At 42.5% G+C, this 72,089-nt stretch overlaps 1 protein-coding gene across 1 annotated transcript in view; it reads right to left on the reverse strand.

Annotated features, from left to right (window-relative positions):
- LOC311203622 (acrosin-like) overlaps positions 1-563 on the reverse strand; it is a gene marked incomplete at both ends in the record, with an annotated part of 2,142 nt that extends 1,579 nt beyond the window's left edge. The window contains 2 exons of the mRNA XM_084278376.1: positions 1-94; positions 403-563. The exon at positions 1-94 is cut by the window's left edge and continues 172 nt beyond it. Coding sequence (XP_084134502.1) covers positions 1-94; positions 403-563 — 255 coding nt within the window. The remainder of the gene's footprint in view (positions 95-402) is intronic.
- Between the last annotated feature and the right edge of the window lie 71,526 nt (positions 564-72,089).

Genomic DNA, 72,089 nt, shown 5'->3' on the forward strand with positions numbered 1-72,089 from the left:
AACGATCAGCCGCCTGATACCGCGCACTTGGGCCTCGGGACCCAGCTGAGTCAGGTGTGTGGCACCGATGACCACGTGCCACTTGGTGACGTGCCTGGAAGGCAGAGAGAGAGAGTGCTCAGAGGCAGCAGAGCCACGTGCTGCCGCAGCCCAGCAGTTGCCGGCCACCCGCTCCTGACAAGGCAGAGAGGAGAGCGATGCTATGGAGAGCACGACCACCCTAGCACACCTTGAGCACAAGGAACATGGAGGCTGCTGGGAAGCAGTGGCATGTGCAGCCCAGCTTTCTCCTGAGCAGTGGGTGTCCAGCAGGCGAATGGAATGGGATGGGATGGGTGTAGCCCAGGGTGCTGTGGGCAGGGCAGCTGGGAGCATTGTGTGCCGTTCCCTGCTGCCCCTTACCTGGCGTGGACGAAGCAGTGGGCCGCTGTGAGGACCCACTGTGGGCTGATCAGGGAGCCTCCGCATATATGCTCTGCGCCCGCGTTCCGGGGATTCTGGATGCTCACGATCCAGGGCCAGGCTCCTGTCTGGGCAGCTGTGCCACCCACAACACGTGACATGCCGGAGTTCCAGGCCAGGGGCCGGAGCCCACAGGTCCCTCTGTAAGCAGAAGATCGTTACTGTCCTGCTCGATGGCTTGCTGCCGTTCGGGCTGAAGGTCAGCCATCTTCCCACCCCAAAAGGTGCTGTATGGCCAGCAGGGCCAGGGAACCCCACGGGATTCATGTCCATCCACCTCTTTCGGCTTTAGCCCTGTAGACAAGTGGTGCCAGCAGCCTGGGTGCTGGCAAGGACCTGCGGCTCCCAAAGGGGTTTCGGGAAGCCATGGCGTGGCCACAGGGGACAAGCAGGCACCCCCTAGTGAATCCCATAAGGCTTGCCCAAGCTCCCTCCAGGAGCCACGGGCCGCTTACCCGCAGGTATCCCATGTGCCCTGCACAGGCTGGCACAAGGACAGCAGAATGAGGAAGGTGAGCAGCTTCATGACTGCCAGCAGGAGCAGCAGAAGCACACGGCAGCTGCAAAGAACCAAGCAGGGTTTGTTACCTGCAGCACAGCAGCTGACAGAGTGCTTGCAGTACTCCCGTTGCCTGGGGTGCCCTTGGCTGCGGGGCTGATGTCACAGAGCCGCTGGTTCTGGGTGCTGGACACAGCCTATGGGGTGAGGGGAGGGGCAGCATAGGGGTGTTCCAAGCTGAAGGGGAGGCAGAAGTGGGGCTGGGACACCCCTGAGGATACCCATAAAGTCGACTTTTCATGGGGACAGAAATGTAGTTGGGTCAGTGCTTTGACACTCGGGGTAAATGTACTGGCCTGCTTCACTAACAGCTCTGCTTTTGAAGAAGGGCCGAAAGAAGGACTGAGAAGAAGCCTGCTCTGCTGGAACAAGACAAAGAGGTTGTAAAGTCTGTGTGGAGGGGGCTCGTTAGGTGGAATCACCACCTAGCACCCATCTCTGTGCAGACAAGGAATAAATCCAATCCCTCTGCTCTGTGTGTCTGTTGGCGTACTGCACACCGGCTAATGACGTGTGGTGGTTTGACCCTGGCTGGAGGCCAGACACCCACCAAAGGCGCTCTGGACAGTCCAGCTGGACAGGGGAGTGCCACGACAGAGGGAGACGGGACACAGCTTGATGCAAGCAAGAGTCGATTTATTGTAAAGAATCGTTCCTTTTTATATGCTCTGGAGACGGCTGCTTTCTTTCAAACATATGGTGCTACATCTGATTGGTCAACGTTTTGCTGTCACAGCAGCATCTCTATCTTATCATGCTAATAGAACTTCTAAAACCTCCTCAGACAGCAGATATACCTTAGCAATAGAGGACACTTTTTCCTGGAGCCTGTCCCAGCAGGGGGCCGGCAAGGATACTGCCACCTTGTTTAATTTCCGGGAGGTTCATGGCCTAAAGGCTCCATCCCGTTATCTGTTAACCTGGCAGTGCTCGAGGCTTTGTTTCTCAAGCTGCATGCCACAGGGGAGAAAATGTGTATTGAGAGTTATTCAATGATACATAATAATACTGGGTAGATAGATCTCTAATAAAAGGAGAATAGAAAGTATGTGTGTGTTTTGGGTTTTCATGGAGTATGGCTGCAGCCGTTTGACCTCTTTTGTTACAGCAGCTACAAAATTTATCCCGAATAGTGGAACAGCCTTGAAGATCAAGAAAGGGAAGACAGGAAAGTGATGAAGAATGAGACCAAAAACCAGTTACAAGACAGAGCAGATCTTGTTTTCAGCTAAAAGGGGTTCCTAACTACTTTCTGTAGGTATGTGTTTCTGTCAAATACAGAAGAACCAGGGAAACACTAAGGTTGGAAAAGACCTCCAGAATCTAGTCCAGCCATCCCTCTACCACCTATATCCCTAACTAAGCCATGTCTCTAAGTACCCCATCCAATCTTTCCTTGAACACCCCGAGGAATGGTGACTCCAGCACCGCCCTGGACAAGCCCTTCCAATGCCTAACCACTCTTTCTGAGAAGAAATGGCTCCTGATTTCTAACCTGAACCTCCCCTGGCGCAACTTGCAGCCATTCCCTCTTGTCCCATTGCTCCTTATCTGTGAGCAGAGGCTGACCCCTAGCTCACCACAACCTCCTTTCAGGTAGGAGGATGGGCCCCAGTACCGACCCCTGGGGAACATCACTGGTGACCTGTCGCCAGTTGGATTTAACACTGCTCGGCACCACTCTCAGGGCCCAGCCACCCAGCCAGTTTTTAGCCCAGCAAAGAGTGCATCTGTCCAAGCCCAGCGCTGCCGGCTTCTCCAGAAGAATACTGTGGGAAACCATTTCAAAGGCTTTTCTGAAGTCGAGGGAGACTGTGTTGACAGCCCTTCCCTCATTCACCAGGCGGGTCACCTGGTCATAGAAGGAGGTGAGGCTGGCCAGGCGGGACTTGCTCTCCATGACCCCATGAAACGGGATGAGATGGCATATGCAGATTTGTTCTTCACACTGAAAAGCTGTTTGAATGTTAGAAAGTGATACGGTATGTTGGATTTGGAATACCAGCAGGGACTATATTCTTTAACTGAGGAAAAGAAAGAAAAGGAGCATCTGTGCTGTGAGAGTTTGAAGATGAAAAAAGAGCCTGTTTGTTGTGCTGACTGCAAGACAAGAAAGACCTGGTCAGAAGACATGCAGGAAGGAAGATGGGCAGCTATTGGTAGCCTCTCTGAAACTGTTAGAGTCTTATTGCATAAGTCAGGAGGAAAAGGAATTTACTGGCCCTGTTTCTGGAAGAACTAGGAGGCAGAGGCAGAAAGCTGCACTGCAAGCCCCTTTGAGTCAGTCTATGAGACCCAGCGGAGCCCCGGTGTATGTTCCCATACCACTCACAACATCTGACTTACTGCACTGGAAACAGGCAGTCGGGTCTTCCCGGGATAATCTGGAAGGGATGTAGAGCACAGCTAAGACTGTAATGATGACTCATGATCCTAATTGGAGACACATACAAGCCCCCTTGGAATTTGTTTACCTATGAGGAAAGGAAGGCAGCTTTGGGAAAAGCTCATGTAGGATTGTACCAGAAGCACAGAGGAGTGCCTAGCACTGACATTCACCTCCCGAGTGAAGATCCCGGATAAAGGATCCCCTTTATCCCAGATAAAGGATTACGAGGACTAAAAGAATACCAAGAGCTAATTCCGTATGGAGTCCAAAAAGGGGTAGAAAAGCCCAAACCTGTATCTCAGTTGGCTGAAATAAGGCAGGGAGCCAAAGAAACCCTGTCTGCTTTTTATGAAAGACTCTATGAGGCAGTTCGGAAATGGACAGATCTGGATCCGGCAGATGCCAGCCATACAGTTTTTAAGATGTTTTTTGGTCACTCGGCTTCAAACAGTAGAAGGAAACCGCAGAAGGTGGATGGTGCAGATGCAATGACAATTCCTCTGTTACTGTCCACTGCATGCAGAGGACTTCCTAATGGGGAAGAGGTGGGACAAAAGGAGAAGCGAGGGTGAGCAAAATTGTACAGAAGGACGGAGTAGAAGAGGTGTACGAGGAGGAGTCTGAGGCAGGTGCCGTGGAGGAAGCTGCTGTGCAATTGCTCTAAGAACAAATCAGTGTGCCTATTGTAAGCAGGAGGGATAAATTAAAAGCAGGATTAGGGATAAATGAAAATGGTATTGTAACAAATGCTGGCCAGGATATCAACTGGATAATGGTGAATATAAGTGCAGCGTGGTCCTCAGGAACACCAGGCTGAGCCAAGATGTTTTGGAAACTAGAACAATGCTATCTACTGGTCTTGGTGGCTTGTACTCAACTGAATTTAATGTAGCTACTAGGCAAAGTCCTCTCCCCCTTACCAAGAAAACTGGCCAAGAAATTTGCCTTGAGCATGGAAGATCTGAAAGATCTCGGAGGGAAGACAAGGTAGCATTTCCCATGCTGTCATGCTCCCACGGTGCAGGCTCTGCCTGCTCACATCTCAGCAGGGGTGAAGGTCAGGAGCACACCTATGTCGTTTGGCAAAGCTGCTCCCTGAGGATGTGCCTGCCCACAGGTGAGAGACCTCCCTCCACTGGGAGCATGAATTAAAAAAGGAAATGCTTCTAAAATTTGAACTACAATGTTGCTCATATTGACACTGCTGATGAGTGTCACTGAAGTGGGGGGACTTCTTCAGATGTAGTACTTCTAACAACTCTAAAAATAGTCAGAAGTTATTTTTCAGCCAGCATAAATACTTTGAATCTGTGACATCATTGCACAGAGCTCTCAGTCACGCAAAGGCGTAACTGTACATGTGAAAATACCCCTCACTTTGTAATTCTGTAATTACAAGGATTATTAATGTGCTCAGCAAACATCATTGAGATTTTAATGGAAATTGAAATTATAGAGCCAGTTTGTTACTCTTCTGAGACAACACATCTAGAAGAAAATGTTGAAATACAATAAATCTGCCCCTGTTGGCTGAGCTTACTGCTGCAAAAGGTCTTCTGAACAAATCACAAAGCCCGAAGTAATCAGCTAATCATTTCAAATGTCACAACATCAGGTGATAAAGTAGCAGAAGGAGAAATGGTTTTTGTCAGAGTTAGGGTTGGATCAAATAGCAGTTTATGGTTGTGGGCAGTGCACCAAGCCATTAGAGCATGCCTAATAAATGTGGATCAGATCAGAACTTCACTGTAAAGCTCAGTTCCCATGTGACTCCAGCAAAACAGCAGTATTGAAGCATGTTTTGCAAAAGAGGCTAAGTGATCATGGACCCAAATTCCAGGTTTGCAAACTAACATGGAACCAGATGTGGCTTATGATAAGCTCTCAGAACAGACTTCTGATACATATTTCTTAAAAACTAAATCACATATTTTTAATTTTTTTAGGTTCTTAAATCTCATTACAATTTATGGTTAGTGCATTGAGCATTCTTTTTTATTACTGTGGTTAATCTAAAATCATAAAAGTTATTCTATAAATAAATGTATTTCAGACAGGGACAGAACGGCGGAGGTTGGGGGCACCTCTGGAATTCGTATTTCCGAAGACAGAGACTCCAAAATTTCTCTGGACAATCTGTTCCAGTGGTGAATTACTCTTTGTTTACGCAAAATTTCCTGTATTTTACCACAGAATCACAGAATCACTAGGTTGGAAAAGGCCTCTAACATCATTGAGCCCAACCATACCCATCCTCTACTAAACCATATCCCTGAGCACCTCATCTACCAGTCTTTTAAACACATCCAGGGTTGGTACTAAACCCCCTCCCTGGGCAGCCTGTTCCAGTGGCTGGTAACCCTTTCGGTGAAGAATATTTTCCTAATGTCTAATCTGAACCTGCCCTGGTGCAGCTTGACCCCATTCCCCCTCCTCCTGTCACCTGCTGCTTGGGCAAAGAGACCAACACCCATCTCTCTACAACCTCCCTTCAGGTAACTGTAGGCAGTGATAAGGTCTCCCCTCAGCCTTTTCTTCGCCAGGCTAAACAACTCCAGTTCCCTCAGCCGCTCCTCGTTAGGTTTGCTCTCCAGCCCCTTCCCCAGCCTGGTTCCTCTTCTCTGGACACACTCCAGGACCTCAGTGTCTTTCTTGCAGTGAGAGGCCTAAAGTTGAACACAGTGTTTGAGGTGCGGCCCCACAAATGCTGAGAACAGGGGCACAATCACCTCCCTGGACCTACTGGTCATGCTGTGTCTGACACAAGCCAGGATGCCATTAGTCTTCTTGGCCACCTGGGCACACTGCTGGCTCATATACACTCGGCAGTATATGAGCCAACACCCCCAGGGTCTTTTTTGCCAGGCAGCTTTCTAGACACTCTTCCCCAAGCCTGTAGCATGGCACAGGGTTGTTATGTCCTAACTGCAGGGGACATGAACCTCATCCAGTTAGTTTCAGCCCATCAATCCAGCCTGTCCAGACTCCTCTGAAGAGCCTCCCTACACTTCTTCCCAGCTTAGTGTCATCCACAGATTTAGTGAGGGAGCATTCAATCCTTTCACCCAGATCATTGATAAAGATATTTAACAGGACTGGACCCAGGACTGAGCCCTGGGGACCACCACCTGTGACCAGCCTCCAGCTGGATTTAACTCCATTTACTGCAACTATTTGGACCCAGCCATCCAAACAATTTTTTACCCAGCAAAGGGTGTGTCAGTCAAGGCCAGTGGTAGCCAGAATGCTGTGGGAAATGGTGTCAAAGGCTTTGCTGAAGTCAAGGTACACTACATCCACTAAGCAGGTCACCTTGTCATAGAAGGCGATCAGGTTAGTTTGGCAGGACCTGCCTTTTGTAAACCCGTGTTGACTGGGCTTGATTGCTCAGTTGCCCTGCATGTGCTGTGTGATAGCACTCAAGGTGACCTGTTCCATGATCTTCCTCAGCACTGAGGTCAGACTGACAGGTCTGTAGTTTCCTGGATCCTCCCTCCAACCATTCTTGAAATGAGTGCCACATCTGCCAGACGAGTGGAACCTCCCCAGTCAGCCAGGACTGCTGGTAGATGATGGAAAGGGTTTGGCAAGCCTTCTGAACAGTCCAAAGTCTGCCCTATGGCAGTGCAAGGTGGCCGTTCTACTTATTCCCCTCCTCAATTCTCCTAGAACTGAGAATTGTATCATCTCATGATCACTGTGCCCAGGCATCCTCCAACCATCACAAATTCATGTCCATTGGCTTTATGCTTTTTCGCTGCAGTTCTGCTGTTTATGGCACTACTGGATAGAATCTGACTATTTACGTACATCACTAACCAGATATACCTGTATACAGAGAAACAAAGAGCAAATCATGCAACATATTTTACAAAATGTTATCTTTTCCCAGTTGACTATTTCCATTTGAGATTCCGCTGTAACAATCTCAGAGTGCATTTTTCTCTTTTTTTTTTTTTGTTCATTTAACTTTAGGAAATCCAGAAGGTAAGGCCTTTCACAAACAAAGGCCTTTAAACAAATCACTGCCTTTTGCATTTTGTATTTAAAGACACACACACAACTTCTGATCAGTCTCAGATGATTTTTTGGAATATAGCTCTGTTATGAAGCCACACCATTTTATAAACCAAAATGTGGACTTAAGAGATAGAAATTCAATGTAAATCCTTTTTACATTTGTCTCACTAAAAAAAAAAAAATAAAAAAAAAAAGGAGACCAGCTCTGAGGCTCTGAAGGGATGTGTAACGAGGAATATTTCACCATTATTTTGGATTGTCCATGGCTGATAAGCCTGTCTTTGTGGACCTGCACGGAACCACCAAGAACACCACAAGAATCCAAAAGACAGAAGGTGAAGTTACTTTCAGTAACTTAGGCCTGCATTTTCCCAGAGTGCACAGGGTATATATGTGGAAAATTTCAGCACAGTGGAACAGACACATTTCACAAATACATTTAATGCACTTCTTTGACCCCCATTACTCTAAGAAGAGAGTAGCTTACAAATTCAGTAACCGTATAAAAATATTCCTTGCATGGATGAAATTGCCCATTCTACAGGCATGAGAGTAATCCATATTCTCAACCTTTTATAAAAGAAAACCTGATTTTGGAATTGCTCAAATCACAGCTATGTATATACATCTTTAGCAAAACATGCCTTTAAAATCTGTTAAGGTAATACTGTTAATCAAAGAGATGGTTCCAATTCTGACCAAAAAATATTAAACAACATTCAAACACTACCTAGTTTTTCCAAGCAGGTCTAATGACAATGTATTGATGCTTAAACAATGCTGTTGTGGGTAATTAATTTCCAATGATCAACTTCTATCATTATGTTCAAGTGTCACAAAAAGGGCACCTGCAGTCAAATGACTCAGTGATGGAAGTTGTATGATGATTTAACCAACCAGAAGTCCAACAAAGTTCTCCTAATGCTAACTTCTCTCACTTGTTCTACCATATTTGGTTTTATTTTGCTTACTATGCTTTTCTAAAAACTTAGTGCAATGTGTAGTAACTCTGACTCAGAAGTGCATGCATCTTTCCAATGTGGTACTCCCAAAGATGTGATTAATGTATCTGCTTACAATTACAGTGCTAAATTTCCACTATTATAATAATGTCTATAACCCCATGAAATAAGCAAAAAAGTAATAGGTAAAAAGAGAGAAACTGTGTGCAGCATTAAAACTCCCATTTTTTCCCCAGAGAAACCCTCTAACAACAAGAGTTTTTCACTCAGTTTCCACCAAAAGAATGGTTGTAACAGGTCAAAATCCAAGCCTCAAATGAGCCTCAAGCAGCCTGGCAACATCTAAGACAGATTCCCGCACTAGTTTCTTACTTTTCACTTTAATGGATTGAGCATAAGACTCAGCATAAGAGTTTACACCAACTGTAGCCACCAACTTCAGAAAGAAACATCAGCCAGCAAACTCTTTTGGGGAACAGGTGTTAAAAAGGACTGCTTCCCCCTTTTGACTGCAGCACAGACCCTTCTCAATGATGTCTGATGCTCACATAAATTCAGCTTTGACAAAAGCATTACTGAGGGCCTGCCAACCTGGCCCACCCCAGACAGCCTCCTGTAGATCTTCTTTGGTTCCACTCCTGAAATCACCTGGGTCCAGCTTTGCAAACACACGATACCCTAGATCCATGTTTTTTCCCGCTGCTAAACCCTAAATCCACCCTAATCTTAATCCACCAAGTAACCTGTCATGTCCAGAAGGGAACATGCAGATTTGTTAAGAGCCATAAAAGGGGCATGGCCCACACCCCACCACCATCACCAGGATGCCTTCTAGCCCTTTCTGTCATCTCCACACATTTTTCCCTTTCAAAGGAGAAGTAACTCATCTGTAGTGAGCGATTTCAGCCCAGCTCTGTCCACTCTTTAGTGATTTTAACGAGCAGTATGCTTGAATAAGGGTTGCCTCCATTTTTCAGACCACTGCAATAAACCAGACTGTAATCTCAGCTTTAGAGTGTACCAACCATGCCTACTGAATTGGGAGACAGGGTAATAAGGAAACAGTTTTTTGATAGGAAATGTAAGTTGACCCTGCTCTTCTTCTTCCCTTCATCCCCTCCCCCTCCCTGAAGTGCCTGCTGGTCTCTACCAACACCTCAGCACAGTCACCTCCTCCAACAAGACATCAACACCTTCTAATCCCAAGTGTGCTACGGTCAAACACATTGCTTTTCCAAACTTAATCTGACCCCACTTTTTAAAAATAAAATAAATTACTCAGGTTCCCTGTCTCTATCTTCCCAAAAATCTAACCCTGTATTTCACAATCTCACTAAGTTTAGAGATACAAGCTGTCTGGAGCCACTAAGAACAGCAGCAAACATTGTCATCAGAAGCAGCTGCACAGCCTGTTAGCCTCCTCTCCTTAAAGCAGTTACTCCATCTCCCCTTGAGGTCCGGAACAATTATCTCACTCAAATAATGTGCATGGATGGAGTTTAACCCCACAGCACCAAAGAACAAGGCTGTACAAATGGCAGAAAGGCTGAAATAAGCCATCACCAGCTCACCTTTTGAAACACCCTGACCACAGCCAGTTGAGGAATGAACCACCCTTTGAAGCCCTGGTGCAGGCATGCAAGAGGTGTGTGTGGCCATGGTGAGTGGGTAGAGGGAGCCCTCAGCACACCATCCAATGCAAACCACACAAGGGAACAAAAACTGAACCAAAACACACCCAACCCAACTTCCACCCATGGTGTTTTGTGGGCACTGGAGGCACAACTCCGGCCTCTCATCCAGAGGTGCCACACAGCTTCACCACTGCGAGGTAAGCAGATGATGCCTTGTGGTTTACAAGATAACTGCAGAAAAAAACACGGAGAAAGGGTGGATGTGCTACCTCCTCTCCTGCAATGGCAAGCCAATGCTCAGCACCCACCCGTGCTTTAACCTCCATTGATCTCTCCTTGTCATGTACATCAGGGCTGTGCGGCCTCTAGTGAGAGCTCCTGGATGAACCAGACAGGCTTGTGACATGGCCCTGGGATGATCCAGCCTCAGGTTCTACAGGACATGCTTGGGGCCATTTGGTAGAGCTGGGGTGAGGTGTTGGCTGCATAGTAGGCTGGTACTCATGGTACATCAGTTGACAGCTCGTGCCTTTCAAAATTAAGAAGTTTTCCAAATCAGTCATGAGTACTTAAAATGATCCTTTTCTTTCTAGAAATTAAATAGGAAAAAACAGGATTTTGTCATGCTGCACCTTTTGCAGGAAGAAAGGCTTGAAGAAAACCTTACAACATGCCTTGCAAAAAACCTTAGTATTTGGCCACAAGGCAGCACCAGTTACAGTTCTAGTGTATGAGCAGCCATTGAAACCTAACATGAGTAACAAATGCATCCTGCGGTGAGTAAGTGTGTGAGTGGCAGTTGTTTCACCTTGGTTTAAGCACCCACTGAATTAGTTCTTGCCAGCTAAATCAGAGACTTTTGTCCCTGGGGATCCTCCCTTGTAGTCAAAGGACTTAAGCTTCTCCTCAAGACCACTTGCTGGAAATGCCTATCTTTGCCAGCTCATTATCTATACAATGCAATAAGCCAGTGATTTTACTGGTCCAGATGGATGCCTTGAATTACAGGGGGTGGATTTTTTTCAAACATTAAGGACAGAACTGGCCCATCTTTAAAAGACATTGCACCCTTCAGGAAAGATGGAACAAGAGTGCAAGCTCAGTGACTATTCCTCATTTTTCCACACTGTAACCCGCATACCTTCCTTCAATTTCCACTCTACTTCCTGACACCAAAAAAAACCCCAAACACCCTAGGCACTATAAAACCAGGGGAAAAAAAATTCATATCATATTCATTTTTTTCAGACACAAGTATGCCTGTGGATTTTTATCTCACAAATGAGGTTACCTGTTCTTCGCGGGTATGAGCAGCCTTAAGTGTGCATTGCCAATAGACTCAGCATGGTTTGAAATGAAATATACAGCATGTTATATTAGAGAGATATCTGTGGCTGTGCAAGACCCAGTCTCACAAAGATGCACGTGCACAAACTCTGCCATGTAATTCAAGGCAGCAACTTACATTAGGAGAGCTGCACTTTACACAGGAAGCGCTCGCCTTACTGGGACCAGAACTGCTAACATCTGTGCTGTCCTCTGGAAATATCATTAACATGCCCTCAAACCAAGTGTCCGCCAGCTCTGTGTGGGTGTGCAGGGGAAACAGGAAAGGAAAAGCATGTGTCTTCTTAAAATAATTATTACCAGGGGCTAGCAGAGAAAATTGTTTCATGTGTCATTATCTAAGCACGTGGATAGTGTGAGGGGATCAAAACACACACACACGCATACACGCACACACACTCACACACACATCTTGCATCACATCACACCTCACCACATCATCACATCACTCTGCTCTCAACCGTTTCTGAGATTTCCAAGCCAAGCCCAGGCCCAGTGTTTCGTTCCGGAGGTTCAGGGACACCATCTAGTGTTGGCATTCGGAAAACTCACGGTGGGACCCAGCTCAGGACGGTGGGACTGGTAGAAAAGCAGCAGGAAGAGTTCCTGACTCTGTTACTACACCATTCGTCAGGACATAGCAAACAGCGTGGATGACAATAACTGACATATCCTGGAGTTCACCTTTCCAGGAAATAAGGTACAACGCTGTGACAACGTTAGTGCTCAGATTTTAGTAAACCTGGCAGCTTCCAGGCTTGCACAACTTGGCTTTGCTAAGCTTTGTGCTTACTTTCCAGACTGGTTTTGATCATAGAATCATAGAATCACAGACTGGGTTAGGTTGGAAGGGACCTTTAAAGTTCATCTAGCCCAATCCCCCTGCAGTAAGCAGGGACACCTTTAGCTAGATCAGGTTGCTCGGAGCGTCATCAAGCCTGACCTTGCATATCTCCAAGGATGGGGCCACCACCACCTCTCTGGTCAACCTGTTCCAGTGTCTCACCACCCTCATAGTGAAGAGTTTCTTCCTAATGTCTAATCTAAACCTACCCTGCTCTAGTTTAAAACCATTGCCCCTCATCCTATCACTACATGGCCTTACAAACAGTCATAGAATCGTAGCATCATAGAATCTCCTGAGTTGAAAGGGACACATAAGGATCATCAAGTCCCACTCCTGGCTCCACACAGGGCCAGCAAAGTCAGACCATGTCCTTTCCCAGCTTTCCTGTAGGTCCCCTTCAGGTGCTAGAAGGCCACTATACGGTGTCCCCTGAGCCTTCCCTGATGAAGCCTTTTGTTTGAAGGTAAGAGTTTTCTCTCTGCTGCTTTTAGGGAAATAAAGCTGGTGAAGGGTTTGGAGCACAAGTCCTATGAGGAGCAGCTGAGAGAACAGAGGCTGAGAGGAAACCTCATCACAGTCTACAACTCCCTGCAAGGAGGGTGTAGAGAGGTGGGGGTCAGTCCCTTCTGTCAGGTGACAAGCAATAGGATGAGAGGAAATTGTTTGAAATTGCACCAGGGGAGATTTAGGTTAGATATCAGGAAGAATTTCTTTACTGAAAGGGTAGTCAAGTACTGGAATAGGCTGCCCAGGGAGTTGGTAGAATCACCACCGCTGGAGGCATGTAAATGTTGTGCTTGAGGTTATAATCTAGAGGTGGACTAGGCAAGGTTAGGCTGTGGTTAGACTCTATGATCTTGAGGGTCTCTTCCAACCCAGGTGATTCTATGATTTTACGATTCATTTCTATTACTTAGAAGAAATGAAACAAGGAGATTTGTTTTCATTATTTCGGAAGATTAAGCATTAAAACGACACCTCAATGCATGCATATTTACCCATTTAGTCTCGCATGAGTGGTGTTTATCATATGTACATTTGTGCACAGAGCAACCACCATTACAGCAAGAGGGACATATCTTTCCCAAGTAGTCTTGAACATGGGACACAGAAAGGCTCAAAGCCACACCGCAATTCACACCTGAGGTACAAAGCTTGTTGATAGCTGTACATCAGGCCACCCTCCTCAGTCTATCCCGCAAAGCAAGATGCTCATGAAAAACACCTGAGGGCTAAAATTAAAAAACAGTATTATGCATTATAACATCTTTCCCCGAGAGCTTTGGAACCATTTCCAGGCACACTAACACTATCCACAGCCTATACACAAACTGTGAAGTGCATAAAGGCTGCAAACAAGCCTCCACAAACAGGTATCTCAGACAGAGGTCTGCCTGGTTTGCCCTGTGTCAACAGAAATCTATACAAGGCATGCAAACGTGCAAGCACAGGGCCCAGGGGACTGTTCTCTACACACAGGAGAAGACAACATCAAGCCAAGTATGAATGTCAATGACAAATGCATAAACAAGAAATTCTCGCAGATAAATTAAATAATTAAATTATGAAATAGCATTATTTTAAGCCCTCACATTCCCTACTTACGTACAATTACCTCAGGCATGATTCCATTAATACTAACTAATTCTAACAGTGAATTAATCTTTTGTTATTTTAAACATATAAAACCCAGGATTCAAACATAACTGGAAAAAGATCATCCTATGATTAACCCCATTCAAATCTGACTTGCTAAGGGTAACTTCACACAAAATGTGCCAAAACTCACTCATTTAATATTTGCTACTTTTATTCCTCAATATGTAAGCAAGTATTTCTTTTCCATCATTTAATTCAACCTCTTTCAAGCAGACTGCAGTGAATTTCAGGTCTTATGAGGATAGATTTTAATCTAGAGACAATGTTTGTATCTTTCTTTCAATTTCAAATGCCTTATATTTTAAAAAGGTAGGTGTGATTACAGACACTTGTGTGTTATTCAAGTGAGTGAGCTGTTGCAGTTTTCAGGTGGACTGCAACCATTCTTACACTGCTGAAAAACTGAAAGCTAGTTGTTGTCATCAATTGTGTATGCATGCAGGGTTTCTTGGTTTTTAACTTGGCACCAAAATCTGATGAGACCAAGTCTGAAGACAACAGGGAGTAAAACCCACATAATGCCAAATGCATGTTTACATTTGGAGATGTGCTCAGTCCCACACAGACAAAATTTTGGTGGAAAATGGACTTCTTTCCTCATTATTTCACTTTTTTTCCCTAAATGCACGAGCAAATAAATGTACACCTACATTTTGCCTGAAAGGGTTCCCAACCTTACTGGATTGTAAAAACATTGACACATTTATTTATTTATTTAAATATTTAAATACTGATTTAGCCTCACTGTAAATTATACCTGTCTCAAATTCAATATTGAATATGTAAATAATTTGAAATCCAGAGATGTCAAGGACTGGTTAATGGTGTTCAGTGGTGCCCAGTGACAGGACAAGGCAATGGGATCAAATTTCAATATATGGAAGTTCCACCTAAACATGAAGAGGAACTTCTTTACTTCAAGGGTGGCAGAGCACTGGAACAAGCTGCCCAGAGAGGTTTTGGAGTTTCCATCTCTTGAGACATTCAAAACCCACCTGGATGTTGTTCTGTGCAGTCTGCTCTAGGTGATCCTGCTCTGGAAGGGGGGTTGGACTAGATGATCTCCAGAGGTCCCTTCCAACTCAGACCATTCCATGATTCTGTGATTCTGTATGCAAGATAATTACCCACTACATGTGAAAATATGTCCTCTGGGTATGACACTCTTCTCTGCATTTTTGGGGAATGTATGTGTGTGTGTGTGATGTATGTATGCCATTTCTTTTAATGACTTGGTGAGTTATGGCAGGCACTTCCCAATGCATAGATGGGAGACCTGTCATTCCTGAAACCTAGAGCAAACTGCGGAACTGGGGTGTTACCCTGCTGTGTTTAACTAACAAAACAGATACAAATCCACACTCTAGCCCAATGCTCTCAATCTGCCTTGAAAGATCTAAGATGTTGAATATTTTGTTCTTAAACAGGCTGATTACACAGAGAGATCTCAAACAGCACACTCAGGTCTATCTCTAATTCATTTTGCTTTAAGATTATTTCCTTAACTTTATTCTCTCTCCTACTTAACTTGCTAGAAAAAAATATGGTTATAAAACTACTTTCTTTTCCTCTCCAGTACTTCCTCTTATATGGCAAAAAATAAGGCCTTAAGCTGTCTTATGAATGATATTTCAATAAAAGTTTGTAAAATATGCTTGCATTCCTCCCACTTCTATTGTTTCCGTATTTACAGCCGTGGACTTGCTTAAGCTTTTAAGTGCAATGAAAAAGCTCGAGGCATCTGACAGCATGTAAAACACTTTGATGCCTGTTTTTTTTTTTTTTCAGCAGACTGGGAAATCCCCATGAATAATAGGAAAGGAAATATAGGGGGTTCCCTGAAAATCAACAGCCTGCCTGAGAATCTTCTAAAGTTCTGTGCAGCAGGAACACTAACGATCGAGCTGGGAATAGTATGCACAAGTAGAAATGTTTCAGTGAATAGACTTAGGCTAAGCCTTTGCAGGAAATTAGTAATAACTAACATACAGCTCTTCAGATGAGATGATTTCTCTTTTCTTGTTCTGTACCACATCCAAGGAACAAGGAACCACAAATGATACTTAAGTGGCTTTCAGCTTTGTATGCAACAAGCAAGTGGCTGGAGCAGAGCCGGACATAACATTCAAATAAACTGTTGCTCCACTGGAAAAAGAAGTAGCAATAAATCATGGGAAAATTTATCAACAACAAAAAAAAAGCATAGGATGATTTTTAAAACAATTTGCTTCTCAACATGCATTAAATTTGGAAAAGGTCTTCATTTGTTCTCCCTTTTTCAAAACAGAACACTTTTAGTTTTGAAAAATGCATTTTTTTAAAAAATGAGACATAACTTAAGAAAAAAAAAAAGAAAGTGGTTAAATAATCTAGAAATAAGGAAGAGGTTTTACTTTCTGCAATATGCAAAATGATTGGTTTGAGGGGGAACCCAAATAAATCTGGGGGTAGTTCTTGGTTTCCTTTGCAGAAAGTAGCTTTGTTTCAGTCAGACTTTAGTTAATTTCTATTCCTTGTTCAGTCATTAGTTCCTCCCATTCAGTCAGCGTAACGAAAGTGAATCAATCACCCAGACCTAGCCCAGCATAACCTTTCTAATTACAACTGAATTTTTTTGTCACACCTAAATGTAGAGATCCTTGTCCTGAACAGGTAACCGGTTTTGCTGCATCTCCCCACCTTCAAGCACCACAAGTTCTGAATGTGCTTCAGGTTCCCACTGAAAACCTACCAAGGTGTCACATGGTCTTTTTCACACCATGTGCCTCTGCATTTCAAGCAAACATTGTCTTTTCCCTTAAGGAGCAGGTTAAATGCTGCTAGATAAAGGGTGGGGATGTTGTTGCCTCATACCACTGCTGGGCAGACAGTATCTGATAAGGGCAATAAAAAGGCCTATATGTTACAGACAAGCTGGCATGAAAACAAGAACAGATGAGAAAGCAAAGTGTGCCAACGTACAAAAGACTATTTGTTAAGTGGCTATTTGAGGACGTGTGCCAGCAAATACCACCAATAGCAAAACCAGTGTAATGGGTGAAAGAGAGTTCAGTGTATTTTGCCTCACTTCACCAACACCAATGGCAGGTCACAGACAGATGACGCAACGTTTCAGTCGTGAACAGTGGAATACCTTGTTTTTCTAGGGCCTGCACCATTTTAATGAAAATGATCCCTCAAAACAGGTCTAGTGGAAAATAAGAGAGTACATAACTGACCAGCAATGCCTTTGTGCTGCAGCTGTGTGTTTGAGTGTTAAAATGAAAGCAGTGCTGATAACACCCTGATGGTTTTGGTTGTGGTCAAGCAGTCAAGGACTTTTTCAGTTCTTCATATTTCCCTATTAATGAGAAAGGAGGGCATGAAGCCAGGACAGGTGACCCAAACTGGCCAAAGAGAGTATTCCATGTCACTTACGTCCTGCTCAGTATAAAGGGGGGCTGGTGGGAGGAGGAGCAGGGGCGACTCTGGGACGCGCGGTTTTTGGGGGACGGTCGGGTTCCGGGATGGCTCTGGGTGGCACGGCCTGAGCTGTGTGGTTCAAGAGAAACTGCATCCTGTGTCAACAGCTTCATATATTTTTTTGCTCTAAAGTCCTGTTAGCATTGTTACATTTTATCTTTCTGCTATTTTAGTAAACTATCCTTATCCCAACCCACGGGTTTTTGGTTTCTTGGTTTTGGGTTGTTACTTTCCCCTTCCTTTTCCCTTCCCTTACCTCACCTGCTCCCCCCACCCCCCCCACCCCCCCCCCAACACACACACACACACACACACACACACACACACACACACACACACACACACACACACACAAACACACTTCTCCCCCTCCTCTTTTCCTTTAACAAGCAGGCAACTGCATGGATCTCGGCTCTCAGCTGGGGTAAAACCACGACAGTGTCCTTTCCTTGTGTCCTCATGTATGCCTTTTGGGGCAATGGCACATGTTCAAGTGAGTTTTGAGAACACATTCTAAATAAGGAAGACCCAGAAAAGCAGACATGCCCCGTTTCTGGACCTGAGAGAGGTGAAAAATGCATGAAAAACAACACCCTTTGTATTGGGGTTAGTATTGGGCTGCTCAGAGATGGAATCCCTGGTTCCTAACAACTTTCAGGTAAGTATATAGAAGAAACACATAGACTTGGTGCTAGAGGAGAGGACACAGTATCTAAGTGACATCTAGTTCTTGCTTTAGCTTCCATAATAATTCTTTTGGACATAACACCAACTTATAATTGCAAAGTCTTCCTTCTTTTCTTGGGTGTAGTCACTCATTGAAAATGAGGAGAAAAAAGAAAGGCAGAATCAACAGAAAAATTTAAGGACAAAGAGATTAAAAAATATGTAAGGTCTACTGTCTACTGAACATTTAACTCAGGTTCTCATGTTATGCTGAAAAACAGTGCTTCAGGAGACAATAAAAAAGATAACGTTATATATTTTTATGTTGACCTAAGAGAGGACAATCAATGGCTACTAGTCTAACAAACTTCAGGTAGTTTCCCAATATTTGTCAACCTTATTTGTTGTATTACCCTCCTGAAAAATGTCTTTAATGAATTACTTATTTTATGTGAGTGTCTCTGAACTTATCTTTATCTAAGTCATCTGTATATTCCAAGCTTCTAAGTGTTGTTTTCACTTATATCTGTTAGTGATAAGTTTTTAAACCTACCAAAAATTGTTTAGTCATCAGTTGATCCAATTACCACAGAATCACAAACTGCTTTGGGTTGGAAGGGACCTCAAAGCCCATCTCATTCCTGCCATAGGCAGGGACACTGTCCATCAGACCAGCTTGCCCAGAGCCCTATCCAGCCTGGCCTTGAACACTGCCAGGGAGAGGCAGCCACAGCTTCTCTGGGCAGCTTGTATCAGGGACTCACCACCCTCACAGGGAAGAATTTCTTTCATATATCCAATATAATTCTCCTGTCCTTCAGCTTAAGGTCATTACCCCTTGTCCTATCACTGCTTGCCCTTGTAAGCAGTCCACGTTTAACACAGCATTAATAGGTGTACTGTGTTATTGTAAACGTTAGAACTTCACAGATTTCAAGAAATCTGCCCTGTATTTTTAAGCCTAACGACTGATCTAATAGGTATAATCTTTATACACCTGAAGTCTTTCTCATGAATACCTTCCATGTTTATGATTCACAAGGATTTTATTCCACAAAAATCTAGTGCCAGTTATCAAGCATCCCAAAGTTTCATAGTCACTAGACTGTATATTTGTTTCTCTGTTGCCCATATGCTCTCTCAGGTAACTTTTTTCCTCCCTCTTTACAAGGAAATTGATCCATAATTTCAAGGCATGTACATACATATGTGCAGAAATAAGCTTGCCTTGATGTTGTTGTTGGGCCTTCTCAATGTGGAAGAATTCAGGCCTCAGGTTATTGTTATCTTCTGCTATGCAGTGGGAATTTACAAACTAACCGCAACAGACTCTGATTCATCTTTCTTCCGCTGAATTTTACATTCCTCTCTCAAACACCTGAGAAGAACATTCTTAATCATAAAGCAAACCAATTTTCACTCAGACAGATTATGTAAAAGTGGGAACTTTAACTGACTGCTTTCCTTCACAATAACCATGTTGGCTTGGTTTTGTACTTTGCTGAATTTCCTTCTTCCTTTCCATGCTCTTACAGACTGTACAGGGTGCTTCCTCTGCTCATCTTTCTGGATGTTGCATGTCTCATGCAGCACTTAACTGCAAACTCAGCTCTTGCTCTGTCCAATGCACAAATGAAATCAGGGAAAAATCAGGAAAAGAAATCCATGGACTCATGAATTTGATTTCTCCAGTAAACAGAAAGAAGATTTGAAAGTCATGAGGACAAAAAATGATCCAAATCCAAGTCAGAGATATTTGTGACCCTGTCTATGATAGGATTTCTATATTTAACAGAAAGCAAAGGGAAGCTTAAGAGCAATTCTTAGAGTACCACAACCTAAGACAGATTAAAGATTACTCTATGGATGAAGCTGAACGGCTATATGAAAAGAGATTAGCAAATCTGAAAAAATCTTGCATTGAAGTTTTGACTGGATTATTGGCAGGAACATCAAGCACTGTCCAGGCAGCAGTTAGCAGTATGAAATGCAGAAATTAAATGCATCTTCTACATCCAGAGCTATCAGTCATGAAGGCCAGAGCAAGTTGCTCTGAAAGAAAAGGAGCTTTCCCATTGTTTGCTTCCTTGAATTTATGAAATAAAAGTAGACTTCAAGCATAAATTTAGCTGCAATATCTGCCTAATTTAGGAAGATATCTAGATAGCTCCTTTCTTGATGCTTATCACTATTAATGCTCATAAAAGCTATATGAATTATATTTTATTTAATATCATTGAGTTCAAAGTGTAGTGTCACTGCTAATACACACAAAAATCTAATAGAATAAATAAAATAGAGGTCTTAATGAAACAACATTGTGTTAAGATAGCAGTAACCACATTCCATTATCATCCATCCAACTGTCTTGGTTGGAAGGGAACTTTCAGATCATCAAGTCCAACCATCGACCTAACCTGCCCAAACCACCACTAACCCATGTCCCTAAGCACCGCATCTACCTGTCTTTGAAATCCCTCCAGGGACAGTGACTCCACCACCTCCCTGGGCAGCCCATTCCAATACCTAACCCATGTCCCTAAGCACCGCATCTACCTGTCTTTGAAATCCCTCCAGGGACAGTGACTCCACCACCTCCCTGGGCAGCCCATTCCAATACCTAACAACCCTCTCTGTGAAGACATTTTTCCTAACATCCAATCTAAACATCCCCTGGCAACACGTGAGGCCATTTCCTCTTGTCCTGTTGCTGGTCCCTCAGACGAAGAGGTCAGGCCCCACCTCAATAGAAGTCTGAGCTACCAGCAGAGATAATGAAGAGACAGGTAAAAAAAACCCCAAAAACCAAAACCAAAGCCACCACAGATCCAAATAAATATACATGCCCTGAAGAATTTCCTCTTTGGTTGAGATTCTTTCAAAATTAGTAGGATTTTCTTACTCCTACATGCTGTTAATTTTTAGAAACATATGCAATTGAGCTTTTAAGCAACATTTCCAATCTGTGAGGCACATTGTGGCAAGCACTATTTTTGGAAGGGGGAATCTCTTTCTAATGGAAATCCTCCAAAAGAAATGGGACTTAATATGTTACGGGATCACAAAGCTGTGTACATAAAAGTGAGCATAGTATAACTACCAAAAAAAACATACTGTCCTTGTAAACACCTATAAAGACTTCTCCAGAAACTCTACATAGTCTGGCAATTGGTTCTACTCTTCAACTGCTAACAATAAGACCCTAAATGGTGGGTTGCAACGTATTCAGAAGGCCTGTACCATTGTGCCATTCACTAGAGGCACCTTTTGTGCTTTATGTAATCTTGCTTGTAAAGAAGGAGGAGCCTGGAGTCAAATCTCATTTCCTCAGTTTCAGCAAGACACTTAATGCTGTATCTTGCCTTGTAAGGTTTTTCCACTAGGAGAAAATCTACAGAACACAAGTACATCCTCCATGGATATTACTTCTGAGTGAAATAAGAAGCCATAAAAAATACCAGTTAGGTAAAGGCAGGACCAAAAAAGAACCCCACCAATATATGTCAGCTCTCTGGGAGAGACCGGACACATCATAGTTATCAGTAATCTTTCAGACTGTCAACAAGGAGGCCAGTTTTGATAAAACATCATGACTTGATCCAATATTTACTGAGCCTGAATCAACTATGTCTGTTCACTCAAATTAGCACACAAAGAGGTTTTCTAGTTCTTCTCAGATACTCTGTTATTTCATTTCCTACAGTGACGCAGGTGCCATGAAGTGAAGAAAACATCAGTTACACTTTTTTCCTAACTTCACTCAGTACAGGAAAGAGAATGCAGTAAAATACTTTGTGCAAAATAGGAAGAAACTGTGTGTTTTATGATGTGGAATTAACTACATGGCAGTAAAATATCACAAGATCAATCACAATCCTTTACACCCATATCAAAGGCCTCCATTTTCTAGGGTTGTCATTTTGTTTATAACTTCAAATTTTGCCAAAATGTGTAATAGATTGCAAACCATTCCACATCAAATTCCTGACCAAGGCTTGTGATGCAGGTGGTGAGCAATGGCACAGTATTCCCAAATAATTTGTGATGGCAAAACTGAGCCTTATCTTTTTGGAAGAACAATGAACAAGAAGCCACTGCAAATGTTGCTGTACATTGTGAGAGCATAAGATTCTGTGTGGGAAGTTGTGCTTAGTTACAGTTCCTAAGACTACTGAAGAAGAATCTAACACAGCACATGACCGGTTTTCTGTGTATGCCTTGGGAGGTTTATGGAGAGTCCCTATCAAATCTAAGAATGAATCAATATCCTGTAGAAATTGGTATGGTCTTCTGTAATGGAATCCCGATTACACAAGATCCTGGGTTAAATAGAGTTCAACTTCATCCTCCTGGGTAATGCTTCATACAGATTTTTGCCTTTTTCCAAATTAACCGTCTTTTAAGTTTCTCTTCCCTAAATTGAAGGGTTCAGAATTAAAGCAAAACACTGCCCAAATAAAAACCAAAGGGTAGTCTGCCATTTTTACCTCAGCTGGGAAGAATTTTGCCAACTGTACTTAAATTTGTTATTACTAGTATTTTATTGGCTGCAACTGTCTTCTTCATTGTAATTCTATTTAACCAAAGACTCTGGATGTCACCCAGATATTCACATAAATTACATTTTACTTTACTTGAGACTGACCTCATATATGTCCTACAGCCATAAAAAAAAGACTTGGCGGTCTTTTATAACCCTCTCTTCTTTCTTAGATCACTAGAATGTCTAATCATAATTTCTAAAAGTCATGTGCATTCTCACTGTTCTTGAGAAAGTGGCTGTCAAGATAAAGGTCACATGGAGAATAAGCTTCTTTAAAAGCACAGTACACGAAATCAGTTATTGTTTCAAACTACAACACACTTTGCTACCCTGGTTAGGGTATTGGTGTTACTCACATTGTAAGAGCCTCATGCTAAGAGACTCATTCTTAAATAATAAAGCACACTGGAGCTTTGCTCCAAGTTTAAATACCATTGACTTGGTTAAGTTTCTCCAAATTCCTCTATAGGCATTGCTTACAAGACACAAACACAGAGGTGGTGTGGTCCACACCCCTGCAACAATGCTTCAGTGGTCAACACCTTCACAAAGTTATCATTAATGGTAGAGCTTGCCTACATGCTTGAATAGGGGGGAGGAGGGTGCATGCACACATTCTCCAGTGAAACATCAACTTGGCTGTTATCTGTAGAGAACCCTCTTAAACACAGGAAAATATCATAAGGACATCAATTTAAGTTCAGCCTACAGATTCTGTAACTCATCCTTCAAATATTACACAATGTGTGTGTGTGTTAGTGTTCCAAGCACTTCCTAGAATTTGGATTTTTGTCTAAATTTTTAGGTCTGTTTCTGTGGAATGAAAGATCATTGAGAAGGTTAAAAGACTGCTTAATGTCAAGAAGTAAACTCACATACCACAAGACTCCAACATGGTGTTTAGCTTTACAATTTTGCTGAACCAGCAATATTTAGTTCCATGGAGCTACTTTATAGCTCTTATTTCCTCTTTTTTGTTTTGGTTTGGATTTTTTTCCCACTTCCAGAAGGAAGAGGGCTTTCCCAAAGGGCAAATCTGTTCACTCAACAAGTGTCTGCTCAGGCAAATACACCCCCAAACACATAAATACGAGCTTTCTCCTAATGCTCTTTTATGAAACAGTTTTGTAAAATGTTGCAGATCCCACATAGTGACAGCTTCACTTTGGACATAACAGGAGATTTTAAAAAAACAGTTTTAATTGTGCAGCCTGTTAGCCCATTTTGCTAATGTGTTCTGTCCAAAAAAATCTGACAGAATGACAGGATCCTTAATGATCCCTGATTTCAGCAGGGTATGAAGATGAAGCAACCAATGACAATTGCTGAGAATCATCTTGAGAAAGCACCTCAAGAAATCCACATCATTCAGGGGAAAAAAAAATATCATGTTTAGTCCAGTTATGTGTCAGTGGGGCTCTTACAGAAAGTCGGTAACCACGGACATCTTCCCATCATGTCCCATGAGGTAAGCTTCACCTCGACAGCTAGTGGACAGTATCACACAGTGGCACAGGGCTGCACATCAGTTCAGTACAGGGACAACCATTCAGGACGACTCCCTTCTTTCAAGGAGCCTTATTTTGTAAATCTTACTTTCTTGAGTTCATAAGGAGAGGTCCCTTCTAGCGACCAGTGGCACTTCTGAAAATTGGTACATGCCTGTGAAGCAAAATTCCAGAGGACTCTGTACACTCACAAGACCTCCACAAAAAAACAGTAAACCGACAGGAGAAGGAAAAAAGCCATCAACAGACATTTCCTATGAAATAATGAACTTCCTTATCATTTTGTGTTTAAACTGCTACTTTTTCATGGTGTCTGATAATCACAGAGAGTCCTTCTCCTCTCAGGATACACAAACCACAGGATTCCAATGACTCACACCGAAAGAGCTTTCAAGCACATGGAGGACGGAAGGGCATGCTGTTTCTGCATTAAAGCTTCCTGCCAAAGCCCAAAACTAAGCATACATAAATATATTTGGACAAAGTTTTAGCAACAATGAGAAATTCACCTCACTGTAACCCTTCCGGTGAGACAGTCTTGCCCATCTTATGAACTGTCTGATTGCATCCTGTTTGCCACACACTTCACTTTTTGACAATCACAGCTGAAAGCAAAATACTTGTGAAACTGCTGTTTGCACACAAAGGTGCAGTAGTGGCTTTTTGATGCAAGGCTGTAACACCTCTCTTGGCTGATGATCAGCAGCAAGAGGCGACTGGGCTGAAATTTCCAGTGTTCTTTGGACAGGCCTGTCATTTACTGTACCTTTATGTGATCTTTATCACAATAAGCTCCTAACTGCACAAGCTCTCATCGAAAGTATATTGAAAAGCAAAGTGAAGTTCTCTCTTACTGGAACTGTAAAGATAAATCCGGCAGCTGCAGCAGCACCTCCTGTCTAAGGCAGAAGTACTGAGCTCAATGCTCTGTACAGTATAGGAATCCTTGTGGGTAGACCTTAAAGAAAAAATGCTTGATGAGTACAAATAAACACGGGAATGAAAGTACAGTCTGATCCTGATGCTGTCTTTAAAGACATTTGGCTTTTCCACAGTGCTTCTCTGGAGACATTACACTCACCTGCTGTTTAATACCTAGATAGCACTGAAGGGGAAATAGTGAAGGCTGCCCAGCCACATCTTTTGCAAAGCAAAGGTTGAGTAACACTGAAATATCTGTTTTGCTGAACTTAGGTAATTTCACAGACCATGGCTTAGCCTTTGATGGAAATGAGTCAGCGGAAGTTCAAGCAAAATAGAGCAGATAAGTGTGAATGGTTTGCAAAACACTAAACAGATTCAAACACTGAGGATGAGCAAAAGACCTCCATTCTCAAATTCTTAAACTACATCTAGCTGATGTGCTGTACAAGAGTGAACGTTTGTCTTGAGGGAAAGGCATGAATCAAATCCACACCAAGCTCTGTGCTGCTGAGCTAGTCCCAGAAGTCCAGATCAAGACACCAGTGGGCGCACAGAGGACCTCAAGTTTTGTTCCATGAGCGGCATTCACTGCAAGCCCACCACTTTCAGTGACTTGCAGTTGAGGAGCAGACCCCAGATCCCAGGCATCAGCTTCTCACTGGCTGCAGCTCCCTTACTGGGGACAGGGGTCAGTGCTACAGCACCCAGATTACACCCTTCACATAGACAGAACTTCCTAACAGGGACAGAGCAGTAGGGGTCCCAGGCAAGGGGGAACTAGTGATTTGTTGGGCAGTATGATACTTTGTTGGGAATGTCTGTCTGTCTGGCAGGAAAACTGGATAGTGTACAAGCAATGCGAGGGTACAGTGAGGACAAGAAACAGGAGGTCTCCTACGTTAGGAAAATGATTAAAATCTTCTTTATCCACCCAGTTCACAACCCCATTATTATTGGTGTGTGGAAGGCAGATGACAGCAATTTATCTGGGCTGATAGGTACCTCCAGCAGTTAATGCTTTTTCTATTCCCACAGAGAATTGCTGTACTCATTTCCTTCCTCCTGTTAGTTACATTTGCAGCTGACAGAACTGCAAATTACACAGGTTTTTATTACTCTTCTGCTAAGATATTGCTGTAAATTCAGGGAATATAGAGCATCATACATGAAAGATTTAATGGTGTTTTCCTGTTGCTATTATCGCTTTTGAATCTTTTCACTCCATATGTAGTTAATATGGGATATTCATTCTTCTCTATCCATGTAGATCCAGGCATAGAAACAGAATCACAAACTGGTTTGGGTTGGAAGGGACCTCAAAGCCCATCTTGTTCCAATCCCCTGCCATGGGCAGGGGCACTCTCCACTAGCCCAGTCTGCCCAGAGCGCCATCCAGCCTGGCCTTGAACACTGCCAGGAAGGGAGTAGCCACAGCTTCTCTGGGCAACGTGTGCCAGGGATTCCCCATCCTCACAGGGAAGAATTCCTTCCTTATATCCAATCTAATTCTCCCCTTCTTCAGCCTAAGGCCATTACCCCTTGTCCCGTCACTCCACGCCCTTGTAAACAGCCCCTCTCCAGCTTTCCTGTAGGTCCCTTCAGATATTGGAAGGCCACTGTAAGGTCTCCCAGAAGCTTTTCTTCTCCAGGCTGAGCAAGCCCAGCTCTCAGCCTTTCTTCAGAGGAGAGGTGCTCCAGCACTCAGATCATCTTTGTGGCCTCATCTGGAACCAACATCTCTATGTCTTTCTTGTACTGCAGATCCCAGAGCTGCAGGTTTGGTCTCACTTGAGCAGAGTCTGAATGCATTTATTGCACCATCAGTGTGATATGAGCTGCGAGGTTAGATGTGACAGAGAGCAAGGATAGTATTCAGTATATCTTTTAAAGAGCAAAGGCCTGGAAAACACTGGGTTCAGTTCTTAGTAATGACAGTTGCAAAAAATTCTAGACAAACAATGTCAATTAAATGGTTCAAACATAGGGTGCAAAATGAGAGGAGAGTGTAGCCCTGCAGAGGACACCTGGGGCAAGGTGGTTTCTAAATTGAACAAGCTCAAACCTTGTATTATGGCAAGAAAGGCGAAGAACTCACACTGGGACATATAATCAGGTGTCTAACTTGAGACTCTGGTAGAAATTGCTTGTGCTTCGATGATATATCTTCAAATTACTTTTTTGCTCAAATTTAGGCATTCTCTCTTAAGAAAGGTGAAATATACCTACAATTACATATATTACAACTGGAGATACAGAAAATAGAGTGAGACTGATCAGATGGCTAGAAAATACAGCTAATATGGAAAGACTGAAAGAAGTGAAGTCATCTGCTTGAGTAAAGGGAGGCTAGGATGAGAGTAGGAGTGGCAAGCTTAGACAACTCCACTAAGGGAGGTGGAAATCAGACACTAATGGCATTGTCTGGATGGTTGACAGCACCAACAAATAATCCTCACTGATAACTGTCAGAAAAAAGGAGATGAAGATTTGTTTCTGAACACAATGGACACCACACTGTATACAAGCAGTAGGAGTGGGGAGGCTAAACAAAGATAAATTGCAAGGGTATATGAAATTGGACTGTCTGGTAGGCCATGTCTCTCATCCAAAACTATGTCCTTAAAAAGATAAAAAATGAATAAAAATGAGAGAATCTGCTTAGTTTTAATGGAACCATAATTAGAACACCATTTATTAATTGAGGAAACTCTAAGCAGCTAGGTCAGACAGATGACAAATAGCAAGACTTACATGCACTTCTTCCTTTAACCGCTGTGTCTCTGCAGGCATATCCTCATGTCCATTAACTAGTTGCAGCCAACTCATTGACTTTTTGAGTAGCAGTAGATTCTTCCCCGTACTCTTAGGAAATTGCCTTTTCCCATCCACTCATGTCTGCATGTCTGCTTCCCACCTAGGCAACAGCAACCTACAGTCCTTTTCAGTCCAGAGGGTTGAAGATAACCTCTTCAGTTCTTAATGGAACACAACATATCACTGAAAACAACCTAGCAACACAAACACTAACCATCACACCTTCATGTTGAAAAGCTTATTAAATTGACAGTAAACAAAGACCAAGCATTTCTAGAGTGTATGGCCAAAGGGAATTACTTCTGTCATCTGAGCTAGCCTCTTAAATAACATATAGAGCACCAAATTTTTTCTTTTAAGCACCAAAATTCCAAATTAAACCTTTCAGTGGAAGAACCTGCCACTTTTTTGTACTACATTATTCCAAAGATTATTTAGTATTGATGATAAAAATCTGCACTTCATTTGTAATCTTATTTGTATTGCTGCATCATTCACTTTTTCTATGATACTTTCATCTGCCAAGTTTAAGACATAAAAGTCAAAGGCTTGCTCACCATGTGAGTGCTGACAGACTGTGATCAAACTGTTCCTTACTTCCTCTTTGGTAAACCAACTATTTGGGTGTCCTAGTATGGGGCATGTTTTTCAAGCTGTTATTCATCCCTGTGGCTCCTCCACGAATCCTCTGTATCAAACTCTTTAATAGTATGGCAGAAATGGTTGCATCAGTGGCACACGTAGAAAAAGTAGCACACACACAACCCCCAAAAAAAAGGAAAACAAAAAGGGAAGCAAAGAGGAAAACAAAAAGAAGTGGGGAAAAAAAGAAAAAAGAGAGAGAAAAGCCAAAGCTTCATTTCCACTTAACACTTCCCAATAGATTTTTTAAACTATTTCTACACTGGTGTCACAAGGGAAGTTACATATCACACACATATATCTTGTCACTGGTTCCCATTTAGACAATATTGCCTACATTCTCACACAGAGATGTGTGATACATATATTCTGTACATATATCTATATATTTAAATCAGATTGCTCCAAAATTTATATATAACTTGATAATCCTAAATTTGCATTGTTTCTGAATTTTCATCTTTCATTTCTGACAAGTTTTTGTGTTTGCATATCTCTGTGATTATGAACCTGTGTACAGAGTTAGCCCCAAAATCTTTTGATTAATCCTTCTGAAAAAGCATGTTTTTTGGCAAAATCACATTTGAAAACAGAGGCCATAAGGATTTTTAAGTCCTGTGTTTTGGTAGTGTCAAAACTTGCTATTGACATTTTAATAAAGGAAAGGATGAATTTTCAGCTCAAGCGACTATCAGTGTTTGTTAGGAGACATTTAGAAACCTTAAAACAGCTAATATAAGAAGAAAATATGGCCAAAATTATTTAAAAAGTAGTTGACCATAAGTGCTTTCTATGTGTTCATTCTTGAAGGGTACTTCAGAGGTTTCTTTTACTTCATTCTCCTTTGAAACAGACTGTAATTGTGGGACTTCCTAGGAAACAAAAAGCACTGTACCCAGCCAACTCTTACACTTGCACCTCGGTCAGTTCTGTGGGCAGGTCACAAGGATAACAGAACCCCAGATTCTGCAAAACAGGAAGGAACTGTAAAACATGGTAGCAAAACAATGACTCACACGGATGCCAGGCATTTGGGATGGCATGATTCACACGCTTTATCACGCCTGCTTGCAGAACAACCACCTCACGTGGGTAGAGAAACTCGCTCAGCTAGCTGCCTGCTTCCAGTTGCAAACAGGACACAGCCGCTAATAGCAACTGGAAACAGCACTTCACAGAAGAAAAGGCCTGTTGAACATACAGTGCGCAGCCTCGTGCAGCCTATAGTCTGGCTCCCTGTAAATCTCCCTCCAGAGCCTTTCCAGCACCTTGCTGCAGCACAGTGCTGCTCCCTCTACACCAGGGGTTGATGTTGTTATAAAGGCTCTCAGACCCTCAGACCTTCATCATATTCCTTGCCTGGTGCTGCCTGAAGAGTCCATAACTAGCTCAGAAAAAACAAAGTAAAACTGGTCAGCTTTTTTTTTCATTCCCACAGGACCAGCAGCCTTGCCCCAGTCTTTCATGGCTGCAGCCAGCATTTTGCGTGGGCGAGCGAGAAAGCAAAGGGGCATAGTCTAGACAGGGAAGTCTGAACTGCTCCCAACATTGTGTGTACTTTATGTTAACTCCAAAATAGCTGATAGGGCGTTTTGTTTGGTTTTCACCTGTCTTAGTTCAGAGTTCCCTTTCTGACTCCACAGCACACCCAGAGACACCAGAGTCATCTCTAAGTCTTCTCACAGATTTTCCTCCTCAGCAAAACAAGACACCTGAGCACCTTCCTTCTCCTCTTGCTCCTTACCCATGCTTGACTGAGTTTTCCAGACTGACATCCTCATGGTGAGACCCAGCAAAGATGGAGGTTTTTAGACTGAGGTCCTCTGGGTTCATGCATGCAAGTAGAGCAAATTGTGCAGAGCAAGAGTTAGGACCTGGTAAAATTTTTCTTGCAGCTTGCATGTGGCCCCACAGGCAGAAAGAGTAGGTGTGATATGCTAGACAAAGCCAGCGTGGTGGGAGGTGTTCAGGGTCCGTATCTAAAAAAAAGGTACAGATTGTTTTGGAAGGACCCTACTCCACACAGCGATTTTCGGATGGCAAATTTAACATGCCACCACATACTTGGTCCACTGCTCCCTCCAGTTTCAGAAGGCCCTTTTACTTTCTCCTCACCCAGGTCTTCACAACAAAGAAAATTATTGCCAAGGAGCAATGAAGCAGAGGGGCTTCGGTAAGACAACTTTGGGAGAAAAGCACAACTTCATGGAGCTCGCAGAGCTCAGTTCTGCGTGCTGTCTACGTGCTGTTATCAGGAAGGTCCAGAGGAGACAGCAATCTTTTACAGACCATGTTACCGAGTTCAGTGCTGATGAGGAAGTGTGTGGGTGGCAAGGAGTAGCAAAAGTTATGCTTTTCACAGTTGGCCAGTCCCAGCAACCTCATGAAGACAGAACCATTCCTGTCGATTTAATATTTACCACGGGACTCCTACTTTTTGCAGTTCTGCTCAATGACAACTCTTCTCCCTGAAGGCTGGTCTCACCATCCCATAAACACTTGAAAATTTTAACATTAAGTCCACAACACACCTAAGTAGCCAAACCTGCTGCTTATTTTTCCTGCCTGGCAATACATTTTCTAGTGTGTTCCAGTGCCTGCAGATCGTGGTTCCTCCCTCTTCCAAGGTTCCTGTATCCACAGAGATCTGTGAGAATTAGTCCAATTAGTGTCGTCTTGTGCTTGAAGCAATTAAAAAAAATTATGCAATTGGTAACTCCATGATCTATTACACTAAATAACAGCAATAAAGTAGACACCTCCTTTGAAGACTCACCCCTGTGTGTCACTAGAAATTGTTTGGCCTCAGACACATGTTTCTTCAATTCCAAGGAAGAAGAGAAGTCTTGACATGAGTCAAGACTGTCATCAGATCATACACCTCGCATGCTAATAATTGCTAAATGGTAATAATTTTTGCTAAGTCACAAAACAATGTCTTTCATTATCTTATAAGCACCTTTTGAGGCTCTTTGTTTTCCCTATAGGGTTGGGGGTTTTTTTATTCATTTCAATATTTGACGTTGGCAATGAATGAAAATCCCCCAGAGGGGAAGCTTTCATCTGAGTAGACAAAATTATTGATTCAGATAAATTCTGCAACAAAAAGTTACCTCTAGACTCAGAAAACACTTGAATGTGTTTTCTTTCCAAATCATCTGCTTCTGGTGGAAACAGCAAAATAATTAAAAAACAAAAAAGTATTAAAATAAAATTAACCAAAATCTAGAAAACACTGGGTTTCCGTCACTTTAAGGTTTGGCAGAGCATCTGACTCTATGCATATATCTGAAGAGCTTCCTGATAAGTAATCAGTGTTTTCAAAGTAAATGTTGCCTTGCAGATACATTTTCCATGAATAGATGGGGCCATGGGCAATTTCAAGACATCTTTTCCACGATCTCAGGAAATAGCACATGCAAATCAGAAGACAGGTGGTTTCACAAGCATTACGATTTAATTAGGAGGTCTACCCCTTCTCTCTCATAGTAAGACTGACCTCAATAACTCAGGCACAAAGGAAACTGAAAATAATGCAAAAAAAACCCAATTAATTCACATAATGAATACTTAGAGATGGGCCTGGCTTCTTACGTGCTTTTTCTGATTTTACAAATACGTGTCTGTCAGAGCAGTAGACCTCGGAAGACACTGGATGTTTTGATGACTCAGAAAAATACATTAAAAAGCATTATCCCCGAGACTGACAGAAAACACCAGACACCTACCTTTCCTCACAATTTGTGCTGAAACTTCTTCTCATGGCCTAAGTCTATTTTATTGTTAACCACTGGTAACTACCTTTTGGCAGGTGTACTGAAGCACTGCGTGTCCTGTAGGAAACACAGGTGTGAAGAAACCTCAAAGCATAGTGTTTGCTTGGATTGGCATAAAACAAATACAGCAGCATCAAGGTCTCAGCAGATTAAATTCTGGACTGCACAATATTTTGTACTGTCTCACTCACTCTTGTGATCAGGCAAGGTGAGTGCCTCCAAGGAATGTCACTGAGCATGAGCATGTCTAGGATATAGCATGGCCAGCCTGTGGCTCAGCTTAAGCTGTGCCTTTTCCTTACACAATCAAGATTTCCAGGTTGCTGAGGGTGAATGAGACCACTGAGAAAGGACTTAATTTTTTCATTAACAATCCATATTGGCATCAGGGTTTCCACAACTCCTAGGCTTCTGAGTAGCCTGAAATTCTGTGTTAAAAGGTGAGTCACCCCCTTCTAACTGAGTCCCTCATCAATCTCCATCACTGCTTTGAAACTAGAGGGCCTCCTCCCATCACGGGATGGGAGATGTGGTGTGAGCCATTCCTCCAGGTGTATTTTCCCATGCCCTGGGGAACCTGTTGCTGGTGCAGTGATGGGCGTGCTGCCATGTGGCCAAAAGCCACAGACACTCCCCTCCTCTTGGCACCCACCTTCCACTGCACCTGAGCTTTAGTAAATTGGGCTTTGTTGAATTTGCAAGGTTATCATGTCTGTAATCAACCCCCCGAAATCAAGCTTCTGTCTAAGAGGCTGGAGAAAATTACAGTCATTACAACTGTAACCACCTTCCTTACTAACCACACGCATGAAAGCTGATTCATCAAACGCCTGCGTGTTCCTCGCTGCTGAAATACCTGCAGCGCTCTTCCCACCACTGGGGATTCTCAGAAGAGATGTTCATTGGTACCAGTACACGAAGGGTGTGTCACCTTGAACATCTGTATTTGGGGCAAAAATTACAAGTGTTGAGCCAAATTCAGCTGTCTGCTGCCAACTGGTGAAATTCAGAGTTGAATATAGACCCAGGCAGACACAAAGACAGTTGAGAGCAGGTACAGACATGACAGGGATATACAGAATTTCTGTGAATGACACGCTGTGTCACCAAACAGTAAGTACGGCAGGGAGGAAGGACAAGTAAACACTAGCTAGCTAGCTTTCAATATGAATAGAAAGTGTAGTATGGGCTATCCAAATTTAATTCATTCAAACAAATGCCTTGCTGTACTCAATGTATCTCATGGGTCTAGTTTTTACTGCTTTAGGAAACAATACTGTACAGGCTTTCTTCCTCTTCCCATGTTTTCAGTTTACATGCTATTTTGATTTAAAGAGAGTCCTGGGATTTTTCTTCCTGTTACTCACAAAAATTAAATACTGTTTATGTACTTCAAAGTGGAAATCTTTCCAAATTATTTTTTCCTTTAATTATCAGTCAGTACCTGCTGGAGATTTTGTCTTTTCTTTTTTTTTTTTTCCTTTTATTTTTGCTTTTATGACTCAGACCTTTCTTTGTGTACATACATCTGGTTGCTCCTTCCTAACTTGCATGACAGACTTATCTTTCACTCCTACAATTTTTGGCACTTGCCCTTTAGAGCGTGTTTTTTCTTTCTGTGCTTTGGCCTTCTCCTTGGGCAATAAAATCAGTTCTGTCATGCTGTTGATTCTATCCATAAGCATCACTGTCCTAGCCTCTGTTCCAGACAGATTGTGTCTGTTTTCATGTTATTCCTGACATTCTTGTTGGCCATTGGTAGTATCTTTACTCCCTCACATATCATAGATATGTAAAAGCTTTATATACATGAGTCATGATCAATAACCTTGGACATACTATTACAATCTTATATCTCTTTTTGGATTAAACATTTTACTTCATTTTGCATTTGTTTTCTCTGTTTGGGCTGCAAGGGCTCAGCTCATGGTTTTCATCAGCCCTCAGGAGTGTCGCTTCTCTGGAGCCCTCTGGGGAGTAAATACCTGTATAGCTGTACAGGGTGAGCAGCATCCATTTACACACCAGAAGGGTTTGGGGCTGGGGTTAGCTGTCTGTTGACATTTGGTTCTGCAGTTCCAGATGCACAGGTTACACACTTATTTTAATCCAGCTAATAACTACAAATAATTTAACTTAACAGCTCTCCAACTCAAACCTGTATGCATTTTGCTTAGGTGTCATTATGCCCTATTAATTTTGGAAAAAGACTCATGTGATGCAAACCACCATATTAAAGAGGGTTTTGTTTAGGTCATTCAGACATTAAATGTGTAAGTTCCAGATTTTTATAGTCTCTTTCAAACTCACATGTTAAAAAACAGTGTAAGACTGGGAACTGTGACCCATGGATTCTCCTTGCTGGTGTTCAATGGCCAACTAGAAAACTTTGTTTATTTCTGTGCATGAGAAATCATTTTTAACTGACCTGCTGAACACGGGTCCTTTGGATGTTTATTCCTGTTCATACAATTGTAAGCCTTAGTTACCCACATGGGGAAAGGGTTTCCTTGAGATACCGACACCAGACCCTGGTGTAAAGTGTGATTGCTCATGCCTTAAACCTCCTGTCCTTCCTAAAAGATCCTGCACCTAGAGGCAGAATCAAGGAATCCAAACTGGCAAGATGACATTTCTGAAGCCAGAGGTAGCTAAAAACCTCTTGATACATCAAATCAAAATACTACTTAAAGAACAATAACTACCAAAAAATAAACATTTAAGAAGCTAAATTACAGATTACCTCTAAAAATCCCCAAATGATTCTCATTTCCCCCTTTTATTACCTGTTTGTAGGACCATTCCTTTACAGTTTTTGAGGACTTGGCAGATCTTTCAAACACATTAAGCTTCCTCTTGCCTCCTGACTGGTTTTTTCCACTGAAGCCTCCGGATATTTATCTCTCAATAATGATACAAACGGATGCAGCCACCCACAGCCTTGTGGTCAGTCCTTCAGAGTCATTTTTGTCTTCTATGAATGCATACATGTTAGGACCCCTTTCTAATCCCATTTCCTAATTAACTTCAATGTCTGATTAGAGGGACGCTGCTAAGATTAGCCAAGGAGAAATTATAAACTGTGCAAGCAGAAGAAAAACTGCAGTTGATACTAAAAAGTCAGAAGTTGTGATGCTGATAGCTGACAAATCAGTGTTAACAAGAGAAAAAAAAAATGTTTTTCCTAACAATTTTCTGTATGAAAATATCACTCTTGTATGACCTGACATATCTCAGCTTCAGATTGCTCAGAAGTTTGGTTAGGCTGTATGACCTAACATGGTAAGGCTTCATTAGTGCATCTGGTGGTAATGGATATCAGATTTCTTATAACGGTAGCCAAAAATGTACTAAGTCCCACCAAGACTCATGGGAGCAGCAAGCTTTCTGTGCTTTTGAAAGAGGGCCATCCACTGGAAACTGATGAATCCATAAAACTTGATAAACTAAGTGTGGATATTAATTATGTGCTGATTACTTTTGTCTTTATTGTGCTAATTAAAAAGCATAAATAGCTAGAACAGGTTGGGGAAAATATATAAAGGCAGTTTTTGTGCAGCCAACAGTCTCTGGTACAGACCAAGTCTGGACAGCCCTGAGTAGTGCATGATTGGTGTGATACTGGCACACTGCATAAATGCTGCTGCTGACATCTCAAAAAGCAGAGGTGAGAGTGCCACGTGCTGTTTGCTGCCAGTCACTCTTCACCTCAGCTTGTGCCTCACCTGGACTTGAGCCACCAAAGCAGCAGAGTGCACATGTTCCCCTCTCCTGAGGTTTCTGCCAAAATCCTGAATCTCTGCAGAAGAGAGGTCCAGGCGCAGAGATAAAGGCTGAAAACCTTGTGCTTGTAGACAAAGCAGGAACATCAAGTCAGAAAGTTTATTATTACACAATGTTCATCTCAAATACTTGAATTTACAAGGTTCTATGCACCATGTCACAGATCCTCCTTTTGAATAAACATGCTTCCAATTCATCCCCTCTACCCTCTGCCAGATGAAATGCAGCAGCAGAAGACTCTTCAACTGTCCTGCACTTCTCCGTTCACTAAGGTCTGAACAAGCAGGTGCATTGTGAGACTTATCACCCTTTATGACTAAGGACATGTACAAAGGCAGCTCTGTGGAAACAAATCCCTGTGTTACCTGCCCAGAGTCATTGTCATGCTCACACTATAGGCATTGCAAATGTAGAGGATGAAATGTGTGCTGTGGTGGGTCATTTAAGAAATCCTTACCTTTCTGCTCAAAGGAAATATCATGTCTAGCTGGCAGAGGGAAGGCCCAGAGTTGGGGTTGGGGTATGTCTTCTGCAGAAGTAGCAGCCTGCCAGAAAGACTATCTGTTCTAGAGTAACAGATGTCTTTGGAGTGAGGATGGGGGTTTGAATGCTGAGCAGAGCTGAGGAACAGCGTATGTCTGGTTCATGGAAGGTCTTAAAATCAAGTAGGAGAACATTTGAATGGGCACTTGCTTATAAAGATGACATGGAGCTGGCAAGAATTCAGACAGTGTGTGGTTCACTATCTGCATGGTAATCTTATTGTTGTTACAAAACCATGTAGCAGCCCTGGTTAGCATTAACTTACCTTTGCTCTGGTTATGATTGCATATTTTCCTGGTACTATTACACATTCTGGGCAAGAAGCAGTCCCTGCCTTGAAGAGATTATTGTTGATATATCCTTACTGGGTAAGAACCAGTTGATCAAAAGCATGTCAACAAAATTAACACAGCAAGTGTTTATTCAAATTAACTACACAGAATCATCAAGGTTGGAAGAGACCTTCAAGATCATCAAGTCCAACTGTTAGCCCTACACCACCGTGACTACTAAACCATTTGTGGAATTCCTAATATCTTTAAGATGCTATTTGAAAAAGTTCAGCGGTAGAAACTCCTTTTTCTGTGTGAAAGTACCACAGCCAAAATAAATGACCATGGATGTAGTATGAATTTGGACTTAGATGTTTTGCAGTCTACGTGTTATGTGTACCTCATTCCAGCAGAATGTGTCTAGGTGTCTAGGATACTTCAAAGTATTGTAAATAGCATAATCATAATGTTAATTATTCTTTGCATGCAAATGATTAATAAGGTTTTAATTTTACACCAGTTCAGACACAGTAAGTTTTCTGTGTATTTTCTGACAAGGATGAACTGCTGCTCTATAATGTACCAGCACTGAAATCAGAGAAGACAGTGGAAATGAAATAGTTGCATAGTATTCTATTTATCTTTTTCTTTTTTCTCGTCACACACTGTGTGGCAGTTAGTGTTATGATCTCTGAAGCATCCTACCTCTTCCATTCCTTTCTCACTGATGATCTGAATTGTGTGAAAGGCTGTGTCCTTAACTTCCATTATTCTGCTCTGTTTTTCTAGAAAGAAAGGGAATAGCCACTTTAAAGACTGTGGTTGTACAGGCCCACACAACGTCAGTGCTTAAATGTCATCCATTTGGTACCATTACCCAAAACTGAAACATCTGAGGTGATGAAGACTCAGCATTCTTTAAAAAGCAAAGAGGGCATGTATTGCCATGCAAGAAACCAGTATTGCTTTTATTTTGCACCAATTGTTATTCATGCCTTTAAAAATTGCCTTCTCACTCCGGCACTCTGAAATTCAGTGAGCCTGTTTCTAGTCAATACAACTTCAAATCCCAGGTTGTTCCCACATGTGACAACTTAGCTTTTGATAATTTCAAATCACTTGAACAGTTTCTTTCTCCGAGTACTACAGGTGGACTCCAACTTCCTGAAAAAGAACTTTTTCTTTTACTTCTAACAGTCTTTTCTGGGTTGTTTGCTTGCTTGTTTGGGTGGGTGTTTGTTTTCAGGTAAAAACATAGATCTATAGAGAAATGATGCTCAGTTTGCAATGCTGTTTTCTTTTACTTTTCCCCTGGCAGATGTGGTCTTAACCATAGTTACTCACACTGCTGCCTCCTGTGACTCTCCCTGCTTTGGTGTGGAAACCGCTGCTGTTCTGACAGTGCATTTCAGCAGACCAAAACAGTGGCCTAGGCTGGTGTGGGAACATCCCGTCTCTTCCAGCAGCAAACTCCCCTTCCTCTGCACTCTGCTCACAGTGCAAGTCCTACCCTTGTCCGATGAAGGTCTTAGCTTTGGAGTGACCACTGCCCTCCACAATCCCCCTGTGCCCCTCCGGCAGGTGACAGCTGAGATTTCTGACAGTCAAAAAGGTGCTACCGCTACCCTTTGAGGAGCCAGAATGAGACCAGATGTGCAGCTCGTTTCAACAGGCAGACACAGAAGGCTTAAAATTCCCTGTACATTTAACAAGAGTCAGTGTTCCCAAGAATGAATTGGCTTCATTCTCCTGACCAGTCATTAATTTATGCAAAAAAAGGAGTCACTCTCCAGAAGAAAAGGACTGAGGCCTTGGAAGAAACTCAGGATTTGCAAGATGTTTTGAGTCACTCTTCCGGTTGCTTACTGTTGTTCTGTGCATGTGTCTTTTTGTGCACTGACCAAGTAAATACCTCCTTTCTAAACTTGAAATCTCAGGAGGGAAATAGTTCCTGCCTGCAAGTCAAGTTTTCAGCATAGGATACAAAGTCTCCAAACCTACTCAGGACAAAAGGTCAAAAATTAAGGGAAAAAAAAAAAAGTAGTGGAAATTTAGAAATTCCAAATGCCATGATGAGTTTTTCTTTGATTTTGACCACAGACTCTCAATAACTGGTAACATCTAAATGATTGAACACAGGCTGAATTCTAAATGATCTCTTAAATGAAAATTATTTTAGAAATAAATATTAGACTTTTTAAAATTGTCAACCAAAAAGAAATTTAAATCATTTTGGCTTGAGAAATTTTCCTATTAATAACATTTCCTTATGAAAAGCTTTGATTAGAATGATGGTATATTTTTGATAAAGGATTATTCTTCTCAAAAACCAACAACCAGATCAATGTATCAATAAAATTAGACCTGAGAACTGACACCATGTAGTCTTTGATACTGCACAAGTAGTTTGAGAAACTTTCTGACAGTGATCTCCTGATGAAGAAGTTGGGCTTTTACTCTGTAGTGACTCAACATCTCCTGCTGTGGTCAAATAGGAAGAACGGTATCAACCATTTTTTCCCAATATTGGTGTCACTTATGTAAGAGAGTTATCAAAAACTCTTATTGAGAGAGCAGTCAGGATACAGATAAAAATGGTAACTGTGGAAGTTCTCAGGATGACGGTTTGAAGAATTTCTATGGGGTTTGGTTGCTGTGTGAAACCTCATCTGAGCAACACACTGACCTGAATTCCAGGACATGCCTAACTTTAATGAGTTCACTTATATAACCTCAGAGATATACACTGTAAAGCTCTTATCTGCTTGTTTCTTGGTTATAGCTATGCATTTTTGTGTCATTGTGGACATACACAATTCATGATGAATCAGGCGGAGAAAGGTTAGGTAAACATTTCTATTTATTACAATAACCTTGAATTGCATTGGACTTTCTGGCAGATTAAATAATAAAATGTACTGACCTTTGTCCTTTAACTCATTGAATTGCAGACTACTTTCAAGCCTCCAGCCGATATTTCCTGGAGAAGTTTCTTTTACACCTCTGCATGACACACACCGGCTAGTGGAGCTCTTTGCTCTGCTGCCAGTGCGTACACTGGGCAAACGATCCCACTTTTGGGACAACACCAGCAGTGCTGGTGGCTTTCACAGATGCAGAATAAGAGCAGGGAGATGTTTAGGGATGACTTTCTCCGTGCAACTGCTGAGAGCAAGCCAGAGCAAGCGGGGATAAATTCGCTCAAGCAGGATGCTCAAGAGAGTTTCAGTGAGAGAAGGGAAATTCCTTGCACAAGGCCATCTGGCACTTTGTGATGTTAGCCATCACTGGCCTCCTCCCAGAGTGTTGCCGCCCTTCTTGGTCCGTTTGCTCACACCACAAGAAGGTTTTCTGTGAGCAAGCTGCTCACAGTGTGTATGCTGTGGGTGGAGAGGGCTGCTGCTGAACAGCACACAGGGCCTCAGAGGAATTCTGACGTCAGCTGGCCACTGAATCTAGTGTCTTGATTTTTTTTTTTTTTTCCTAGAAGCCAGAGAACTTCTTTGCTTTTGTCCTGTTCTACAGAGTGGTAGAAGGTAAGGATGCTGGGGAATTTTACTGTTTATTTTTAAGGTGCGTATTAGGTTTCCCACAGCTAAGAGACATGCAGCTGAGCTTCTGTTGTAGCTTCCCTCTGTTCTTGGGCCTCTATATTTGTGTAAGTGGGAGACGGAAAATGTAGAAATAATTCTTCCTTCAGCTGTTTGATTTACAAAACTTCACTTTCTACTCCTCAAATAGAGAATTGGTCAGCAGCAGAGGCACGCTACCATCCGCCCACACAGTCTTCTCTTGCTTTTTTGGGTTTTTTGTATGCACAGCAGTAACTGCACTTTTAGCTAGAGGAAAGAAAGCAGCAAAGCAAACAGGCTGAGTATAAATCCTTCAAAAAAATTGAATCACAAATTCCACTCCCTAATCTCTGAGGTGGCAGCCCTCACGTGAGTTATGCTAGCTCTTCTTTTACCTTTAAAATGAAATAATACAATCAGTTCCACATGAAACAGGTTGAGAGTCCTCTTCTTGGTAACTGTAGAAGTACTGGAACTCCTGATAAACAAGTATCTGTTTTCACTGAATCTCAAGTTCAGGCTCACTAGGAAGCAAAATTTCCCCTTACACAGGATGAAATAAGGAAATCATCAGTTACCTTAGCAACTCTCAAAAAAAAAAAGGCATGCTCACCTATACAAAGGGCAACCAATCTAATTATAAATTATTGTAAAAGTTATGTGAACAACGGTAGCAAGGGGAAGCTGTGATTCATTACCCTAGTCCATGGGAAACAGTATTGCTATTGTATTCCTGTATGGGCTGTTATGCAGCTGCCTTTGGCAGCCCATTTGCCAAGGGCTTCTTCTATATGTCTCCCAGGACTGATCTTTCAGTATTGACTGAAAAAACCTGACCCTGGGCTGGCTAGGAGTCCAACCCTTTACCTCTATGGGATTGCAAACTTCATGCACTGGAGATGCTGCAGGCCAAAGCAGGCACTTGCTTGTTCATTCCTGTACGTTGCTCTTGGCATGAAACTTCTCAAAACCATTTAAAATCTCTCCACTCAAGCACTGCTTGGGGTGCCTACCCTTACTAGCTGCATAGGTGATGGGCAGTGATGTGTATTTATACCATAGATACCACTTAATACCACTGAATTTACAGTGTGGTTTCAACTAGCATTCCATGACAGGCTGGACTTGTGGGACCAAGGAAAGGTCCCAGAACTACTCTGAAAACACCACATGCTCTTCAAGAGAAATTTTATCCTCAATTTACCCTACAGTCAGTGTGAACACTTTGGAGGTCCTATCTTCTGGAGAAGAGGTCTCACCACAAACCAGCATTCAGCTTCACTACCTGTATTACCAGGAATAAGTAGGCTCTACAAATGCCACTGTCCAAGCTGCAGAGAGCAGACATGGCAAACCACTGGGATGGGAAGACAAAGTGAGAGGACACCAGGTTTCATAGATGAGCTCCACAGCAGGAGAAACAATCTGTTCCCTTTGGCAGGAACACAGTTTAAAATAGATGAAGCAGAGCTTCATTGTTTTATAAACATCTTACTTAACAGGAAGAAACACAGGAACTTGCAGGTTGCATCTTCTTAAACTGTTTCCTGTACTCCTATATTAATGCAAAATATCCTTTCCTTTCCTGGTGGTTTAAAACAGCTTAGAATAACTGTGAAATGAACTGGATGTCTTCACCTAGTTGTTCACCCTGAAAAGTCATGAACACAAAATGTGAGCAGTGGTGGGCATGAATGCCAAGTTAGGTTTTATTTATAATGCTGTGACCTTCTGTTCTCCTGGGGTGGCACTGGTTGTGTAAACCCATCTTGGTTTCCAAGGTGCCAAGGAGAGCCTGCCATTCCCTCATTCCCTACAGCAGGCAGCAGCTGTGCCTATCCCTCAGCCCCAGGACCTCCACATGGAAGCAAACAAGACATAAAAGCAATAAGCTTACCTGTCTCCAGAGAAAGGCAAAAGGGTCAATGAGGGCCTAAAAAAGAAAATGGGGCTGGGAAGGGCCCAGTAATTCTCAGTGCCAGAGGATTGCGCGCTGCTTCTGTCATTCACTTCCCACTCCTGGAGAGCAATTTTGACACCTTCTCTGACTTCGGGGTTTCCTTAGCATCCCAGAAGGCCATAAAGACCACAGCCCCCCCTCAAAGCAGCCTTCCAAATATCAGTGAAAAAGAGAGAGGGACACTCCTTGTGCTGCACAGGTGGGCATCCCCCTGCCCTTTCCCTTCAGTTCCAGAGCCAGCCAAGTCATTAAAGGAAACTTAAGACTTCTCTGACACTGCCTGAACAAGGAGCTGGAAATAGCTTCTACAAGCAGAGTATCAGCCTTGCTTCACCGAAATATTTATTATCCAACATTACCCTCAGGAAATGGAGATACGAGGGAGTTGCAGCTCAGCTGGAAATAAAAACTACTTTGACCAACAAGCTCTTTCCTTTCTGCAGTAACAAAAGCTACTCTGCAAAGTGTCTTTCACGTGTCTGGCAGGACCGGAGTGTTCTGTCTGCAAAAATTTCAACGATTTTTTATTTACATTATTATTCTGTACTTTTAAGAACGCTGTTCAGAAAGTCATCAAAAAGGGAAATCACACCTCTGGGTCATTTTCTCTCTTCTGTGCAAAGAAAAAGTTGCTAAATATAAATTGGAGATGTCTTTCACTTCGAACAACAGGATCTCTCTTCACACTGTTTTAATGGTCTGCTATGATGTCTCTGTATTAGCAGTAATTTAACTGATAGCCAGCAGGAGGAGGAACAGTCCAGTGTGTGATCTTCCACATACCAAGTATAGCAGAAAAGGTTTTTATGGGACGTTGAGACTAATGAGGACTTGGGATAGAGCAGGAGCATGGACTTGCCCTCAGCAGTAGTTCTGCGGCAGAGTGCTGTTTGATCTTGAGGGCTCTGCTGGCGTTTCCACAGTTCTGAAGCACAGGGTAACCTGGCCCACCATCCACAGCTTTCAGACTTCTTAAGGCTGCATGTCCATGCTCTACTTGATCACTCTGAGTTTGCAAAAGTGCGTGTTAAGGGGCAAATATCTACAGGTGCTGTCACACCTCTCTGCACAAGTTTTGTTTTACTCTTCTTAGACCCACTTGGCTGCTCTGCAGTGCTGCAATGCCTCTGGTGGTGTGCCCTAATTCCTGACCCCTCTGCAGGCCAACTGGCATCAGATAAAAGGGCCTACATGGAGGAAAGCTGCAGGAAACCACATAGATTTTTAAATGTATATCAGTTACTGAAGAGCTGAAAAAATTGGGACTTTCACAGTGATTGGCATCCTTGGTTTTTGTGTAGGCCGCTGTGATTCAGCCACCAAAGTGACCACTTGTACAGTCTGCTGCTATCCAGAAACACACAGCAAATGCCTTTACAAGGGTGCGGCCAGGTAACAGGGATGGAGGTTGCTCACTAGTCTTGTCAGGACTGCAGCAGCCATGTTCAGGTGAAACCTTGCAGAGACAATGAGAGCCTTCACCTTTTCCAGCAGCTGCCAAGCACACTGGGGATGGGAAAACCACCAGCATGGGAGGTGAGGGCAAGAGGCCCCATCGAGAGGAAACTGGCAATGAGTTGACAGCACCATTTTCTGCCTTTTATGATCCTTCCAAAACTTCAAATGGACTGTGCATGAAACAGTGCGTTCCTTTGCAAAAATGGGACCTTTTTCATCTGTGACAACCATATTCCCTTGGCATAGCTTGGTCTTAATAAAAGGTGTTTAAGGTTACCCGTATCCTTCAAGTTGCAGGTTTTGTTCAGTTGCTTCACACTGGGATAGCTTGGATAGCTTTCTATGACAAGACAAAAAATTAAATAGGGCAAGCAGATGCTGTATCATCATAAAATCAGTCTGGAGAGTTCAGCAAAGGCCACGGAAGTACACCCTGAAGCTGCTGTATAAGCTCAAAGTAAGAACACGCACTAGGATGAAAAATCAAATCTTCACTTGTAAACCTAGCAATGAAACATCTGTTCCAAATTGCGATAAAGAAGATGGGTTGCTAGGATGTGAGAGGAATTATGTACTCCCAATGCTTTGTCTGAATCACAGACACACATCCACTTCAAATGAGTGTATTTGCTGCAGAAGAGTATTTATAACAAAATAATTTTGAGACTGATGTGCCTTTGGCACTATGCAGTAATATGCAGCACTATGCCAATAAATTACTTTTAAAGACAAGAATAATGGAGCAGTGTCATGTGAAAGGAAATGAGAAAGAGCATACGCCCTGATCTACATCTGAAGGCTTTGCTGCAAGAAAAACTTGGACTTCTGTGTTTACCAATATACTTCTTTTCATGTCTCTGATTCTGTTTCTGTGCACAGCAACACTGAGCCAGTGCTGAGCACATCAGTCCTTAAACTACAATCCCTTTGACACAAGCACCCTGAAAGTCTCAACTCTTCTGCTGCACCACATGCATCCACAGGGCATAGATTCTGCAGGCAATGCAGCCTGCAGCCATTATCACTTAAAAACAAGGAGGACAGGATAAACTCAGTTGCATAATTTTTAATATGCACCAGTAGTGACAGCCATCACACAGGAAGACCAGGTTTCAGGTTTGACTCCAGGAGAAGGTTAGGCATCCTTTCCCATTGCCATGGAAAGGCTGGGGAAGGGGCCAAGCCTGGCAGATCCCTGCTTCATTGTCGGTGAAACCTTGGTCAAGGGAGCCACAGAAGAGCTGCTCTCTCTGGGGACAGCTGTAATGACAAGTCTTCACTTACTTTTCCTCCAGGCTATCCTCATCATCATCATAACCACTTGAAAACCTTTCCCTCCCCTTGCAATGAAAGAGGGAAAGTGCCTACCTTTCCCATCTGTGAGCCTCTTTCCAAAACTAGTTCTTCCCACTCCTCCTTGAGTCTAAGCTAAGCAGGGGAAATACATGACCTTCATGAAGCTGTCCTGTCACCCTCAGTTACATTACTCTAGAGACCTCACCTTAGGTCTCTAAAAGGGAGTGGCACATTCCTTTTATGTAGATTAATTTCAGATAATCTGTAGACATTAAAAAGGAAATTGTTAATTGTTCCTTCTTGTGTAGCTCTGTGTATACTCAGTTTGTTGCTTTAAACAGTTATCAGATGGAATGTGGATGAAATCCAGCACAAGTTACTCTTTTCATGAAGTCTGTTTGGCATTTTCTGCTCAGTTAGGCAGATGAACCTCCTTTTCTTAACAGGTATAAATTACATTAAAAGCAAAAACCCAGCATTTTTAAGAGTAGATAAAATGTGTGCCTTCTTCTGCCCACCTGGCTGTGTCGTGTAAGGGTACACTGATGCTCTAAGTGGCACAAATCCCAGTGTCTTCCTACAGGGCAGCATTACTGCTAGGTGAAGATAAAAACACCCTTCCAGCAAAACTTTCCTAACAGCAGAGCAAGATTCTGTAGAAATAAGTATTATCAAATTTATTTGGTCTGATACATTTAAAACAGTCTCCCCAAAACATCTGTCAAATATATTCTGATCAGTTGAAATTTGCACTGAAAAATTAATTTACCTCTAAATTTATTCACCAAAGAAGTTGAGTTGCTTTAGCTGAAGTAATTCACCATTTAAAAGTAATCACAGGATAACTGAGATCGTAAGAGACTCCATAGTCTGACCCAGCTCCCTGCTTGAAGCAAGTCCAGTTAGATCCGGTTTCTCCAGGACTTTGTCCATTTGAGATTTGAGTATCTCCAAGGACTACCCTGGGCCTCATTCCAACATTGTTGCCATCATCATGCTAGAAAAGTTTTTCCTGCTGCCTAGTGGGGATTTCCCACATACCAGCATTTGCCTGTTACCTCTCATCCTGTTGCTGTGCATCTCAGAGCAGAACTTGGTTTATTCTCTGTAGCCACCCACCAACTAGCTGCAACAGCACTGAGGTCTCCTTTTTCCCTCCTCTTGCCAAGGCTGAACCAGCCCACTGCCCTCTGGGGCCACTCGCACAGCCTGTGCTCCAGCTGCAGCCATCACAGGGGCCCCTCACAGGACTCATTCCTGCATACGTCCTGTGCTGGGAACCCAAACCTGGGGAGACAACACCAGGAGTGGTCTCCAGTGCTGAGAATCTGGGAAGAGTGTCCTCCCTTTCTGGTGCAGCTCTAGATGTGAGGGCTGCTTTGCTGCATGGGTACACTGCTCCCAGATGTCCTACTTGCAGGACTCTGTCCATCCCAAAGGCCCAGGTTTACATTGGCCTTCATTGAATGAACTCAGTGAGGCTCCCATGAGCCAGTTTCTCCAGTCTGTCCTGCCTTCCAGCACACTGACTGCAACTCCCCAATTGGTGTCATCTGCAAACATTCCAAGAGTGCTGTCCAACCTATTATCCAGGATATTAATGAACTGGCCCCACTGCCAGTTCTTGAGGGATGCCACTAATAACTGGCCACCAGATGAACCTCATGCTGCCATCACTACCCTTTGAATCTGTCAGTCCAGCCAGTTTTTCACTCATTTCATCATCTGCATACCCAGCCTACTCACTGGTTCGGCTGTAAGGAGTCAACAGGACATCATGCCTTGCTAAAGTCAAGATGTACAACACATGTTGTCATCCCTTTTCCCACACAGTCACTCATGTCACTGTAGAAAATCAAGCTGGTAGGGTAAGATTTCCCCTTGGTCTGTCTGGCTGACTCCCAGTCAAGTTCTTGTCCTTCTCGTGGCTGGAAGTGGCTTCTTGGAGGATTTTTCTCCATCACCTTTCCAGGGACCAGACTTTAGACCCTCATTCTTGCCTTTCTAGAAGATGCATGCAACATTTGCTTTTCTGTAATCATCGGGAATAAAAGTAATAAAAGAAGGTAGAAATGAAGTTGGTAGAGATGAAGATGGTGGAGAGCAAGCCTTGCAATGACACTGCCCAGCTCCTTCCACACCCTTGGATGCATCCCAACACACATGTGTGTTTCTAATTGGCTCAATGCTTCACTCCCACAGACAGTGCTAGTACGCTCGGGGACACGGGTGGCCTGATAACAAACCTTTTCTGTAAGAGTGGGCCTAATCCTCTCAGTGGAATAATCTAGGATGGAATATTTAATCTGAAATGGTTACAGTCAAGTAACTGGTAAACAAGTTTCTCTAATGGGAGCTGAATAGGATTAAAAAGTCAGTGTACAAGAGAGTTAGTTTTTTTTCTATTGGAGTTTACTCAAAGTAGAGATTTTGCAGGAATGTGACTGATGTAAGGCCTCCTGCAGTCACTTAACATGGTAATAGCAACATGACCTGTGTATGTACTGTTAGATTTACCACTTCACCTAGTAAATTCCTGTGAAAGAAATTATGAGCTTGACTTGTGAAGTTGGCTTTTTTTTTTTTTAAAGTCCATAGGAAGTAATTTTATTTAGTCTAGAAAGGATAAATACATTAGACATAATGTAATGTGATCCTTATCTGTTGAGATGTCTTCTATCTTAGAGCACTGAGGTTTGAAAGCAGAGGCAAAAATCTTAAGGTCTTGATACATGTTATTCCTAAATATTTGTGCTGGAAGCAAATAAGTCCCAGAAACACACATGCCTACATATATTTTATGAGAAGGACAGATCAATACAAGAGGCATATATGAATCACATCTAAATAATTGTCTGTCCTTTAGATCAGCTAAAGGCCATCTCAAATTGAACACTGAAATTTCCTGTGGTTTTCTGATTTCTTTTATGTTACCAAGTTAAACACCCCACTTGATTTTATTTTTAGCATAGGATGTGTGATGGACGCGACTTGCTATTCCAGTCATCAAAACAGAAAAAGGATTTATTTTCTTCTTACAAATGCTTCTTACATTCCTGAAATTTTCCCCTTCTAACCACAGTGTTTCATTTGGCAATAGAGAAGTATGAAAAGAATGCTTAGAAAGCCATTCTTTATCAATCAGGAAGCCAATGGATCTAATTAAATTTATTAAAAGGTACTCTAAATTCTAAATGTAGAGGACTATCAAATACATACTGCAACTAGTTTACAAGGTGAACAAAACTTATGAAATACCACCAGAAAATGTACAGTAATTTTAACAATTAAAGAGAAATAATTTCAATGGATCACATAATTTAAAAAATATATAATACAGTCTTCATTTGGAAAAAAGGGGATTTTTTTGTGATAAAAATATCTGTGAGATGCAGCTGAGTTCTGCTCAGGTATGAGTACATTTCTGTTCTTATCTCACAGAAGACCAACATGATCAGGTTTGTCTATCCTCAGACTGTCTATCAAAATGAGGATATAGTACGATCTCCACCTTTTCTATGTGAGAAATAAGAAGTACTGAAGTTTACAAGGATATCTGAAGCAAAGTGCAAAACTGAGCCCTAGTCTTGTAATTCCCAGAAGAGTGCTTTAAATGTTCTTTCCCAGAACAAACCAGAGGAGATACACTACCAGAAAAAGGCTGACTTTAAAATTAATGTTGACACATGTATGTCTAGGGCAAAGTGAGACTTAATCTGTGTTTTATAATGCCATCCTGTATATAAACCTATCTGGATATATTTTTTTCTCACAGATCTGAGGCACAAATCACTGGTAAACACAAAGCAGGTTCAGTGGGCAAAAGCTCTTGAATTACTGACTCACTCTGTCCTAAATCTCTGTTTAGGTCTTTATCAAACAGTTTTACAGTCCTACCAAAAAAATCATTTAAATCATCAAGCTTAAACCCCACTTACTTATTGCACCATCCACTTAGATATAAAGCCTGTTCCCTTAGCTCATCTAATGTGTCTAGGCAGCACAGTTGTCTCTGCTATGGAATCCTAGAGATCAAACCTACAAATGGCTTTCTCTACATAATGTGAAACCAGGCAAAATCCAAAGGTGTTTAACAGACACCCTCATTATGTGACTCGTGAAATCAATGAAAAATTTTCTTTGATAAGAGTGAGCTCAAACAGCACTGCAGGGAAAACTTCCTAAATCATCAGGGTGTACATTTACCTATTGACATAAATGGACTGCCTTCCTTCTCCTACTCAGCAGGTTACTGTCTTCAAATGTGTTTATAACAAAACAGACTAGTTGACAGTTGCAACCCATGCTGAAGTTTAACATGTTTCTACATATAGGAGGAAGAATCCATCTTCACTCACTCATCTCCTGGTTCAGTTTCACAGGAATTTTCCTTAACAGTACTTTGCTTCTCATGAGTCAAGCTTATTTTGTAAAGTAATTGCTGAAACAGTAAATACTGGGCTTCATGACAGACCCTTTTCTAAACAAATTTTAGATATGAAGAATTTCAACCTGAGTAAAATGTAAAACAATTACTGTCTATCATTTATATATATTTATACTGCTCTTACTATAGAATTATTAACCTTACTGTCCACTCCATGAAGACAAAGTGTAATCATACGTTTACATAATCCTAATAGTGGAGAAGAAATATGTTTATCCAACGGTGTGTAAGATTTCAGAAGAACTGAGACAGTCATGTTTTTTTATGGGAGGTGTAAGAAAAGTTGTTGATAACATCTCGAAATGGGATGAAAACAAAATTTAGTTTTAGGCTTTCCAGTTGGTCTTAAACTAGAAGACATTTTCATGAACCAAAACTGAGGAGCTTGAGAGGAGAGGGGTGAGCTATGAGACCCTTAAAAGAAAATAGAGGAAGTGGTGAATACAAGAGATAGAGAAATATTTTATTGCATGCTACTCTCCTATTTCCTGTGGCATATCAAACCTACAGACAACTTAAATCCTGATTAGATTCTAAAGCAGTGACTGTGCAGCTTTAAAAATTTTGCATACAGGAAATGAAAGAAAAGAAAGGTATTTTAAAATTAACTTTGTGTACTGCCAAAACTGATCAAACTTGACAAAATTCTTTCTTAGCTTTGCTACCATGCTCAGCTTTTAATCAGATTCTAATTCTCTATTCTGTCACCTCCAAATTTTCTTGAAGTACAGGATAATTGTGTTATTATGTATTAATATGGGCACTTACAAATTATACTACTTTCTCAAGAATTTTCACAGCAGACTTGGCTATTGAAAAATCCTGCTACTTGGGTGTTCCATTTTACTCCTTTACATCACATTTTAACTAGAATATCAGCAAATATTATGAAAATAACTTTAATATATTTAATTTCAGTACATGCTGTCTTTCTGAAGGCCAGGTGCCCACCAAAGCTGCTCTGTCACTGCCCTCTTCAGCTGGTTAGCAGAGAAAATACAGTGAAAGGCTTCTGGGTGGAGGTAAAGGACAGTTAACGGCACGGGCAAAACAGACTCAACTTAGAAAAAAAGACTCTAATTTATTACTAAAGAAATCAGAGGAGAGTAATGAAAAATGAAATTAAATCTTCCTGGGCTCAACTTCAGTCCCCATTTCTCCCCCTCCTCCCCTGCAGAGCCACAGAGGTACAGGGAAAGGGGGTTGAGGTCAGTTCATCACAATCTCTGCTTCTCCTTCCTCCTCAAGGGGAGAAATCGTAACATTTTTCTCCTGCTCCATCATGGGAACCCACTCACAGGAGACAGTCCTCCACCAAGTTCTCCCGCATAAATCTGTCCAATGGGCTGCAGCTCTTCACCAACTTCTCCAGCTTAGGTCCCTTTCACAGGGTGCAGATCTTCAGGAACAGACTGCTCTAGCATGGGTTCACCACAGGGTCACGAGTCTTCCCAGCAAACACACTCCAGCCTGGGCTCCTCTCTCCCCGGGCTGCAGGTCCTGCCAGGAGCCTGCTCCAGCACAGGCTTCCCAGGGAGTCACAGCCTTAAGGCATCAAATTGCTCTGGCATGTGGTCCTTCACAGGCTGCATGTGGAATCTCTGCTCCAGCACATACCTCCGTGGGCTGCAGGGTGACAACCTGCCCCACCATGGTCTTCGCTATGGGCTGCAGGGGAATCTCTGCTCTGGTGCCTACAGCACCTCCTGCCCCTCCTTCTGCACTGTCCTTGGGGTCACCAGGGTTGCCTCTCTCACATCTCGCTCTTCTTTCTGGTGGCAAATGCTCCTAGTTTTTTGGGGGGTTTTCCGCCTTCTTAACTATGTTATCCCAGAGGCACTACTACTGTAACTGATGGGCTCAGCCTTGGACAGCAGCAGGTCCATCTTAGAACAGATTAACATTGGCTCTGTTGGACAAGGGGCAAGCTTCTAGCAGCTTCTCACAGAAGCCATCCCTTTAGCCACCCTGCTACCAAAACCTGGCCACACAAACCCAATACCTCATCACACTGCAGGTCAGATGAAACAGTCACTGAGTAGTCAACAGGGAGCATGAAGTGGAAAACTGCCTTCTCTCTCTTAGGTTAGACTACCTCACAGTCAGTGAGGAGTATCCTCCCTTCCTGTGACCACACATGTATCCATTATGAACATCCCCACTTCACTTTCCAGCTGCCTCCCCCTTTGTTGCTCTCCCTAATCCTTAACATCTTAATATATTTCCACACTTTCTCCTTGATCATGGGAAAAGTCCATCTGCTCCTGTGCAGAAAATCTATTTTAGCATTTTATTGAATCTGACATCTGAGGAACGGTGGTAACATGTTGGCCATTTGCGTGATAAGATCTCTATCAAGCACCCTGACTTCTCTATTTAGCATCAAACCACAGGGTATTTTAGAAAACAGAAGTACAGCTAGACATCTTCAGAAGATCAGTGAGAGAAATTGTGTTTTCATCACTGACAAAAATATATTAATCTCCTGTCTGAGATGAATGTTCACTTCTTCATCAGATTTAACTGAAGAAGTGCAGTCGTCAGCCATGCATTTCTGCCCCACTCTTACCAACTGCAGCGAGCTTCAGTGCTATTGAAGCTAAGCAGCACTTGTGCCAGCGAAAGCTTTACTGCAATACTGCTCATTATTTGGTCAGCTGTCAATTATCTTAGTTTTGGAGAAGCTAATCATTGCCACAGTGAGTCTCAGAGCCCTTGTGCTTCTCAAGAAGGAGGTGAAGCAACACACTGCTGTATGGCCATACTTCTGTCCTTAAACAAAAGAGCCATGACAAGAGCCATGGCCCTGCCTCTTGCCCCTTCCAGCCTTACAGAGAGCCCCACAGACCCTTCATCTCTGGTCCTGGGAGGTCATGGGGATTGTATTTCTTTGACAAAAGCAGATAGGAAAGAAGTTTTGTACAACTGAGCTGTGCTGCAATTTCCTGGTGGTAGTGATGTATTCCCTGCTATTTCATAGGCTACAGTACAGCAAATAATCAAATATATACTGCCATTTATTACCACAATCTCCCAGACTGTCCATGACAGTAAACTGATGCTAGTGTCTTTGGGCTGCATAGAAGTTACCTACTTATTCCAGGGCTCTCATGTGGTGGATACTAGCCCAGCTCACCTCTGCCTCTTGGTCTGTCCTACGGCCAAATTTTTGATGGCTTATTAGAAATAATTTACTAAGTCATTGTTGCTTCCTCTGGCCTTGCAACAATGTCCTACTCACACACTATCCTCAGCTGTTCATAAAGTTACAATGCAAATCAAAACAACTCAAAGCTGGTTGACTTCAAAAGCTTAACCACTGCCATCAGGAGCTGCCTTTTTTCAGCTGGCCATTATTGCTCCTTGGAATCAGCTGCTTTGTGCCAAACTATTTTTCATTTAAGCTTCACAGTTAGACATTTTGACTCTTGTCCTGAAGTCTTTGTCTCTGCCAAAGCACTGGTGAGCCTGTGAAGAAACCTGTCATCAACCATCATGAGGTCTACAAAGACAGGGTCATTTTTTTTTCTCTTGAAACAGAGCACAGTCATAGGCCTGTCCCCAAAAAAGAGTAGGCCAATGATAGTAGCTAGAACTGAAGAACCCTAGCCTTCTCCTTATCCCTGCAGAAAATAGGTGTGAGGACCCTTCAAATTGCATACCAGCTTGGTGCAGACTTCCAAGAGCTCATCCAAGATCACTTAACTAGCCCTGGCCAAAGCAAAATGATAATGGTAGGCAGACATTAGCAATTAGATGATTCACAAAAAAGGAAAATGTGACAGGTTGCAACAAGCTGTCTCCTATTCAACTCTTCTTTTTTTCTTTTTTTTTTTCTTTTTTAATTTTTGGAACATACAGAGACAAATCTTTTCCCTTTCCCTATATTAGTCTTTTTTTTTTTTCCTTTCACTTTGTGACTGTGGGAGAAGACAGCATTTTTTCCTTAGTACTTTCTGAGAAGTTGTGACCCAGACTCTATGCACGTGTGTATAAATAACAGAATATATTTTTGCTGATTTTACTTCAGGATTAAATCCAGAGCTATAAGTTTAAGAATAAATCAGCAAACTAAAATCAGCCATTATTCACTGCAGCTTTCTTTTTGCAAATTTTGTAAATTTAAAAAAAACCCACACATTTTCTTCCTCTTTCAAATAGACACTGGCTTTTGGGTGAAATGGAATTTGAGACTGGAACTTTGTGCAGGACCAAGACATTGTAGAGGTTAGGGCAGCCTGTTCAATTGCTCTGCTTCCCAGAAGTTAGGCCTGAACAAAGTGCTCCCATAGGCTTTTCCATTTCAGGTCCCTTCTCTACTGTCACTCATCACTGTGAATAAAATGGAAAATAACCCCAGCAGTGCTATTAACAGTGTGTATGTGGGCAGGGCAGCACTGAGGAAGGGGAGTGGCAGGATAGGTGCTGAAACTGTGCCAATTCAGTGGGCACTGAATGATTCAAAGAACTCTATAACATGCTTGCTATCATTATCTTTTTGGACCTTGTACCAATGACCAGAACATTGCTGTGGTCCCAAGGCCAAGTAGAACAGATTTTATAACAAAGCTATTTCATAGTGTGATAAAAGATCTGCCTTGGAGGATTTTTGCTGCACAGATGAATCAGCCTCCAGTTAGTCCTGCAGCATGTGTGCAGTGTGAAGGGTTGAGACTGGAACTTGCCTGCAGAGGCTGATGGCTCTGATTCAGACGAAGAGCTTAGAAACCAAGGTAGCATTCATACTGCCTCACATTTTTGCTCGGATGTAGATTGACCTTCAACTTTCCACTTATATACGTACACAGTTACTCCCCTTGCACAGATATGCAACCAATCTCTGTCTTTTTGTGTGCTCAGTTGTAGACTTTTCACTTTTAAGCCCATTTCTAAGCACACAGCTGACAAAAGTCTGGGAAGAGACTAAAAACACTAAGGATCTTTGATTCTACAGGCAAATGATTTGTAGTTGGATAGTCACAGAAAACACAAAAAGCTTTTTCAGTTATGCTTCAGGTGAACTATGGACCTGTATAAGGCAAACAAAAAGCTGTGCAGAAGGTAGGTACAGCTCTCTGTATTTTTCACTTTGTGCTAATAGGAATAATGCTAATGCACTTGAAAAGACTTGTCTTCTCATCCCACCTCACACTTGGAAATTATTTCACCACTAGTTATCTAGTTAAAAGTAGAATGGGAGTTTTCAGCCAACCAGAGGAGGTCAGATCACAGAAACTTCTTTCTGAAATTCAGATACCACCTCTAGGAGGACCCCCTCCTTCAGATCTGAGTTGGGCTTCTGTTTCTGCAACAAATGCTCTGCAGTATTTGGGGGTGTTGTTTCAGCGCAAAAAGGGGAAGGCAAAATTGTCACAGAATTCTGACACAGGATGGGAAACTCTTTCCTGAAGAGTGTGCCTGACTTGTAACGTAACTTTTATCAGCATTGAAGTTATCTAGGCTTCCTTGACCTGAAAGATGTAAAAGAAAAAACATATCTAAATGACAGACAACAAATACTGTTGTGACTAAATACAACAAAGAAAAATCGGTTTTGCAATACCTTGGATTAATTACACTTTAAACAGAATCAATTCATGTGATGTATGTGATTTCCACTTGATGTTTCAGATGCAGGAGTCCTAATGTAACTTTCCATAGAGCTCTGCTCTCACACAGCGCTAATGACAAGAGTGCGACAGTCCCCCGCCCCGAGTCACTCACACTGTATCCTTAATTCACATTCTCCATTGCTTCAGACCCACATGAGTTGTCTGTCATTAAAGACACCTGCATACCCAATGATGAAACCAGACTTCCAGCTTTACACTCAAAGCCCAGCTGAACGGACTCTGAAGTTATTCCTTTGAAAGAACCCCACTGGCCAGAAAGCGCTGCTGCTGCCGCCTGTTCCCATTAGTCAGTGGGACCTTCACCTTTGTCTTAGAGCAGAACAATTCTCTCTTCAGAAAAAGCCAGCATTGGTGCTACCACTTACATAGACTTTGCAAAAGCTGTTTTTCCTGGGAAAAAGACTGGAGGAGCTACGTTCATCCAGAAAGCAGTATTAGACACAGAGAGTGATAGAAGACTCCACCCCTCCCATGTTCTGCTTAACATCCCACTCAGAAATCATGCCCTCCTGCCTGTCACACATGTTAAATTAATTCCTCTTTGTGGGGTGGGAATCCTCTCAAAGTAACAGCTCTGGAGAATCACCTTATACCATGGAACAGAACCAAACTACGTTCTAGATGCTTCCTACAAATTTCAATTTCATGGAATTTAGTAGATGACATTGTGCTGGACAGTAACTGGTTATTGAATTTGGTGGAACAGGTACAGAAAAAACCTGAAAGCCTTTCTGATTGCATGCAATAGGAATTTTCCATGAGCTACTAAGCAACTGTATGAGGAAAGGAAGTATTATAGACAGCAGCAGCAAGAACAGCGGGCTGTCTAGTTAATCCTTTTTTTCATGCCTCTTTCAGGAATGAGCAGGAAATAAACACACACTGTGTTCAGACTCATCATTTATTGGAGATGAAAGAGAAAATAATCAGATCTTCCAGATAACCTCTTAATAGCAAACATGCCTAAAAGTGATGCTTTCAAATATCCCAGGGCCAGAAGAGCAAATCTGCTTTACCATATAAGGACCATTTGTTCAGGAAGATACCTCGTACTTGAAGGAGAAAGGCAAAAATGTGCCTTGCTCAGCGCATCCTATTATTTTCAGTGGAATGTTTTCCAGCCCAGCAATTTTACTCTGAAAGGTAATGATCTGACTCACACTGTCTGGCAAGATGGGTACAGTGCTATCAAGCATGGGTGGAGAGCAGGGAATTAAAAACTATGTGTTTTAATGAACATTTCCCTCTATTAATATTGTACCTGATTAAAGAAAAAATGTCTACTATCAAACTTAAAACTTAGCTAACAGTTTGCCTGGAACAAATGCAATTCCCAAACACCATCCTCAGATGCAGAGGGACAGAAATGTAAATCTGTAGTCCATTCAAATACATAAAATATATTATTCCCGGTGGCTGAACAAACATCCCATTATGGTTATATACCCACTAATTCAGAGGGCTAGATGCAGTTTCTGAAAACAAGTGAAAGACCTGGCTTATGGTCCATAAAATCTACATCTGAATTTTTTAACCAAGACCCTTCCTGCACTGTAATGGGGGAAAAAAATGTATTTTAGCTCCATTACAGGACTTGCACTTTGTGCTGAAATCAGCTCTTTAGTTCAGCTAGCTTATCACTGAAAAGCTAGTCATTAAATTGTACACAGCACAACTGCAACTGAATTTACCAGAAATCACATGTATACATTCAAGGGTATAAATAAATACCAGATAAATAGTTGTCCTTTACATCACAGTTGTCTGAGTTGTTCTTTCTCCTTTGGCAGTCTGGAGAATTCTTACCTGCTTTGTCAGGAGCTGCTTTGTTGCTAAGATCATCTTCTAAGTTGAATAGTAACAGAAGTCTGTGGTGGCAAAAGTACTGAGCAAATGTTTAAAAAAACCCAAAGCCCACATTTTTTTACACTCGGCCAGATTAAAAAAGAAAAGAAAAAAAAAAGGTGGAGATTAACCACAAAACAAATGTTCAAGAAACAAAGATACTTATGCACAAATATTCATTGCACCATGATCACACCATCTCTACGCATTAGTTCAGCTATATTTTGAGTGCAGTTACAGAATCTAAGACATGAGAAATGTCTGCAAAGTGTAACTCCACTGACTAATGTGAGTGTTCCTTCCGCACACGTTTGCACACACAAAGACAGAAGTTAGTGTGACGGCAGCTCTGTGTGTCATTTATTTTTGCTGCTCTAATATGTGTCTATGGGCCTGGAAATTCTGGCAATTATCGGCTACAAATAACCACAATGTCAAATACACTCTAGCCCCCTAGCTATTACCCCTTTTCCTTGAGTTGTGACTACTACAGACAAACTGGTTAACAGGATTAAAGCTGTTTAGTCAACAGATGAACATAATCTCTTGTCCACATACAGCGCACACTTAGTTTTCCTTGGGATATTTAAACAATTTTGCTTATGCAGTACTGTAACAGGATCCATAAGTTTTGAAGAAAAACCACTACCTTTCAAAATAAAAGCCTTGATTTTTAAAGACATGTTTAAAAAAATCAACAAAAAAATCTTTTAAATGTCCTTACTTGGCTACAAAACGGAGAGCACCAGTTATGAACTGTTTTATGCTTACACATCTTCCCCAAGACTTTCAGCTCTACCACCTAGCTAATCAGAGCAGCCCTGATAAAGCAGTGATGCACAGAAGTTCTTCATGAAAGACACAATTTGGGATAGGGATCATTAGGCCCAATTAGTTGCAAATGCAATGAAAAAAAATTTGCAAACTTTCTTTAAAAATATTAAAACTTTTTTTTAAATGTGTTCAAAAGCTCTTTGTAGAACAGACTGTCTTCTTGGGTGTAGTTTGTGCAGAACCTCCCACTGTCACATTCTGATATGGCTAACGGTCCTACATGACATGACAATACAAATGCCACAGCATGTTAACTAGCGCATGTGCACTGCGCCTAACAACATAAAATAATAAGTGTACAACAGTACAATAGTAATAATGGCCTTAAGATTTCTTATATATATGCATAATTTAGAAAACTTGGAAAAATGGAATAGTAATCTATGCATTATTAAAAGCATATTAAAAACATCTACATTTGCATAGAGAAACATAGGAAAGTTATTACTTTTTAAATGCAAACATTTTTTTCCTTTCAAACTACTTTTATGAAATCATAAAATAATTCAGGTTGGAAGGGACCTCTGAAGTTAATCTAACTTACTGCCTGAAGCAGGTCCAACTAGATCTGGCGGCTCAGAGATTTGTCAAGTCAGATTTTAATCTCTCCAAGGACAGAGATTCTACATCCACAGAATTGTTTGGGTTGACAAAACATCTTGTTCCAATCCCCTACCATGTGCAGGGACACTCTCCACTAGAAAAAGTGGCCCAAAGCGCCATCCAGCCCACCTTGAACACTGCCAGGGAGGGGGCAGACACAGCGTCTCTGGGCAGCCTGTGCCAGGGACTCACCACCCTCATAGGGAAGAATTTCTTCTTTGTCTCTAATCTAAATCTCTCTTCCTTCAGTTTAAGGCCATTACCCCTTGTCCTATCACAACACACCCTTGTAAACAGGCCCTCTCCTTTCATGTAGGCCCCTTCAGATCCTGGAAGGCTGCAATAAGATCTCACTGGAGCCTTCTCTTCTCAAGACTGAAGAAGCCAAACTGTCTCAGTCTGTCCTCATAGGAGAAGTACTCCAGCCCTCTGATCATCTTTGTGACCTCCTCTGGACTCGCTCCAACCACTCCGTGTCTTTCTTGCACTGGTGACTCACAAGAGCAGAGTAGTGGAAGAGAATCACCTCCCTCAAGATGCTGGTCACACTTCTTCTGATGCAGTCTAGGATTTGGTTGGATTTCTGGGCTGCAAGCACACATTACTGGGTCATGTTAAGCTTCTTGTAACCCCTCCATATAGCCTCAGAAGCCTGCATGAGGCACCTGATCTTGCGGTTGCCTTCTGAAGAGAGAGGCATCTCCCAGAGTTCACAGCAAGTGCCGTGTTTCACAACAGGCATTTCAAATAAAGATTAATGTTCACACCACAAATATTTCTACAGGACTTCTGCCCTGAAGTCCATAAGAAGACAACAATATTGTGCTCTCCACAAGATGCTTAAGGATTTTTCTGAGTGCAAATACTCTGAAAAGAAGTTTCTCAACTTAGACAAAAAGCAGTAAGTGAAGCAGAAACAGCTCATTGTAGGTGTAACCCAAATGACTTTTTTAATGTCCTTCTGAAATGCAAATATCTTCTTGCTGCAGGAGTGGCAAGTTGTAATCCAAATTACTCTTTGGATATTAATAAACAGTCCATGTTTGTCTGATTCTAAAGAGGAGCTCAAACAAAAGGGCTGTTCCTACACACCCTGGCAAAGTTACCAGCAGCATTACCCACTGTGGTTTTGCAGATGGACGCCCCCTGTTTAGACACTCCCATGTAAGAGTTACTCCTTAACATGCTTGCATGCAGAAAGGAATGACATCCATCTTGCAACGTGGGGGAGGCAGGGAAAGTTTCAAACCAGTCAAGAAAACTTTATTCAGTGTGATAATGCAAAAGTTAACAGTTCAGACTCCTTCCTGCTGCACACTATCTCCTCAGCCTGTAATCAGCTGACAAAGAGAAAGCAACTGTAATTCAGTTTATTGAACCAAGAAATGTTTTATCAGATAATAACCCAGATAGGTATTTTAATTCCAGTGCTTATCTTTATGACAGGTGTAGTTACTGGCTGCAATAAATTTGAAATATTTATCTGAAGAAAGGTCTTAAGGAAGATTACTATAAGGAAGACTATGATCTTCAGAATCTGTAAACCTGAAAAGTCCAGCTATACTTCCCCAAAATTCAAATGAGGCATTTTAAAAGAATAATTCCTCTCCTTTCAGTTTCTTTTTAAGTATAGAAAGAAGGAAAACTCATTCATATGCTGTCACTGAATACCCGTTTCTAGAGTCATTGTTCAGTGAGTTTGTAGTTCTGGATACAGTCTCTGGCCATCCCAGCTCTGACCAGTTTAGAGACAAACCAAACTTCCCCATGCCTCAAGTGAAAGCCATAACTGTTGGGTGATCATCTGCAGTATCTCCTGCCAAAATACACAGGAAAACAAAGAAACTGTTAAAGAAGCTGTCAAAGCAAAAATGTCTGACATTGATGTCTCTTTCTCATTTTGATGAGACATTTCCAAGCATTCCCACTAAAAATTTCCATTTTTAAATTCAACATTTCCTCTTCGGCCCTGTAACAGATTAATAAAACAAATGCCTGATCTGATCATTTCCCACCCATCTTTCCCATGGTGGACAAAGGAAGGATGACGGACATCAACTTCCTGGACTTGTGCAAGGGCTGGTACACTGTCCAGCATGACATCCTTGTCTCTAAATTGGGGAGACATGGATTCGACAGATGGACCACTTTGTGGATAAGGAACTGGGTGGATGGTCACACCCAAAGAGTTGTGGTCAACGGCTCAATGTCTACCTGGAGGTCTGTGACAAGTGGTGTCAGTAGTGGGACTGGCACTGTTCAGCAATCTTTGTTGGTGACATGGACAGTGGGATCAAGTGCACCCTCAGCAAGTTTGCCGACAACACCAATCTGTGTGGTCAGGTCGACACACAGGAGAGAAGGGACACCATCCAGAGGGACCTTGACAGGCTGGAGACATGGGCCCACGCAAAATGCATGAAGTTCAACAAGGCCACATGCAAGGTCCTGCATGTGGGTTGGCACAGGCCCAAACACAACTACAAGCTGGATTGAGAGCAGCCCTGAGGAGAAGGATTTAGGGGTGCTGATCGATGACAAGCTCAACATGAGTTGGCAGTGTGCTCTAGCAGCTCAGGCGGCCAACCATGTCCTGGGCTACATCAAGAGCAGGTCAAGAGAGGTGATTTTACCCTTCTGCTCTGCTCTCATGACACCCCACCTGGAGTACTGCATCCAGCTCTGGGATCCCCAGTACAGGAAAGATGTAGAGCTGTTGGAACGAGAGGAGGACCACCAAGATGATCAAGGGGCTGGGGCTGGAGCACCAATCCTGTGAAGACAGGCTGAGAGAGTTGGGCTTGTTCAGCCTGGAGAAGACTCTGGGGTGACCTAATTGTGGCATACCAACACTTCAAGGGGTCATATAGGAAAGTGGGAGAGGGACTGTTCACCACAGAGTGTAGTAATAGGACAAGGGGCAGTGGCTTTAAGTTGAAAGAGGGTAGGTTTAAGTTAGATGTTAGAAAGAAATTCTTTACTGTGTGGGTGGTGAGGCACTGGAACAGGTTGCCCAGGGAGGCTGTGGAAGCTCCATCCCAGGGGCATTTAAGGCCAAGTTAGATGGGGCTTTGGGCAACCTGGTCTAGTGGAGGGTGTCCCTGCCCATGGCAGGGGTGTTGGAACTAGATGATCTTTGAAGTCCCTTCCAACCCAAAGCATTCTATGGTTCTATGATCTCAATATAATCATTCCCCACCCATCCCCACCAATCTGATCATTCCCCATCCAGCTCGATCTTCTTCAGTATGAGGGTGGTAGCTCACTAGAACAGGTTACCCAGAGAGGTAGTGGAGGCCCCATCCCTGTAGGCATTCAAGGTCAGGCTTGATGGGGCTCTGAGCAACATGATCTAGCGAAGATGCCCCTGCTTACTGCAGGACGTTGGAAAGTCCCTTCCAACCAAACACATTCTGTGATTCTATCTCTAGCCATAAGATGAGCTGCTTTGTGCAGCCATTTTCACTGTCTCTGGCTCTCTGCCTGTAAAGAGCTTATTTTCTTCTCCCCGAACAAAGAGCAGCTGGCAGAAATGGCAACTTAAAGCAGACCTGTGACAAACGAGGCAAAGATGAGACAGTACTGTTCACATTTTCCCAATATTAGGTCCCCTGTAAAAAGTTTGTCCAGTGGCAAACTGAACTTTCAATATTAACCCCAAATCATCCCTTAAATTAACAATTTGCAACACCCGATAGCAAGGTGTGAGAGGATGGAAGAAATGTAGTTAAGAAGCTACCTGCTCTTTTCAGAGATTTGTATCCTCATCTTAAATGTAAATAAATAGCTGTATTTTATGTGCCTGGCCAGACAGGTCTGCATTACATGTGAACAGTGTGAAATGGAAGACATTTCTTGGTCAAATGTGAGTTTGAAAAAAAACTAAGAAATTAAGTTGAGGACAACAGGAAAAAGACATTAGGATATACATCAGGTGTTTCAAAAGAATCCCCAGTATTGCTGAGGCAAATCTCTGCTTTACTATAAAGAACTCCTACTTTCATCCAGGAAGCTGAATTGTGAGTACACAAATAAGGCTTTAAATAGCATATTCAGCCCTCCTCTCCGCATCACCAGGATGCTGACTCAGTTACCTGCAGATTAACCACAATATCCCAAAGCTATACATTAAACAGCACTGATTGACAGGAGGTTTGTTTGTCCCTGGTCTCCTGCCCTCACTGCTTAAAAAAAAAATTGTTTTGTGGAATAAATTAGGCTAAAGTTTGTTAACTGACATGCCTGTGGCTCATACTAACATTGCAGCAATATTGCCTCAAGCATTTTGCACTTGGAGGAACGCTGATGTTCTTCCCATTCCCAAATGAGATTGAGTAGTTAACAAGGAGGATTCTTTGTTCCTTGAACAGAGGTAAACATTCATATTTAGGGGCAACAGGATTTCCCCACACACCATCTCCAGGCCACAGAAAAGCATGTGATTTATGTGCAGGCAGAATGGTTAGACTGGATGGCAACTGCTTATGATCCTATGTTAAGAAAATTACAGGATATAAACCATTTTCTGTGGTTTGGGCTTTTTTTTTTTTTTTTTTTTTATTCCCTAGATCTCTAGTTAAGTTTCCACTGAGTCCTGAAAAGCACCTTTTTTGTCCAGTCTCAAATTTTTTAGACCTGATAAAGCTATAAGATTTTTAAAGAGGGTTTTTTGGGGGTGGTTTAGTTTTTATAAACATTCAGATACTTTGAAGATCGGTATTACGGAACCCACATATTGTTTTTATTACCATCTTCTTTCATGTGCTATCCACACTTAATAGGACGGAGTAGGATTTTGCCAGTGGTAGCAAACTCTACGTACTTTCCCCAGCATGTTTGCCAAGTGGCCATAAAAGTTCTTTTGGTAGATGGCCAATAAATGCTGGTGGCCTGTAACCACAATTTCTCAAACAATATAGAAAGAAGTCTGCTCTAGAAAGAAATTTGCTCTGGAGTATCTATGATCTGCCAGCAAACAAAAGCATTTATTCACTGGTATGAAATAATAGGCATTCTTCAAATCATGATTATAAGCTTTCTGAAGAGAAAAAAAAAATCTCTACTACTCCGTGCAGTGGGACCACACGTGCTTCCCAAAATTTCATAATATTTTAAGTCTCCTCAACACTGGTAACAGTTTTTTGGCTTCTGTGATGAAATGACTGTGCTGTGTGTTGGAGAGGGGCTGCTACGGCCGATGCAGCTATGACGTATGTGTCCGTACCCTGCTGCGAGCAGCGCAGCCCAGCAGCGCTTCTCCTGCCTTTGCAGGCGTTATTACCCTGCAGCTGGAAGGACTGGCCTCTGGATCTATCCCATGCCTCTTGCCCACTCAACAGGTCACCCTCCCAGCTGCTCTCTGAAAACTCGTAAGTTCACCAGGCAGTTCCCAGCAGCACTGTTGGTAGGGTTAACTTTCACTCCTTCCCAACCAGCCTGGGTTTTTTTTTTGTTTTGGGCTTTTTTTTTCCTTTGCTGCCTTCCTTGTGGGAAAAAAAAACCCAACAGGTTCTACTACCACTGCTGTGAACAACAAACACAGGCTTCTGTCACATGATTTTGATCTCTGTACCTTTCATATGTTGGTGGGATTTAGAGACCTTCTGAGCAAGAATATGCACATGCCCTTCCCTGTTTCATTCAGGTCCAACAAGTTTGCAGACAGAGCTCCCACAGGCTTTCAAAGATGAACGAGGTCTTCATTGGGCACTTCCAAACAAAGTTCTCTAAACATTTCAGTTTCTTTTTTGTTTTTTTTTCTTTTAATGCAGAACATCTCCATAAACTGCAGTGGCTGTAAAATCAGGGAGAGATTTCTCAGACAGGCTTCATATGTCTGGCACATTGAAGAAAGTAAAATTCAGAGGCACATTTCCAGAGATTTCAACATCCCTGCTTTGCCTTCTGATACCCATGTAGTTGGCTGTGGCACACCTGCATGTGTCGTTGCCCTGGAGCAATAACCGTCCTTGAGAAGCTGGGGGGATGCACCTCTGCCAAGAGCCCGTTCAGACTTATCTGCAGAATGACTGAGCGATGCCTCTCAGGCCTTGTGGCAGTGGAGAGCCCAGTTCTGTGTGAAACAGTGAGCTGGAAGACTATATGCAGACTGGAAGAGGAGAGAGTAGCTATAAAACAGCCATCAAGTGGTTAACAGCAGAGCCTAGAAGAGCTTTGGGATACTGCCATGCACCCAACCTCCTTTCCTTCCTGTTCATTCAGCAGGAGCCATCCCCCTTGCACACTACTGGGATGCAGCTGAAATAAAAATAGCCAGTTCCCCACAATTCTCTGGACAAGCTTCAGCTAGGCAGGGGCTTTTTTCTGCAGGAAGGATTATGGAGCAGAAAGGGAGAAGAAGGATTTAACTGAGACATCCCTTTGCAAGCCTTGCCACCTCAGGCACAGGCAGCTGCCTGGGTATCTGCACAAATGTCAGGGTGCACCTTGCTTACAGCCAGCCACTCCCAGAGCCTCGTTATTTCTGGCTTGCACACCAGCCACCCACAGCACTCCAAACCAGTGCGGTGCTTTGCCCTAATCCTGTTTGCAGTGGTAACAGAGAAACACCACCATTAGAGGTAAAGCTACGATCCTATCCAAATCAACAACAGCACAGTAACATCATCTGGGATTTTTTTCACCTTCAGACACCTAAAAATCAGGAAATGAGGCTACTGCAGCTGTTTAGAGTTCTTCTGCATTCAGGAACAGTCACTTTGAGGAGGGAGATGATCCCTTTTGTCTGAAACACTAATTTTAGGGTGATAGCAATTTGCCCCTAAGATTAGATTAATACATTCACCAGTAGCTGGCATTTCTCATCTGTAAGTCTAGCCTGACTGAAAATAGCTATTTGAGGCCTTCCTAAAATCTAGATACATAAGGCTAGATAAATGCTCTTTACATTTCATATCAAAAAAGTATATATGAAGTGCCTTAGAGTGTAGGTCTTATTAGAGGTCGTGGAGATCTGTTAGCAAGGGTTAGGGCTCCATATTACTTTTGCAAATATTACAGACGTAGCAGATTGACTTTAGCAATCTCTGTCCAGTCCTGATGTCTATGCTGCAGAGTGTATTGCAGCAAAAAAAAAAAAAAAGTCACAAGAATACTTCTTAGCTTTGAATGTTTTCTTTGTAATAAGAAATACCTGAGAAATCTCACTGATCAATGCAACAAAAACTTAAACAGGGATTTGGACACAGTCTGACAGTATGTACATTTGGGGCACATTTCCAATACTATCTGCTTATTTCAATCAAGTAAAAAGACATTAAGTCAATTGCTGGAAGCTTAAAACTGAGAAGAATGAGGCCTACAATAAACTTGTATTTTTTTTAAAGGAGGATGATTTGCCACTAAGGTGTGGTTGGTTCTCTGCTAGTGAAAGATTTTTGTTAAATAAGACTGATCTTTCCACAGACATACTGAGGCACAGCTGTGGGGTTGATACAAGTAATTATTAAGTGAGTTTGATAGCACATGCTGTTTGGAGGTGGTATTAGTTAGTCCCTTTTCTCCTTAGTTGTACAATAGTCTCTTTGCCTCAATCTCTAGGACTTCCCTCAGGAGTTCTCCCTGCACCTGAAAAGATGGAAAGGAAAAGAAAGTAACATGAGGAGGTATTATAGAATATTTAAGACAGTAAATAGGTAATCAGAATATTTCTGAAGTGTGTTTGCAGCAGAAAGCAACAGGGTGCTTGATGGAAACCACAATGAAGAAACGCTCTACCTTCTTGATGTGACAATGACTGGAGATAGATACTTGCCATCATTATGACACTGCAGTATCTCTTTTTTTTTTTTTTTTTCCCTAATAATAGAATCCATGGTGAATAAAAGATCAGATCCACAAAAGAAAGTCTTGGTTGGCATGTCAAGATCTATGGCTGGAGCAGTAAAAGACAAACCAGAAATCTTTCTAGACTTCAAAACATAGAGGAGATAAAAAAAATACTAATTTGTCCTCTTTTTCTGAAATCTATGTTTTTCTACCAGTGAAGGAATTAAGAACTATGTCCAAAAGAGGAACATGCCAGGTGTATCATTCACACCATGACACTTCATATTGGAGCAGGGCTCCGGTGCTTCAGGCATGCACAAGACCACACAGCCGAAAAAAAGAGACATTCCTGCTCCAATCCAGTGAAAGCACAGCTGGTAAAGGCTCATTGGGCAACACACATCTACATAGCTTAGAAAACCTGCAAATGACAAAGGAGATTACAGACAGGTGAAGATTTATCAATGGGCTCTTCGCGGTGTTCTCGAAATCCCCTGATAAAGGCAGAGACTTAGTTACAACGAATCTGCTGGCAGAAACAGCACATCTTCCTCCATCGAAGCGATTGGATGATCGGGCTCGTATGATTGCCTTTCGTGTGCTGACTCACCAGAGGGCAGCAGCTTTCCAGATGTGATGTCAGCCCATAAAAACGCAAGTCCCTCGCTCACCCGGTCTGACCGTCCCTCTTCATTCAGTACCCTGATGTCAGCAATCCCATTTTGCATGCTTGGCTGGCAAGCTAAATATCACGGTGTTTTGGGATAATGGCAAGTCGGGTCAGGTACATAATGTACAGTCACTTCACAGTGGGTCTGTAGTAAAAACAATCTCACACAAACGGTCTGGAATGAGTAACGCGTCTAGGGCGATAGGCTGCCTCACGCAGAGACTTTCCTGTCACTCCATGACAAATTGAAAAGATTTTTCTGAAAAACTCTTTACTTTGATAGCTACATATGCTGGCAGCAGGGCACCCCTTCTCCCCCTAGTTCTCTCCTTCTAACTGAAGGATTGAGAAAATTACATTTGTACTGTTTTAAGACAGGCAAAACCTCAGTCCTCCAGGAGTATCCCCTAGGAGGGAGAAAGTCTGGCATCTGTGTATCTCTGTTGATGTGTGTATCTGCAGCTACCCTTCCACTCCCTTTCCTATCCCCTCATTTCACATGCCAAAATCAGAATAATATTTCCTTCCCAGTGGGGAGGATAAGAAACTTTCTGGGAGGCGCTGTGTTATATGTGCCGTGCTGCAGAACGCAGCTCAGTAAGCAGGAAAGCTTCACTGCAGCGTCATTGCTGCTCTTGCTGCCTGGCTTCTGGGTGGCCTGATGTAAAACCAACGCCTTGAAACTTGCAGCAGACTCGGTGGTGTCATTCATACTAAACCGGAGATAAACTAACTGCAGGGACTGAAGGGCCGAGTCCGTTTCCACTTCAGCTGAATGGGAATGGTGCCTCTGTTCACAGCAGCACTGGCAGTTTGCCACCAGCAATGTGGAGAAAATGCCTTTAGTGACCATCCCAAGGAGACACCACGGAGGGAGCACATGGGACACATGTCCTCTGAGGGGCCACCAAGATTTTGCACAAGTACAAGCTGCAGCGATGGCATAGTTAGAGACAGAAAAAGAAAACCCAGTGGTGATTGGTTTAAATACCTCTGACTAGTCCAGTGCTCCCGGGAAGGTGAGAGGAATGGGAACAAACATTATGGGAATGCAAAGTCTTATCAAAAAATCCCTATCAAGAGTCTATAAGAATTTGTCAAGTACCAGAGAAGCGTGCCATGCACAGAACTGCGGCCTGGAGCACAGCAGCTTCAGAGCAACATGTTCAAAGTAAAAACCCTTCTCCACATGCCCTTTGCACTTGAGACCAAGCTTTTCAGAGATCCTTAAGAGCTTGGTTGCATGTGGAAGCAGTAACTCAGAATAGAAGAAGTGATTGCTGCATAACAGAGGGGACTTCCACCTTCCACCAGCAAATCACGGAGTCACAGAATCATAGGGTTTGGAAGGGACCTCGAGAGATCATCAGGTTCAACCCCCCTGCCAAACCAGGGTCCCTAGCTCATGTTGCACAGATAGGCATCCAAAGAGGTACCACTTAAAGATTAGTTATTTGGAGCCCACACATGTGTTTTGGGTGCTACTTGAACTGAGGCTGCAGTCCCAAAAGGAATTGAAAGTCTTTTATATTAGTCAGTGTACACATACAACCTGCCAAGAAAAGACAGGCACTGTTCTAAGTCATGCATGGTCTAAATAGACTAAGGAAGGACAGAAAAAAAGGGACATGGAAATGTGAAAGGGATTAGCGAAGGTCCTACAGCAGCAGCATGGTAGCAGGACACAGCATCCCCCAGCCCAGCGCTGCAGCTGGTGCTTATCAGCTTTCCCCTCTCAGCAGGCTCAGCTCTCTGCACTGTTGCTGTGATTTCCAGAGCAGCGTGCGAGATGATGGTACAGAGCGAGGAACACTGGTGGGGAAGGGGTGCAGGTCCTCCAGCATGTCTGGGGGAAACCAGCACACCAGGTGGGACTGAATGCAACCGTTTCTTTTGAAGGAAAAGACTCTTCTTGGTGGAGACAAGGGAATCATCCTCCAGACAGCAGGGCCACTCCTGGCTGCCCAGCCACAGCGCCCATAGCACAGAGGGGTTGCACAGATGCCCTCCCTGGGGCCATGTGCTCCTGTTGCCCACACAGGAAGGCTTTTAGCCCTCTCTAGCTTTTAGCACACCAGTAAGTAGGGGGAAAAAACCCAACAAAGCAGCACTGAAGTGTTCTACATGGGGACAGCACCTTTTCTCCAGCATACCAAAGGTTTTATGGCTACTTGGGCAGAAAAGCACCCCTCCAACTGGCTCAGAATTGGAAATTCAGCCTTCAAGATCAAACTAAGATCCTGCTTTTGTTATAAAGTACTGGTCTCCAGTAAACCCTTTATTTGTCCTGTACAGCTCATCAGGACAGTTATAATATTCTTCATTTACTATTCCATGGTTGTTTACTATGTTGGTTTGGTTTTTCTCCTCTTCAACTGAAATCTCATTTGGTTAAAGTCTCTCTAAAATACCTTAATGAAATTAGTGAGATTACTTTCTCTATCCCTGTTTTTCTAGGCTTGTATACAAGCAGGGTTTTTTTTAAATATGGGGGGAGACAGACATATATCAGGATAGTAAAGACCATTGTTTTGGATTTATGGGGAAAGTGGGCATCTAACATGTATCAGGTTGCATGGAAATATGTTTTTGCCTAAAGCATGGATTATTTTTGTCCAAGACAAACTGTTGCCAGTTAATTAAAAATTATGCAGCTGAACAAACATGTAACAACTCTAAACTGTGGAGAGTTTCTGACAGCTTTAACAAAGTTTATCCTTCCAGCAGCCCCTGTCACACAGTACAATGTTGCTCACCCTCAGGAAGGGTGACGCAGAAGACTCACAAAATTTAGATGTAGCAAGAGCAAGGAGAAGCAGGCAGGAAAGAGACACATGGATTACTCACACAGGCTGAAACCCTGCAAATTCAGTCCTAATGCAAGAGAAGGACACTCTTGCAGAGCTTACAGCAACCAAAGGGCACCGTTCAGCATCAGCGGGGCTGCAGCCAGAAGAGGGGTCAGGTAACCTGCAGGATATGGGTGCAAGGAAGAGCTGCTGGGAGCTGTTGCTGTCAGCTTAGAGGGCAGTGCATTAGGCTACCAAACTCATGTTTTGGAAGGACCTCCCTCTCTGTGGTGGGGTAACAGTGCACAGGTGTTCACCTTGGAGAGCACAAAACAGCTCTGATCCTCCACCAGCTTCACCCCACGGATGTGGGCATTGCTTTCTGATGTGGCAGCTGAGTGAGTTCAGAGGAAGGCAATGCCTGCTGAGCATGTCTGGCTTTCTAAGAAATAGGAAGAGTTTTTAAACACCCAACCTCCCATAACCACAGTTCCTTTAATAGATGACAACTTTATCGGCAATGACTAAAATTGAGCACTTGCAAGTCTGCAGCTGTATTTTTGTTTACCAGACTTAAAACCTCAGTCCCTGGAGCAACTAGGGGTTCAGGTCTGACAGTGTGCCCCTTGATTTCCTCAAAGATTGTCCTCCTTCTCACAGGATGCCTTCAGGAGCCCCCATCTTTGCATCCCCTTTCCACTGCAGTAGCACCCCAGCTCTTTGCTACCCAGTGGGTTCGTTGTCTCATCATCCCTGTCTCAAGCTAGTCATGGCACTGCTCCTTCTGCTTTTCAGATTGCTGCAATATAAGGGATAAAACCTGTAAACACTCATGGAAGACATGAAAGGGGACTTTCTCTGCTTTTTTTTTTTTTCTATCATTTGCATGTCAGCTCTTTGTTAAAGCTTACACAGTATTGTCCTTTGCAGCTCAACCAAAAAAAAAAGTCCACAACCATGTTTACACAGCAATAACATCAATAATTAACATTGAAAAATCAAAGCTTCAAGGAGCCCTTTTGTAGCAGTAACTGCCACTATGTTAAGTTAGGTTTCTATGCATAATACTTATTTTCAGAGGTTTGATAGATTCCTAAGAGAAAAATATAATTTAGAACATGCAGTGTCAGAGTAGCTGGCAGCTACTGCTATTCAACAAAATATAGCTACAAATGTTTACTTTCCAACAGATAAGCAAGAGTCTTGTGTCTTCCTGGAGCCTGTCTGGAATTCAGATACTGTTTGACTTTTTCTCTTCCACAACACACACACATGTGATCTTATAATACTTTTGAAAACTTGAGCAAACAGAATACTGCAAGGTAAACATGAAGTGAGTCAAATGTACCAATTACCACGACTTCAAAGCAACTGCTCAGAAGAACTTAGATCTGTAAGCAAGTATGTTAATGAGGAATTAAGAGTAATCAATCTTTACCACAGGTCACTTTCCTAGTACCAGCCAAGTCTGTGAAGATTTCTGAATATAACACCACTCCTAGTTATTCCTACAGCTTCTTTTGGTTGGTTGGTTGGGGTTTTTTCCCCACTGGAGAAGCCCCGAGCATTTGCCATCTGTTCATTATTTACCCAGTGCAATGTGCTTGGCAAAGGCAGCCAGCTCTGTTCATTTCATCACAAGAGTAAACCAAGGCACGGTGAGGCAGGACCTCGCTGCTGGTGTTAATGGCTTACATGGTGCAATGACAATTTAAACCACGTAGTGATATATCCAAGGATGTTAAATTGGTTACCAGGGCTGTGAAACAAGTCAGGGCAGAGGTGATAGCAGAGGGAGATGCTGCAGTTCTGGTCACTTCTGCAGACAGTAGAGCACTTGCAGATTGAGCCACTGACAGACCCCTGAGAAAATGCTGTAGGACAGGAACTTTTCAGGAGTCTCAAGAGTATGTTTTTAATTGTATTTGAAGATTAAAAAAAATAACCTGGTGGTCTACTTTATTATTTGTATTTGAGACATATTTAAATATCTCAAAAATTAAAATGAAAAAAACCAGTGTTTGGTTTCAAAATTATAGTCTCTTATCTCAAGTGAAATTAATTTCCTGTGAGCCAACATAAACCAATGACATTTAAATCTGAGGGGTTAATTTAGTTGGTTTTTTTTAAATTTCTAAATGTAAGTGACTGATTGCTGACCCCATCAAAAACCAAGGCCCGAACTACTCAGTGGAGTCAGGGTTTCATCCAAAATAAAATGTGAACTCCTGCAGGTAATAGCTGTGGACAAGCCTGAAAATGGCTATGTGGCTATTCAAACAGTATTTGAATTCCAGTCAGGTTCCAGTAAGACACAACACTTTTGCTTATCTATTAAAAAGTAAATATTTGTAGCTGTATTTTTGCTCACTACCAGTAGCT

Source organism: Gallinula chloropus (assembly GCF_964237585.1).
Source record: "Gallinula chloropus genome assembly, chromosome: Z".
NCBI lineage: Eukaryota > Metazoa > Chordata > Aves > Gruiformes > Rallidae > Gallinula > Gallinula chloropus.